Here is a 72089-nt window from a genome sequence, read left to right as displayed (position 1 = left end):
CATTGCAAGGCGGGTTCCTCCTCCGAATAATTCATAGAAGATTGGGAACACCAGGATAGTGTCCGGCTCTGCAAAATAAATTCCACATACCACCGTAGAGAGAATAATATTTACACAAGTTCAATCTGCTGGCGTATTTCGTGGCGTGACGTCACACCACAATCAAGCCTTTACTCGAATTGTTTTTATTATACCACCTCAGCGCGTTTAGCGAAGCGGTTTCCTTGGCACGTCTTCTCGAAGCAGAGATTGTGTTCCCCTTATTCTGGGATTCTCATCAATACGGACATGGGTAACCCAACCGCGCCCGTTGCCACGCCCCCTCCATCGAAGGCGAGTTCCAAACGGTCACGGGGACGGCTCTTGGTATTCTCTCTCTTTATAATGAGACCAAGGCCCGTTCTTTTTCTTCAATCCTCAATCGAATCCGCCCCTCGCCCCGAGTTCCAACACCCAGGGCTTCCAGACTCGGGCACTTTGGACCTTCGACAATGTCCGGCTCCGACCTACAGGGCTGGTGGATGCCCTCCTCCGTCACGGAAGAGGACGTGCAAAAGCTGAGAGACGCCAGGTACTTAACCTACGAGATTTTGCATAGGTTGCCTGCCCAAGGGCAAGTCATCCCTACTCCCGAGCCGGCGAGAGTGTCGTGTTCGTGTCTCACCTTCGTCGGGGTTTAGGCTTCCCGACGGATCCCTTCGTGAGGGGGCTCATGTTTTACTATGGGCTGGAATTCCATGACTTGGCTCCGGAGTCCATCCTCCACATCTCATCATTCATTGTCGTCTGCGAAGCCTTCCTCCGCACTACCCCTCACTTTGGTTTGTGGCTCAAAACCTTCAACGTGGAGCCGAAGATGATTGAGGGGCGTCAGGCAGAGTGCGGCGGGGCGGTTATAAGCAAGAGGGCCGATGCTCCATGGCCCGAGGGCTCTTTTCAGGAGGAGCTCAGCTTGTGGCAACAGGAGTGGTTCTATATCACCGCTCCCAGGGGTAGCAGGCAAAGGCTGCCGCCCGCCTTTCGCTCGGTCCCTCCACAACGGCTGACGTCATGGGTCAACAAAAGGGCTTGACTGGGGGGCCGTCCAACGACGTACCCCTATTGCAGGGCCGGATTTGAGACCTCCAAGAGAGGGAGATCAATCTGGTCGTAGTGACGCAGGTTATGCTGATTCGGCGTCTTCTGCCCTGCAAACGTCGCCCCCTCCGCCTGTGGGAATTCAATCCGGAGGGACCACGAGCTCTCCAACATTTCATGGGTACGACACCCGTGGAGATGTACAAACTGTTCTTCGGATCACAAGAGATGCGTCCGGACTTGACCGAGGACGCTGGCTTAAGCTGCAATCGCCCGGATACTCAAGTAAGTAGCCCTGTGTCCGGACACATTGTCCATTTATTTATCATGGGTTTGCCTTTTAACCAGCTATCCCTTGGACAGGAGTGGATAGCGCAAGCAAAACTGATACGGTGTCCGGCCCCCCTCCCCGAGACCACGCCGGATCCCGTGTTAATCAAAATGTTGGAGGTTGCGCCTTCGGAGGAGGGCGAAGGGGGGCACAGGGAAATTACCACCTCTGCCAAGGAGGATTTCAGCAAGGGGGGAATCGAGAATCCCTCCCTCCAGGGGGAGAAGAGGACCGCTTCCAAAGACCCGGAGGCCAAGGCCTCAAAGCAAGGAAAGAAATCTGCACCGGAAGGTCCTGTGACGGGGAGAGCCCCGGCCGCACAGTCTCCCCAAAGGAATCAGCCCTCCAGCGAGCCGTAAGTAGAAAAAGGGGGACTTTTGTAATAAGGGACATCCCTATTTTATTTCTAAGGGTAACTGAAGTTTTTACCTTGTAGTTCGGATCTCAGCCCTTCTCAGCAGAGCTCATCCTCGGGGGACCTTCGTCCGGAGATGATGGAGAGCGAAACGCCTCCATCTGCCGCCCCGTCAGGCGGGGCGGACGACCCTGAGGTGTCGTCACGGAGGGTCTCCCCAAGTCCGGTGGGGCCGGGGAGTTCGGCACCCACTGGAGTACGACCGGTGGAGCTGCAGGATTTGCTCGAGAGGGCGTCTATCTCAGAAGATCACCACACATTAATGAGTACGGTGATTGAAAGGATCTCATCCGCCGAGAGCGGGTTGCATGAGGCCGTGGAAGTTTGCTGACGGGGTTTGAGGTACGCAAAAAATGACATACCTTTTGACAGCTTTGCACATGGAGTGCGCCCTGTATAGATCGTAGCCCCTGAGACTTGGTATGCTGTCGAAAGCGACAGCGTGCCGAGGATCATAATATCAGTTATAAAATGTCGCCTTTCCTATGCAGGTGGCGGAACGTTTGATGGCCAGCCGGACTGATAGAGTTGCCGAGCTGATGCGGCAACTCGACGTTGCGGATGCGGACATCACGCTGGTCAATAAACGACTTGATGAGTCACAAGGTAGGTGGTTTCTCCGCGGTCACCTAGTAAGGGAGCTGATGCCCACTCCTTACAATATGTATGCTTGATGCAGATGGTGCCACTGCTATGGAAGACCTTCGAGCAGAGCCTGCTCGAGCTAAGGAGGAAGCCAGAAGTGATGCGGCTACCTCGAAGGCAGCGGAGGAGCTAAAAGCCGAAAAGGCTGCTCACTGCCGAAGCAGGGAGGAGATGGCCAGAATGGCCGTGAAATTAAAATATGCTACCGACCGCTATGAGGTTCTTGAAAGAGAACGCCGAGCGGAGCAAGAGGACCTGAAGAAGGCCGCCGCCGAAGCCAAGGATGCCCGTTCTGCAATGCGGGCTATGAAGGAGGAACTGCGTCAGGCCGGAGACATTGCGGCTGGAAAGCCCTTTCTGCTGCGTAGGAAGTTCAAAGATCCGAAGTATGCTTAGTTGGGCCAGTTGTGGGGTGCGGAGGATCCTTATCTGGATTTGGCGGCGAGTGCGGCGGACGCAGTCGTGCACTTCCGAAGTCAGAAGGAACACGAAATGGAACAGCTTTTCTGGTCTCAATTCCATAGTCCGGAGCGTCCACTTCCGTTAACCGATCGGTTGGCTGAGTGGGCTGAGCTGAATAGATTGTCCGGACTTGCCATGACGGATGTGGTGGCTCATCTGTGGTCGAAAAGGCCCAAGCCGAAGAGTTATTTTGGCTTATTGCAGCAATTCCTTGGGGCGGTGCCGCATATCAAGGCGATGAAGCGGTCGGCATGCATAGAGGGTGCACGGATGGCTCTCGCCCGTGTTAAGACATACTGGGCGGAGATGGATGCCACCATTGTTGCATCCCGGGGTTCGGACAAAAGCCGATTACCCGCCGAGCACTATTTTGAGGAAGTCCTGCAGGGCGCTCGTTTAATAGAGTCGCAGTGCTCGAAAGATGTTATGTTCAAATGACATGTATGATTTTTGAGACCATATTTATAATGTAACGGCTTTTTATACTTGTGCGTTCAAGTATTGAACTATCTCCTGTGCGGCCGTATATGTATGTATAACCTGAAAGATGGCAGTCTTTGGCTTCAGCCCGCACGCACATGGTGCGGGGGTGTTTGCAAAAAAAGGCGCTTTTTCACACTTAATCCAACGTCTTGGTCCTTTGAAGGAGGTGATAGCATAGCAAACTAGGCAACCGGACTATAATGATGTATCACTTTCACTTAGCCATAGGAGCTCGATGGTGGGGCTACTATATAGCCCCTAGAGGCACCGCGCTCTCCGAACTCGGGGCGCGTATGTGCCTGACCGGGAAGCGGTCCTTCGTCAAAGCGGAGGAATTCTAAACATTCCAGTAGTCGATCGAGTGGTTGACCAGTCTCTCGCTATATCATGACAGTCAGTTTTCGGCTTTCTCTACTGAGGTGCTCGCCCGACTGAACAGGGGCACAATCGCAGTAGTTCTCCTGGTGCCGCGTTAGCCAATGGAGTGGAACGTAAGGCAGCAAAACACAAGAGCCAGGCAAACCCAACATTTGACCAAAGACATGATTCGGAGCTGATGCATATAAGGCCTAACTCGAGATGCCGAACACTCCCTGAGGTATTCGGTCTTTATGATACCGGGCAGAACAATGCCCTAAGCCCCTAGTGTCCAGGTACGGGCGAGAACTTCTGACGCGGCCGATGCCAAAACGCCAGCCTCCTCCTCGATTATGGTAGGAAACCGGGGGATGTGTATCAACAAGAGATAGTAAGAAAGGTTTACGCAGGGTCTTAATCTAAAAAGAATCCTTGCAATGGGTCCCTGCTGCACATCTGCGCCTGTGTCTCCTTTGTGCTGTATCCTGGACGGGTGTAGCACGTGCTTCATCTGTAAAAGAGAAGAACTTAGTTTGGAAAAAATATCATGGAAAAGATGTATTTAAAACAGAGTATGATTTGGAAGATGAATAAAGTTGAGCTTTATTGGCTCTCATTGTTCATACGTGCAGCCTCTTGTAAAGAGGTATGCGGCTGGGAAGCCCCTTGTTTATTTATACCGGACTCGCCTAACCGTGTCCGAGGTCTGAATGACCTTTTAATGAGATTATGCCGCGTGGACCGGGCATTTTAAGTGTAAGAGACGCATAATGCGGTATTGCGTTAAAGCGGGCGAAAGCTTCGCGTCCCAGTAGTGCTTGATGGCTATTTTTGAATGGGGCGATATGGAAGATTAGCTTTTCGCGACGGAGGTTGTCGGATGAACCGAACACAACCTCTAGTAGTATAGAGCCTGTACAATTGGCATAAAGGCCTGGCGTCACTCCTTTGAAGGAAGTGCCGCTATGGCGAATTTTGGTAGGGTCTATCCCCATTCTGCGGATGGTGTCCTGGTATAGCAGGTTTATATCACTGCCGCCATTCATTAGGACTTGTGTGAATTGTAGTCCGTCGGTTATGGGATCCAATACCAAAGCAGTCCCTCCTGCGTTTCGAATACTTCTGGAGTAATCCTGATGGTCGAAAGTAATTGGTTTAAACATCCAATTTCGGGACTCTGCTGAGGTGGACCGTGCGGCGCGTGTTTTAGCAGGTGCCGCAGTATTTTTCCTTGTTATCAAATGAAGTGAGTTCACTGTTTTGACTTCTAGTGGGAAAGTCTTCTGTTTTCCGGCGTGCTGCTTGTGGGGTTCGTCGTCGTCTTCGCTTGGTGTGTCGAGCCCCTTGTGTTCGGTGTTAAGTCGGCCGGACTGCTTGAAGACCCAACAATCTTTGTGGGTATGGTTTGCAGGCTTCCCGGGGGTACTTTGGATTTGACATATCCTATCCAAGATTTTGTTTAGGTTGGATAGCTCGTCACTGTTGTCCTTAAGAGGCAGTGTTTTGTTATTCGGCCGAGAGCTTTTGAAACCGGCGTTGACCGCCGTGCTATTTGGGCCATTTTCCTTATTCCGGCACTAATCTTTTCTGCGTCGTGATTTCCCATTTCCATCCCTGACCTCGGATGTACTCGGGTCGCTGGTGCTGCATCTTGCCAGCCAGCTATCTTCCCCCGCGCAAAAGCGGGTCATGAGGCTTGTTAGCGCGGCCATTGTTCTTGGTTTTTCCTGGTCGAGGTGTCTGGCGAGCCATTCGTCTCGGACATTATGTTTAAAGGCTGATAAGGCTTCGGTGTCCGGACAGTCGACTATTTGGTTCTTTTTGGGGAGGAACCTGTTCCAGAATTTTTGTGCTGACTCTCCGGGCTATTGAGTTATGTGACTTAAATCGTCTGCATCCAGAGGGCGGACATAAGTCCCCTGAAAATTTGCTCGAAACGCATCCTCGAGCTCTTCCCAACTTCCAATGGTATTTTCTGGGAGGCTTTTGAGCCAATGCCGAGCTGGCCCTTTGAGCTTGAGGGGTAGGTATTTTATGGCATGGAGATCGTCTCCTCTGGCCATATGTTTGTGTAGGATATAATCCTCAATCCAGACTCCGGGGTCTGTTGTTCCGTCATATGCCTCTATGTTTACGGGTTAGAATCCCGCTGGAAATTCATGATCCAGTACCTCATCTGTGAAACATAGTGGGTGTGCGGCGCCCCTGTATTTAGGTGTGAGTTATCTTCAAACACTCGGTGGGTTGTGTTGCTCCCTGGAGTCTTCTTTTTTGGCCCATAGATGGACCTGACCGGGCCATCCTTTTTGCGAGGATCCTTATGTGGATCGTGTGCCGGCTTGTGTGCAGCGCCACTTGCCGCTCTTAGCCTGTCCTCTGGTCTTCTATCCGGCCAGGCGGCCTCTTTCTTCTTTGACTGTGGGGGCTCTATGGCCTCCTCGTCAAATTCGGGCAACAGCTTGCGTTTCGGGTAGCTCTTTTCTTGGTGACTATCACCGTATTTGTCTGCGGTCTTGAGTACTTTGCTCCATCTCATTCTGAGTACGTCTTCCGCTGTTTTGAGCTTCCGCTTCTGCTTCTTCAAACTTCTTGTAGTGGCGACGAGCCTTTTGTGAAGGTTCTTCTGCTCCGGTGATGTGTCCGGCGTGAGATCGTCTGGACTGTTGTTCTCGCTGGGGATGGGTTGCTTGTCCAATTCATCCTGTTCGGATGGTTGCTTGGTGGCATGTTCGTCGTCCACTAGTTCGCCCTGCTCTACCCCTGGGTCAGTATGGGTGCTGTTGTTATCGAGGCGGGACTTTGGGCGGCGCTTGCGTCGCCGTTTTGGTTGTTTTTCGGGGGGATTATCCTTCGCCGCGTCCCGTTGTTCCTCGTTATCGCTTCCTTTTGGTGTATCCACCATGTATACATCATGAGTTGAGGTGGCTTTCCAGTGCCCAGTAGGCGCTGGTTCTTGGTCGTCTCCGGCATCGTCGTCCATACCGTCGATGTCTTCGGAGTCGAAGTCTAGCATGTCGGTTAGATCGTCGACAGCGGCTACTAAGTGGGTGGTGGGTGGGCTTTGAATTTCTTCGTCGTCCGCATCCCAACCGTCCTGACCGTAGTCCGGCCAGGGCTCTCCTGATAACGAGAGATACTTTAGCGAATTCAGGATGTCGCGAAAGGTGAGTGTTGAAAGATATCCGCAGCGGTGAACTCCATGATTGGCGCCCAATCGGATTCGATTGGAGGGGGCGCGGGAGGTTTGGAGTCCGGCGAGGAGTCCGGCACCTCGGAGTCACGAGCTTCACAAGGGACAAGGTCAGTATTCGGCTCCGTCGCCGTAGAGGTTGCAGCCCCCGAGGCGGTGTCTAGCCACCCGTCCTTGATCTGCGCAGCCGGCTCCGAATTGAGGGTCGGAGCAGACTCGTGTGCGGCCTCCAGGGCACTGTCCGGCTGCAGAGCTAAATCATGCCCATCGTGACAGTGCGGCGCGCTCAGCTGTGGCTCGAATCCATCGAAGATCAAGTCTCCGCGGATGTCAGCCGTGAAGTTCAGACTTCCAAATCTGACCTGACAGCCAGGGGCGTAGCTTTCAATCTGCTCCAGATGGCCAAGCGAATTGGCCCGCATTGCAAAGCCGCCGAATACGAAGATCTGTCCGGGGAGAAAAGTCTCACCCTGGACTGCGTCGTTGTTGATGATCGAAGGAGCCATCGAGCCTATCGGTGATGACACAGAGGAACTCTCAATGAAAGCACCGATGTCGGTGTCAAAACCGGCGGATCTCGGGTAGGGGGTCCCGAACTGTGCGTCTAGGAGGATGGTAACATGAGACAAGGGACACGATGTCACACCCTAGCTAGTTCATGCATTAGAGTGTTGCATCATGTTTATTCTTTCATCAGAAACCTGAAATGGGGAAGACAGAACCCCCAGCCCCCTCTGAAACCAACTAGGGTTTACTAAAAACTTTTTCAATGAACCTAAAATGCCCTTCTAAAATGCCCATCATTTTTGTCTTGGTTCAGAACCTCTGCCAAAAGTGATGCACATTTTCCTAGGTCACCTTAGGGTCTTTGAATTAAATCATAGATATTTGAATTTGGGCATTTTAAAATTATATAAAATATTCAGATGCTCAAATATCTCCAAACTAAAATGTTTCATGTTGGAAATAATCCAACTATGGACCAGGAGTAGTTTGGTGATTTTAGGAGTTGCCTAAGTATTTTTAATAATTCAACAAAGTTGCAGAAGTATTAAAAAAACAGAAAACAGTAGAAATAACAAAAAACCTACCTGGCGCCCAGCACCCGGCCCACCTGCCGGCCCAGCCCAGCGCCGCTCCAACGAGCTGCTTGCCAGCCAGGCAGGCAGGCAGGTGCCCGACGGCGACCGCAGCGCGCGCCACGCAGCTGGCCGTCGCCCTGCTTCACCTCCTCGCCTCGGGGCTGGATGGATGAGCTCCACGCCACGCCGTGAACCCCCAGGACACCCCATTCTCCCCCAAGCTCTCTCTCTCGCACTCCCCCGCCATGGCCGACGCAATCGCCGCCACCCCCTCGCCGTAGGCACGCCCTCCGTCAACCCCACGCCGTGCCGCCGTGTCCAGGAGCTCCGCTACCCTCCTCTCCTTCGAGCAAGCCGAGCCCCGAGCGCTTGCAAGGCCCGAGCCCACCGCATCGACCTCGACCGAACCGCCATCGCCGGAGATCCCCTTCAACGCCGACATCGCTCCGGCCCGTCCCCGGCCGCACCAAGTGCTTCATCGAACTCTCCGTGAGCTTAGCCATCTTCCCCTCCCTTCTTTTCTTGTTCCCGAGCTGAGTAGCGACCTCCCGGAGCTCAACCGCACCCACCACCGTGGAGCTCGTCGCCGACGTGCTCCCGGTCACCCTCCGGCCACAAACTGGTGTCCATCATGTTCACCATGTCACGTAGCACCTAACCAGCTACTCCCCGCACCTCACCGACCCCTCTAGCGTCAGTTCGTCTTCGGCCGAACTCCGGTGGCCGCCAAAGTCGTCGCCGGCGCCAACTCCGGCCACCCCGACCCCAACGGACTCCACCAAGAGCTGCGGCTCCTCCTCAGCTCCACTCCGATGGCCTCCGCGGCTCGTTTGGTTGCCGGAACGGCAAAAACCACTTCCGCCGCCGCGTCGGGCTCGCCGGCGGCTAAACGCCGGTGCAGCCGACCCGGGTTTAACCACGGGTGGGCCCTGGTTGACTCTCCTGAGTCAATGACAGGTGGGGCCCAGCCCTGTTAACTATTTAGGATTAGTTTAAATTAATTTTAGTTTAACTAATCACACTGACACGCAGGACCCACTGTCAGGTTTGACCCGGACCGTGTCCCGTTGACCTGCTAATGTCACACTGACGTCAGGCTGACGCAGTAATTGATTTTCTAGATTTAATCTAATATAGGAAATTCCAGAATATAGTTTAAACTTCAAAGATTCATAACTTTTAATCTGTAACTCCAAATCAGACAAGTTATATATGAAAAATGATCAGAAAAATCCAATCTATCCATCTGTACTATTTTCTTGCATGATTAAACAAGTTAACTTGATGTTTAATGCAGAACAAGATAAAACACTTTAAAGGGCCATGTATGAGTTTGAAATTTGAATCTTTGGTTCAAATTGGTCCAAACCCTTCTGGTCTTAGCTGCATTAGCCCAGCACATTCATATTGCCATGTTTCATGCATGCATCATATTGTCGCACATTGTTTGGTGATGGTTGAGTATCGGTGTTCTTTGCGGCAGGTTCTGCCTCCGAGGAGTACCGTGATTACCCTAACGAAGAACCGTATCAGTGCATCGAACCATCAGGCAAGCAACCAACCATTTGATCATATCGATACAATCCCATGTTCTCGCTCCTGCTCTCTTTTACTGCATTAAGACAACGCGTTTCAAACTGCTGTGTGCTACGGTAGTTGAACCCACTTCCTCTGCATGACCTGTCATTGCCACAGTAACTAGATGAAACCCACTAGCATGTGTAGGAGTTGATTGAGCCATATGTATGTGTTGTTCCTACCTTGCTATGCCTGCTATGCTTAGAGTCGTGTCAGGTCTGGTTCATCTGGGTGATGGGCTAGAGTGAAATGATCATGTCGGTGATGAGAGTGGTGTGGTGAACACGATTTGGTAAAGGTATCGATGAGAGGCCATGTAGGAGTACATGGTGGGTTGTTTCATTGAAGCCGACCTTAAGCACTGAGATCTGTATGTGTGATTTAAGAATCAGCTACTACCATGCATTGGGCCCGAAACCAATGGACCCTCTCGGCTTCTTATTCACCCTAGTTCTCCGTCCAGGAGTTGCAAGTAGTTTCTGGTGTTTGTAGCCTACTGGAGGCCGTGGACAGCGCTGACCGTAGGGGTGGGCTGTGATGCGGTAGGTACGTGGCCGGGGATACCGGGCACCCGTTAGGTGTCACGGACCCCTGTACACATCGTTCTGGGCCGTATGGGAAACCTCGGCCGGACTCCCTGCGGATGGAACCTGGATAGGCGATAAACCTGGATTGGAGACTTAGGTGATTAGGTAGGTCGTGGCCGACACCCACGTTGGGCTTCCGCTTGAAGGTTGCCAAGTACATGTCGTGTAAACGACGGTAAGTGGTGAGAGCGTGTATGAAGAAGTACACCCCTGCAGGGTTAACATAATCTATTCGAATAGCCGCGTCCGCGGTAAAGGACTACTTGGTTGCCTATACAGTTCATAGACAAGTAAATGGAAACTACTAAAAGCCTCAAGATAAGTGTGAGTGCCGAGGATGGCCTTCCGTAGGAAGACGGAGGTGGATCCTCGGTAGTGTATTGAAGTGGTGAGTAGTGGACTCGTGTGCGCAAAACCATTTCAAGTTGGAGTCTCGTAGGATAGCCTAGCCAAGAGTCAAAGCTGGCTTGCTGCAATAACTCCACCAACCCTTCTTGATAATGTGCATGTATGTAGGGTCTGATGTAAGTCTTGCTGAGTACCTTTGTACTCATGTTGCTATAATCTGCATTTTTACAGAAGACGCTGCAACCCCTTCTGATGGGTTCTTCGTAGACGTTGACATCAATGAGTAGGCTAAGGCCCAGGTGGTGATCCTGAGCTTGTGAAGGACCACGTAGTATAGCTAGGCTTTCCAAGCCTCTTTTATTTTACTAGTTGTCTGTACTCAGACAAGTTACTTCCGCTGCTGGTTTGTATGACTGTATGACTTGAATGCTGGGTCGTGTGATCCGTACCTATGTGTATGCTATGTATGGCTCTCTGGGCCTTAAATAAAGTACTTGTGTCGTAGAGTCATGTTGTGATGCCTTGTTGTATTTGCACATATCGAGCATATTGTGTGTATGATTGAAATGCTTGGTATGTGTGGGATCTGACTATCTAGTTGTTTATCTTTAGTAGCCTCTCTTACCGGGAAATGTCTCCTAGTGTTACCACTGAGCCATGGTAGCTTGCTACTGCTCTGGAACACTTAGGCTGGCCGGCATGTGTCCTTCTTCGTTCCTGTGTCTGTCCCTTCGGGGAAATGTCACGCATTGAGTACCGGAGTCCTGTTAGCCCGCTACAGCCCGGTTTACCGGAGTCCTGCTAGCCCAGTGCTACAGCCCGGACCCACTTGCTGATGACCGACACGTTCGTTTCTGGGTCATGGATGCCTGTCCCTATAAGTCTGTGCCACTTTGGGTTTACGACTAGCCATGTCAGCCCGGGCTCCTTATCATATGGATGCTAGCGACACTATCATATATGTGTGCCAAAAGGCGCAAACGGTCCCGGGCAAAGGTAAGACGACACCCGTGGGAATACCGTGTGTGAGGCCGCAAAGTGATATGAGGTGTTACATGCTAGACCTATGTGGCATAGAGTCGGGGTCCTGACAGCGTTGGTATCAGAGCCGGACTACCTGTAGGTTCTCCAAGCCAAACTGGTCGATGTTGAGTCTAGAAATTCTTTAGTTATATGTAGGGGAATTGTTTGTGGGTTGGAACGTAAGGCTCTTTTTACTCCTTTATCTTCTGACATTCTGATCTGAGTCAGTCTATTCTTCCACCGGGGGTTAAGGAATTAGGATCTTTTCTCTCTATCAGGTTCACGTGTTACTAATCAGTAGTACCTTATAGGTTTGATGGATACAAGCCTAGTTCAGTTCTACTACCACATTATGTTGCTAGGATGGACTCAGAACTTTGATATGATGTTGTTGAGTGAGTATGAAATCCTTTGTCAAATGTCTCAAAACCCTTCTTGAGCATTTACAGCTGTTATGCTGCCGAAATTTTGCTAGAAATTCTAATGCCTTTGCATTATGGTTGTGCTTTCAGATGGCCACTCGCGACCTCAATCAAGTGGTTCGCCTGACTCGATGCCTAGATGTACCCGGCCATACCGCCATGTTGGTCAGGGTAATGACTGAGGCTGGATACCGTTGGTATCCTGAGTACACGGTCGAAGAGCAATTTCGAGACTTTAATCAAAGCCAGTATCTCTGCACTGTCAGGATATTTCCATCTTATCCTGGATCCACCGAGCCCCTTCACTGCTCCTATGGACTCGGGGTTACTATTGAGATGGCTGTGCAGGATGCCGCCTACTCTATGATGACCATCATGCGAGTCAGGTCTGGCCTATTTCGGGACTCTGATTTCCGGTATATGCCAGGATCACTTCCGGGAGCACAAGGGTATCTCCAGGCTATCTATGCTGACCCCACTCAGGAGGATTCACGGACTCGCACCACTGCTGAGATGCTCGAAGATAAGGACCGTGAAAATCGGGCCTTGAGGCTAGAGCTTTTCAATACCCGTGCTGACCATTGGGCCACGTTGACTCGGTTTGCACCGGCTGTGCAAGCTGGATATTCGGATATGCGCGATCTCTATCCTGTGAGATCTGCTCTGCCAGACGTGATGGGTTGGCGTGATGTAGGAGGCATCACCCCACCTCGCGGTCCCCGCAGGCCACCGTCTGTTGGTCCAAGACCTCATCCTAGCCCCTATGGTCCACAAGCTCTGCGAGATCGTCTGTTTCCGGATGATCATGTTGAGCTTCCAGGCTATGGAGGTGATTTCTACGAGGACTACTACGGATCGGTCTGAGTTAGTGATAGTATCACTAGTTCGTACTAGCTGTGTCGTCTATCGTCCTGCGTGACTCGTGGGATATGACCTAGTTTGTACCGCCTTCCGGAGGTGTAGAAAAATAATGTATAGGAGCTTGGGATGCCTCCGATGAGATGTAATCCTCTTTTCACCGTAATAGTAATTTGTTTGGTCTTGTACTAAACCCTGTATGGTGTGTATGACGATGGAATAAAGAAGCAGTTTCTGTATCTACCATGTCATACGGATGATCATCTTGCATTCCGAGTTATTCCTTACATTCTGTATCCTATGTCGGAATCTTATCATTCTGACTAAATCATTGTCTTGTTTACCTAGGATGGTCAACACGCGCAATAACCCTGCTCCTCAAGAGCAGGCCGAAGGCAGTGAAGTCAGGAATGCAAATCTGCCTCATCCTCCTTCCCTAGCCGAGGTTATGCTGGAAGCTGAGAGAAACAAGCGGGAGACCAACCGTTTGTTGGAGCATATTGAGCAGAACACCGCACACCATCAGAGAAATAACTTGGTGTCACTCAGTGATTTCATCAAGTTACATCCACCCACGTTCCACCACTCCATCGAGCCTCTCGACGCTGATGACTGGCTTCGCAGTATTTCTCACAAACTGCGTTCTGCGCTAGTAGCTGAGGCTGACAAGGTCACCTTTGCTGCATATCATCTTGAAGGCCCCGCCAGTCTATGGTGGGAAAATTATGGAGCTATGCGCCCAACGGGCCATGTCACTACTTGGGCTGAATTCGGCGAGGCTTTCCGTGAACATCACATTCCGGAGGGTCTCATGGACCGTAAACGTGAGGAATTTTGCAGTTTCACTCAAGGCCGACTCTCTGTGGATGCTTACAGCAGGGAGTTCGGTAACCTCGCACGATATGCCACTGAGGAAGTTTCTACTGATGCCAAGAAGCAAGCAAGGTCCCGTAAGGGACTTAGTCCTGAGCTTCGCCGCGACCTCCGTCTGCATGAGTGCACATCTTTTCAGAAGCTTGTTAACAAGGCCATCAGTGCTGAGACTGGTCAGACTAATTATGACGCAACACGCAAGCATGGCCGTGACGTGGGTTCCTCATCCGGTGCTGGCCCTCAGAAGCGCCGCGTGTGGGTGCCCAACACTGCCCTGCCACCCAGGTTCACACGGAGGCCATCCTTCCAGGCGCCTCGCCCCGTTCAACAGTTTGCACCAGCCAAGCCCTATGGTGGTCCAACCAACAATGCTCCTCCACGTACCAGTTCCGTGACTTGCTTTAAGTGTGGGGAATCTGGCCACTATATGCGCGAGTGTCCCCAAACCAACCCCAACCAATCTGCTAAAGCTGTTGGCCGTGGCAAGTCGACAGGTAAAGTGTTCCACGCCAAGCCGGCCACCGCTACACGTGGACATGTCAACTGTATCTCTGCCGAAGAAGCTCAAGAGGTTCCCAACGTCATTCTCGGTACGCTCCTTGTTAATTGCCACCTGGCATCTGTTCTTTTCGATACAGGAGCATCTCATTCATTTATATCCGAGAACTATGCTCGTTTGCATAACACCGCATTCTGTGACATGCCATCCACTATGGAAATTTCTACTCCCGGTTCTAGATGGCAAACCTCCAGCGTAAGTTATGGAAATGAAATCCAAGTCGACAGACTTGTTTTCCTTGCATCTTTGATAGCTCTCAAATCTTCAGATATTAATATCATCTTGGGTATGGACTGGATGTCAGCTCATCATGCCAAAATTGATTGCATCTCTAGGACTGTTCAACTCACCCATCCCTCGGGAAAGATAGTCAATGTATTGACCCGAATAGCCAAGCGACAGTTATATTCTCTTAACGCCAGCCCTTTGCCAGACCTTGAGGACGTTCCGGTAGTCCGTGACTTCCCGGATGTCTTCCCAAAGGAATTGCCAGGTGTTCCACCTGACAGTGATGTTGAGTTCGTAATAGACCTTATTCCAGGAACCGTCCCGATTGCTAGAAGACCCTATAAGATGGCACCACTAGAACTAGCCGAGCTTAAGAAACAACTCGATGAGTCCTTGAAAAAGGGTTTCATCCGACCTAGTTCATCTCCGTGGGCTTGCCCCGTCCTCTTCGTCAAGAAGAAGGATGGTACGGACCGGATGGTTGTAGATTATCGACCTGTCAATTTGGTCACAATCAAGAACAAATATCCGCTCCCCAGGATCAACGACCTGTATGATCAGCTCGCTGGATCCTCATTCTTCTCCAAAATGGATTTGAGGTTGGGCTACCATCAAATCAAAATCAGGAACGGGGACATTCCTAAAACGGCCTTTGTTACTCGTTATGGCCAATACGAGTACACCGTCATGTCCTTCGGTTTAACCAACGCTCCAGCCACCTTTTCTCGGTTAATGAACTCAATCTTCATGGAGTATTTGGATAAATTCGTCGTGGTTTACCTCGATGATATACTCATCTACTCCAAGAACGAGGAAGAACATGCCGAACATCTAAGGCTAGTGTTGAAGAAACTTCGAGAGCATCGCCTTTATGCCAAATTTTCTAAATGTGAATTTTGGTTGTCAGAAGTGACCTATCTGGGTCATGTAATATCTGGTAAAGGTATTGCTGTTAACCCTGAGCGAGTTCAAGCCATCCTTGATTGGACTCCGCCTGAATCGGTCAAGCAAGTTCGGAGTTTTCTGGGCTTAGCGAGCTATTGCCGTCGCTTTGTCGAAAATTTCTCCAAAGTTGCAAAACCTCTAACCGAACTCCTCAAGAAAGATAAAAAGTTCGAATGGACTCCACAATGTGAGCACAGCTTTCAGGAACTGAAAAGACGCCTGACCTCTCCTCCCGTGCTGGTACCGCCAGACTTCTCCAAGGACTTTGTTATCTACTGCGACGCCTCGCGACAAGGACTAGGTTGCATTCTCATGCAAGATCGACACGTAATTGCTTACGCTTCACGGCAATTGCACCCACATGAGGAGAATTATCCTACTCATGATCTAGAGCTTGCAGCTGTAGTCTATGCACTTAAAACCTGGCGACATTACCTCCTCGGTAATCGTTGCGAAATATTCACTGATCACCAAAGTCTGAAGTACATCTTCACCCAACCGGATTTGAATCTCAGGCAAAGACGTTGGGTCGAGTTGATCACAAATTTCGACTTAGGAATAACTTACACCCCAGGGAAAGCCAACGTCATGGCTGATGCGCTAAGTCGTAAATCTTATTGTAACAACCTGATGTTACAGCAAAGTCAACCGCTTCTCCATGAGGAATTTCGAAAGCTTAACCTTCACATTGTTCCTCAAGGTTTTCTTTCCACCTTGGTGGCGAAACCTACCCTTACGGATCAGATCATCAAAGCACAGAAGGTAGATCCGGGAATTTCCTGCATCAAGAGAAACATCAAGAAAGGAGTTGCGAATTGTTTCTCCATTGATGATCAAGGGGTCGTATACTTCGGGAATCGACTAGTGGTTCCCAAGGTGCGAAACCTGAGGCGATTGATCCTTAAGGAAGCTCATGAATCTCCTCTCACCATTCATCCCGGTAGTACTAAGATGTATCAGGACCTACGCCAGAGGTTCTGGTGGACTAGGATGAAGAGAGAAATTGCTCAGTATATTGCTAATTGCGACGTCTGCCGTCGTGTAAAAGCAGAGCATCAACGGCCTGCTGGCACCCTTCAACCCTTAGCTATTCCTGAATGGAAATGGGATAAAATTGGTATGGATTTCATTACCGGTTTTCCCAGGACCAAGAGAGGGAATAATGCTATCTTCGTCGTTGTCGATCGTCTTTCCAAAGTGGCCCATTTCTTACCTGTTCGTGAGAGTATAACCGCTAGTCAGTTGGCAGACTTATACATCTCCCGAATAGTGTCTCTCCATGGTGTTCCTTTGGAAATTAACTCGGATCGAGGAAGTCTTTTCACCTCTCGATTTTGGGAAAGTTTCCAAAATGCTATGGGAACCCGCCTTTCTTTTAGCACCGCTTTCCACCCTCAATCGAGTGGTCAAGTAGAACGCGTCAACCAGATCCTAGAAGACATGCTTCGAGCCTCTGTTATCTCATTCGGAATGGAGTGGGAGAAATGCCTTCCATTTGCCGAATTTGCTTACAACAACAGCTATCAATCTAGCTTGGGTAAAGCCCCTTTTGAAGTTCTCTATGGACGACGGTGTCGAACACCCCTTAACTGGTCAGAAACCGGGGAAAGACAATTCTTTGGCCCGGATATGATTCAGGAAGCAGAAGAGCAAGTTCGCATCGTTCGTGAAAAGTTGAAAACAGCCCAATCTCGTTAAAAGAGTCAATATGACCGAAAACATAAGGCTATGACCTTCGAGGTTGACGAGAAGGCTTACCTTCGGGTTACTCCTCTGAAGGGAACCCATCGTTTCGGTATCAAAGGCAAATTGGCTCCCCGTTACATTGGACCTTTTTGTATTCTCGCTAAACGAGGAGAAGTTGCCTACCAGTTGGAACTACCCCCGCATCTCTCCAGAGTCCACGATGTCTTCCACGTTTCTCAACTCAGGCGTTGCTTCTCGGATCCTGTCCATGGAGTGGACCACGAAACGCTTGATCTCCAAGATAATCTCACGTATCGAGAGTACCCCATTCGTATCCTCGATCAGGCTGAGCGTACCACTCGACGTCATAATATCAAGTTTCTCAAAGTTCAATGGTCGCACCATTCTGAGGATGAAGCAACTTGGGAAAGGGAGGATCGTCTTCGACTCGAGTATCCCGCCCTCTTTCCGGAGGAACCCAAATCTCGGGACGAGATTCTTTTGAGTGGGGGTGAGTTGTCACACCCTAGCTAGTTCATGCATTAGAGTGTTGCATCATGTTTATTCTTTCATCAGAAACCTGAAATGAGGATGACAGAACCCCCAGCCCCCTCTGAAACCAACTAGGGTTTACTAAAAACTTTTTCAATGAACCTGAAATGCCCTTCTAAAATGCCCATCATGTTTGTCTTGGTTCAGAACCTCTGCCAAAAGTGATGCACATTTTCCTAGGTCACCTTAGGGTCTTTGAATTAAATCATAGATATTTGAATTTGGGCATTTTAAAATTATATAAAATATTCAGATGCTCAAATATCTCCAAACTAAAATGTTTCATGTTGGAAATAATCCAACTATGGACCAGGAGTAGTTTGGTGATTTTAGGAGTTGCCTAAGTATTTTTAATAATTCAACAAAGTTGCAGAAGTATTAAAAAAACAGAAAACAGTAGAAATAACAAAAAACCTACCTGGCGCCCAGCACCCGGCCCACCTGCCGGCCTAGCCCCGCGCCGCTCCAGCGAGCTGCTTGCCGGCCAGGCAGGCAGGCAGGTGCCCGACGGCGACCGCAGCGCGCGCCACGCAGCTGGCCGTCGCCCTGCTTCACCTCCTCGCCTCGGGGCTGGATGGATGAGCTCCACGCCACGCTGTGAACCCCCAGGACACCTCCATTCTCCCCCAACCTCTCTCTCTCGCGCTCCCCCGCCATGGCCGACGCCATCGCCGCCACCCCCTCGCCGTAGCCACGCCCTCCGTCAACCCCACGCCGTGCCGCCGTGTCCAGGAGCTCCGCTACCCTCCTCTCCTTCGAGCAAGCCGAGCCCCGAGCGCTCGCAAGGCCCGAGCCCACCGCATCGACCTCGACCGAACCGCCGTCGCCGGAGATCCCCTTCAACGCCGACGTCGCTCCGGCCCGTCCCCGGCCGCACCAAGTGCTTCGTCGAACTCCCCGTGAGCTTAGCTATCTTCCCCTCCCTTCTTTTCTTGTTCCCGAGCTGAGTAGCGACCTCCCGGAGCTCAACCGCACCCACCGCCGCGGAGCTCGTCGCCGACGTGCTCCCGGTCACCCTCCGGCCACAAACTGGTGTCCATCATGTTCACCATGTCACGTAGCACCTAACCAGCTACTCCCCGCATCTCACCGACCCCTCTAGCGTCAAGTTCGTCTTCGGCCAAACTCCGGTGGCTGCCAAAGTCGTCGCCGATGCCAACTCCGGCCACCCCGACCCCAACGGACTCCACCAAGAGCTGCGGCTCCTCCTCAGCTCCACTCCGATGGCCTCCGCGGCTCGTTTGGTTGCCGGAACGGCAAAAACCACTTCCACCGCCGTGTCGGGCTCGCCGGCGGCTAAACACCGGTGCAGCCGACCCGAGATTGACCACGGGTGGGCCCTGGTTGACTCTCCTGAGTCAATGACAGGTGGGGCCCAGCCCTGTTAACTATTTAGGATTAGTTTAAATTAATTTTAGTTTAACTAATCACACTTACACGCGGGACCCACTGTCAGGTTTGACCCGGACCGTGTCCCGTTGACCTGCTGATGTCACACTGACGTCAGGCTGATGCAGTAATTGATTTTCTGGATTTAATCTAATATAGGAAATTCCAGAATATAGTTTAAACTTCAAAAATTCATAACTTTTAATCTGTAACTCCAAATCAGACAAGTTATATATGAAAAATGATGAGAAAAATCCAATCTATCCATCTGTACTATTTTCATGCATGATTAAACAAGTTAACTTGATGTTTAATGCAGAACAAGATAAAACACTTTAAAGGGCCATGTGTGAGTTTGAAATTTGAATCTTTGGTTCAAATTGGTTCAAACCCTTCTGGTCTTAGCTGCATTAGCCCAGCACATTCATATTGCCATGTTTCATGCATGCATCATATTGTCGCACATTGTTTGGTGATGGTTGAGTATCGGTGTTCTTTGCGGCAGGTTCTGCCTCCGAGGAGTACCGTGATTACCCTAACGAAGAACCGTATCAGTGCATCGAACCATCAGGCAAGCAACCAACCATTTGATCATATCGATACAATCCCATGTTCTCGCTCCTGCTCTCTTTTACTGCATTAAGACAACGCGTTTCAAACTGCTGTGTGCTACGGTAGTTGAACCCACTTCCTCTGCATGACCTGTCATTGCCACAGTAACTAGATGAAACCCACTAGCATGTGTAGGAGTTGATTGAGCCATATGTATGTGTTGTTCCTACCTTGCTATGCCTGCTATGCTTAGAGTCGTGTCAGGTCTGGTTCATCTGGGTGATGGGCTAGAGTGAAATGATCATGTCGGTGATGAGAGTGGTGTGGTGAACATGATTTGGTAAAGGTATCGATGAGAGGCCATGTAGGAGTACATGGTGGGTTGTTTCATTGAAGCCGACCTTAAGCACTGAGATCTGTATGTGTGATTTAAGAATCAGCTACTACCATGCATTGGGCCCGAAACCAATGGACCCTCTCGGCTTCTTATTCACCCTAGTTCTCCGTCCAGGAGTTGCAAGTAGTTTCTGGTGTTTGTAGCCTACTGGAGGCCGTGGACAGCGCTGACCGTAGGGGTGGGCTGTGATGCGGTAGGTACGTGGCCGGGGATACCGGGCACCCGTTAGGTGTCACGGACCCCTGTACACATCGTTCGGGGCCGTATGGGAAACCTCGGCCGGACTCCCTGCGGATGGAACCTGGATAGGCGATAAACCTGGATTGGAGACTTAGGTGATTAGGTAGGTCGTGGCCGACACCCACGTTGGGCTTCCGCTTGAAGGTTGCCGAGTACATGTCGTGTAAACGACGGTAAGTGGTGAGAGCGTGTATGAAGAAGTACACCCCTGCAGGGTTAACATAATCTATTCGAATAGCCGCGTCCGCGGTAAAGGACTACTTGGTTGCCTATACAGTTCATAGACAAGTAAATGGAAACTATTAAAAGCCTCAAGATAAGTGTGAGTGCCGAGGATGGCTCTTCCGTAGGAAGACGGAGGTGGATCCTCGGTAGTGTATTGAAGTGGTGAGTAGTGGACTCGTGTGCGCAAAACCATTTCAAGTTGGAGTCTCGTAGGATAGCCTAGCCAAGAGTCAAAGCTGGCTTGCTGCAATAACTCCACCAACCCTTCTTGATAATGTGCATGTATGTAGGGTCTGATGTAAGTCTTGCTGAGTACCTTTGTACTCATGTTGCTATGATCTACATTTTTACAGAAGACGCTGCAACCCCTTCTGATGGGTTCTTCGTAGACGTTGACATCAATGAGTAGGCTAAGGCTCAGGTGGTGATCCTGAGCGTGTGAAGGACCACGTAGTATAGCTAGGCTTTCCAAGCCACTTTTATTTTACTAGTTGTCTGTACTCAGACAAGTTACTTCTGCTGCTGGTTTGTATGACTGTATGACTTGAATGCTGGGTCGTGTGACCCGTACCTATGTGTATGCTATGTATGGCTCTCTGGGCCTTAAATAAAGTACTTGTGTCGTAGAGTCATGTTGTGATGCCTTGTTGTATTTGCACATATCGAGCATATTGTGTGTATGATTGAAATGCTTGGTATGTGTGGGATCTGACTATCTAGTTGTTTATCTTTAGTAGCCTCTCTTACCGGGAAATGTCTCCTAGTGTTACCACTGAGCCATGGTAGCTTGCTACTGCTCTGGAACACTTAGGCTGGCCGGCATGTGTCCTTCTTTGTTCCTGTGTCTGTCCCTTCGGGGAAATGTCACGCATTGAGTACCGGAGTCCTGTTAGCCCGCTACAGCCCGGTTTACCGGAGTCCTGCTAGCCCAGTGCTACAGCCCGGACCCACTTGCTGATGACCGACACGTTCGTTGCTGGGTCATGGATGCCTGTCCCTGTAAGTCTGTGCCACTTTGGGTTTACGACTAGCCATGTCAGCCCGGGCTCCTTATCATATGGATGCTAGCGACACTATCATATACGTGTGCCAAAAGGCGCAAACGGTCCCGGGCAAAGGTAAGACGACACCCGTGGGAATACCGTGCGTGAGGCCGCAAAGTGATATGAGGTGTTACATGCTAGACCTATGTGGCATAGAGTCGGGGTCCTGACACACGATGTTTTACCCAGGTTTGGGCCCTCTCAATGGAGGTAAACCCTACGTCCTGCTTGATTAATATTGATGATGTGGGTATTACAAGAGTAGATCTACCATGATATCAAGGAGGCTAAACCCTAGAAGCTAGCCTATGGTATGCTTGTTGTTCGTCCTATGGACTAAAACCATCCGGTTTATATAGACACCGGAGAGGGCTAGGGTTACATAGAGTCGGTTACAATGGTAGGAGATCTACATATCCGTATCGCCAAGCTTGCCTTCCACGCCAAGGAAAGTCCCATCCGGACACGGGACGAAGTCTTCAATCTTGTATCTTCATAGTCTTGGAGTCCGGCCGATGATGATAGTTCGGCTATCCGGACACCCCCTAGTCCGGGACTCCCTCAGGGACTGTGATGACTCCACCGCTTCCCGGCATCTTGAGGACATTGTAACCATGGTGAGTCACTGCCATGAACTTGGCCAGCGCTGGATAACCAAGGATGGCATTGTATGGCAGGCGAATGTGGGCAACGTCGAAGTCGATGAGCTCGGTACGGTAATTCTTGCGCTGCCCGAAGGTGACAGGGTGGCGAACCTGCCCTATCAGAGTGGTGGAGCCGTCAGTGACTCTTGAGAAAGGCTTGGTTGGCTGAAGCTAATCATATGGCACTTCGAGATTGTTGAATGTCTCGACGGACAGAATGTTGATCCCTGCGCTGCCATCGATGAGGGTCCTGGTAACTTGCACATTGCTGATGACTGGGGAACAAAGCATTGGGAGGACGCTAGCTGTAGCCGCACACTTGAGCTGATCCGCTAAGCTAAACGTGATAGCGCACGTGGACCACCTGAGAGGGCGCGTGGCCTCGAGCTTGGGGAATACTGTGTTCACCTCGCGAGCAAACTGCTTGAAGATGCGCTGAGAGGCTGGGGCCTGGGCACCGCCCAGGATGCAAGCGATAGCACGTGGCTCCTAGAAGCCCCCAGCCACCTCGTCCTGGTGATGGTCATCATTCCTTCTTGGCGGTGGTGGCAGAGGAGGAAGGCCTGCGTTGCCCTGCGGGCGATCCTCGCAAGGCTGATCCCTCCAAGCCCCCTCGCGAGGCTGGTTCTGCCAGCGTTCCTCGCGAGGTCAGTCACGCCACTCCTGGCGAGGGCCTCGGTCGCCCCATCATCCTCCACCTCTTCCTCCTCCTCGGTGGTAGCCCCGGTCGTTGCGCTCGGGGCGTCGACCGATGTGTCCTTCTCAAACGGCTCTGAGCTCCTGGCATTCGTTGGTGTTGTGGGTGTAGAGGTCGTGGTAGGCGCAGTATGGGCTGCCCTTGGACGACTCCGGCTGGTCCCTGCCGTGCTTCGTTTTTGGTTCTGCTGCGAGCACAGCTGCTCCTTTGCGCTTCATGTCCTTGTCCTTGGCTTTCTTCTCTTCTAGGTTAGCAGCTGCAAGCTCGAGGAGGGAGAGGCGCCCCTCCTTAGCCCTTGCGCACTTGGTCGCCAGGTTGAACAGCTCCAGAGATGTGCACAGATCCTCGTGGATGGCGAGCTCCTCCTTCATCTTGACGCCATGGACGCCGTCAGAGAACGCTGAGATGATGGCCTCCTCGGTCACCTTGGGAATCTTGAGGCGAGCGTTGTTGAAGCGCTAGATATACTTCTGCAAGGTTTCTCTGGGTTGCTGCTTGATGCGGCGCAGGTCACCCACGACTGGAGGACGGTTGCGAGTGCCCTGGAAGTTGGCGATGAATCGGGTGCGCATCTTGTCCCAAGAGGAGATCGAGCCGGGAGGCAGGTTCAGGAGCCAGGTGTGGGCACCATCCTTGAGCACCATGGGAACCAGTTCGCTATGACCTTTTCGTCTCCGTTGTCCGCCTCGATGCCCACCTCATAGAGCTGCAAGAACTCCGCGGGGTCGGTAGTGCCGTCGTAGCGAGGAGGCAGATCCGGCTTGAACTTGCCCGACCAAGCGACACTGCATAGCTCGGTGGTGAAGGCGCGGCAGCCTGTAGTGGCCACCGGAGCCCTTTGCAGATGCGGGGCTTGCTCTTGGAGATTCCCGCACGCCGCCGCTAGGGGCAGTGCGGGGTCTTTACGTGCTGGCGCAGGGATGCGGTCTTGACGCGCTGGAGCGGGGAGCACGCGAGCGCCTTCTTGAGGCCGAGGGGTCTCTTGACATCTCCTTTCTTGTCGCGCGGGCGCTGGACGCGGTGGGTCTCGTCCAGGGGCCGCGCGCGTTGGAGCCAGGGCATCTTCTTGGGGAGGAGGTGGCGGAGGCACCTCCTGAGCTGCATCACCCATGCAGGACGGAGGGCGAGGCAGCGAGAGGGACGACGCAGGAGAGCCCCCTGCGGCGCTGATGAGCTCGGTGATGCAAGCGAGCCACTCCTTGTAGAGGTCGTCGATGGGGTGGTAGTGCAGGAGCTCACGTGCCAGGACCGACGCGGCCTGCGCGTCCGAGGGGGCACGACGAGCGTGAGACGATGAACCAGCTGGAGTTAGTGACGGAGTGGCAGTGCGGCCTTCCCGCCACACCGAGGGATGCAACGATGATGCTTGCTGCTCATTCCCTGCCGGGCCGGTGGCAGAGTTGGCGGCAGGCGATGGAGAACAAAGGGGAGGCCCACCGATGGGAGCCGTCTAGGCGACGCGGGCGGCGAGGGCAGCCCGACGCTCGGCGCGAGCTCGGCGAGCATCTGCCATGGATGCGACGATTGATGGAATGCGGGACAGCAGAAGAAAGATTCCTGCGCACCCCTACCTGGCACGCCAAATGTCGGATATCGGGTTCCGGCAAAACCCTTAAGGTTTGAACTCTGGGGTGCGCGCGAAGATCTACTTCCTACCGATCCACGTCCCAACTCCTCGCCGTGAATCTAAGCTACACGATGAACAACACAAGGGACACAAGGTTTATACTAGTTCGGGCCACTGTTGTGGTGTAATACCCTACTCTAGTTTGTGTGGTGGTGGATTGCCTCAGGGGCTGATGATGAACAGTACAGAGGGAGAACAACCACGCGAGAGGTGTTCTTGAGCTGATGTGTTGTTCTACTTGGGTGGATTCGATCGTCTCTAGATGAGATGCTCTCTACTGTGGTGGCTAGCTCTATTTATAGAGGCCCTGGTCCTCTTCCCAAATATTGAGCGGGAAGGGAACCAACAATGACCATTTTGAAGGGGAACAGCTAGTACAAGCTATCCTGACTAAAGTTGGTCTTCGGCTGCCAAAGGCACTGGCGATGACGTCGTCTTGGGCTACACGGTGACCTCCGTCCTGCCGCTCTGCTAGTCTTGGTCTCGTTGCACTGAAATGGTAACCTTTGCTTGATCCCTCGGTACTCCACGCCTGCACTTGCCCCCTTTGCACCAAAGAGGAAATGAGGACACTGCGCAGGCTGGCGCCCGCCTGGAGCCCGCCTGGTCTCGATAGTCATGGCTTGCATCACGAGCACCTTGCGAGGTACCCCTACCTTGACCTCTCCGCCTCCTCGCAAGCCTGCCTGGTGAGGCCGCCCCTGAGGAAGCCTTTCATCGTCCACCCCGCGAGGCTTGGCCCCCCGCAAGGGTCTTGAGCTTGGGTTGATGAAGACGGGCCGTACTGGGCCTCTGCTTTAGCCACGCCGTAGGCCGCAGGCAGGCAAGTCTGGGGACCCCCGTTCCCAGAATGCCGACACTTGTATTCGAAAGGATGAAGTCAGTCTTTATTAAGATAAGGAAAGATATTTTTACATGAACCACCATCCCGTGAGCACCATAAGACAAATAGCTAGTCAGGGCACTGGCTGAGCCAGTGACAAGCCCAACAAAGACAAGCATCACCTGGAAGCTAACTAAAAAGCCGCGATGGTGGCGAAGCACCCCGCCTCCCACTAGGCTCTCAGGTCCTAGATGATCATGCTCACCACTCCAGCCAGATGTCTAGCTTGTATTGCTTCCAATTTGGTTAAATTGCATCTACTTAGCTTACACATTATACCTTTGAATATGACATGCCTTTCTGTTTTTGGTACATACTGGTACATCTATGTATTAACCATGTTCTTACATCAAACTAATGTTCTTGTTGTTGGGGAACGTTGCAGAAAATAAAAAATTTCTACGCTTCACCAAGATCAATCTATGGAGTCATCTAGCAACGAGAGAGAGGAGTGCATCTACATACCCTTGTAGATCGCGCGCGGAAGCGTTCAAGAGAACGGGGTTGAGGGAGTCGTACTCGTCGTGATCCAAATCACCGGAGATCCTAGCGCCGAACGGATGGCACCTCCGCGTTCAACACACGTACGGTTGGGAAGACGTCTCCTCCTTCTTGATCCAGCAAGGGGAAAGGAGAAGTTGATGGAGATCCAGCAGCACGACGGCGTGGTGGTGGATGCAGCAGCGATCTCGGCAGGGCTTCGCCAAGCACAGCGAGAGGGAGAGGTGTCACGGGAGGGAGAGGGAGGCGCCAGGGGCTAGGGTAAACAGCCCTCCCTCCCCCCTCTTTATATAGGGGTCCAGTGGGGAGTGCCATCCCCTCTAGATCCCATCTATATGGGGGGGCGGCGGCCAAGGGGGTGGCTTGCCCCCCAAGCCAAGTGGGGCGCCCCCCACCCCTAGGGTTTCCAACCCTAGGCGCAGGGGGAGGCCCAAGGGGGGCGCACCAGCCCACCAGGGGCTGGTTCCCCTCCCACTTCAGACCATGGGGCCCTCCGGGATAGGTGGCCGCACCCGATGGACCCCCGAGACCCTTCCGGTGGTCCCGGTACAATACCGGTGACCCCCGAACCTTTCCCGATGGCCGAAACTGGACTTCCTATATATAAATCTTCACCTCCGGATCATTCCGGAACTTCTCGTGACATCCGGGATCTCATCCGGGACTCCGAACAATTTTTGGGTTACCGCATACTAATATCTCAACAACCCTAGCGTCACCGAACCTTAAGTGTGTAGACCCTACGGGTTCGGGAGACATGCAGACATGACCGAGACGACTCTCCGGTCAATAACCAACAGCGGGATCTGGATACCCATGTTGTCTCCCACATGCTCCTCGATGATCTCATCGGATGAACCACGATGTCGAGGATTCAATCAATCCCGTATACAATTCCCTTTGTCAATCGGTACATTACTTGCCCGAGATTCGATCGTCGGTATCCCAATAGCTCGTTTAATCTCGTTACTGGCAAGTCACTTTACCCGTACCGTAATGCATGATCCCGTGACCAGACACTTGGTCACATTGAGCTCATTATGATGATGCATTACCGAGTGGGCCTAGAGATACCTCTCCGTCATACGGAGTGACAAATCCTAGTATCGATTCGTGCCAACCCAACAGACACTTTCGGAGATACCCGTAGAGCACCTTTATAGTCACCCAGTTACGTTGTGACGTTTGGCACACCCAAAGCACTCCTACGGTATCCAGGAGTTGCACAATCTCATGGTCTAAGGAAATGATACCTGACATTTGGAAAAGCTCTAGCAAAACGAACTACACGTTATTGTGCTATGCTTAGGATTGGGTCTTGTCCATCACATCATTCTCCTAATGATGTGATCCCGTTATCAATGACATCCAATGTCCATAGTCAGGAAACCATGACTATCTGTTGATCAACGAGCTAGTCAACTAGAGGCTCACTAGGGACGTGTTGTGCTCTATATATTCATAGATGTATTACAATTTCCGGATAACACAATTATAGCATGAACAATAGACAATTATCATGAACAAGGAAATATAATAATAACCATTTTGTTATTGCCTCTAGGGCATATTTCCAACACTTGTGTATCCCTCATCAATCACTTACGATGAGGCAGTCAGGCAAGTGGACTACTCCTCATTTAAAGAATGCAGTGTCCGCCTCCCGACATGATTCTCGAGAAACAGCAAGGCTAGTGAAGATAGTGAACGTAGCTGTGTAGTTGATTGCCGCATTTCCCCTATGCTAGCATCGCAGGTGCTTGCTCTAACTTGGTGGCATGATATGTGGTTGCATGTTGCATATGGTGTCAAGATTGTAATTCTTCCAATCTGGTTAAACTGCATGTGTTATTCTACTTAGCTTATACATTATACGTGTTAATGTAACATGCCTTCCTGTATTTAGTACATAGTACATCCGTCTATTAAGCATGTCCTTACATAAAACTATTGTTTTTTTGTATCCCGCATCAATCAATATGACGAGACATCTTTAGTATATGCAGTGCGATATTAGTTGCATCTTTCATATGATTTATAGCATGCGCTCCTTCTAATTAGTTGAAATTCCATTTATGATGGGACGCTTTTAACTTGGCAGGGTCATATTGGTTGTATCTTTCATGTGGTGTCTAGCTTGCATTGCTTCTTATTTGTTGGAATGATTTTTGCTTAGTTTACACAAACAGTTGTGAACATGCCATGCCATCCTATTTTTCGTACATATTCCATCCTAGTATCATGTGTTTGCCTTACATCAAAGTAGTGATTGTTAGTATCATGCATGAATGAGTTCTGAAGAGAGATTTTTATTTCTTTTTCTTGTCGGTTTTACTTGACAATTCAAAATCAATAAAGCGAAAGGAAGTTAGCAAGGCAGCGATAAAGGTGCTCCTTCCAAATGGAGGGCCTCTACAGTTTCTACTCCTCCATCCCCCAAAGATGATTTCCAAGAAAACACATGCATAGACACTCAACGTAGCTGTGTTTATGATGATCATGTCTCCCCTAGTGCACCATCACCGGTGCTCCATCTAACTTGGCACTGTTAGATGTGGTTGCATGTTATGTGTGATGTCAAGCTTGTATTGCTTCTAATTTTGTTGAATTCCATCTGCTTACTTTACACATTATACTTGAATAAGACACATGTTCATGTTTCTAGAACATACAATATCTGTCTATCACACCATGTCCTTACGTCAAATTACTATTGTTGTATAACCTGCAACAATCACTTATCATAAGACACGTTTGACTTCGGAGTGTGATATAGGTTACATCTCACATTCTTTTCTAGCTTGTACTACTAATTTGTTGAAATGGCACTTATGACGAGACAGTTTTAACTTGGTAGAGTGATATTCGTTGCATCTTTCATATGGTGTCTAGCTTTCATTGCTTCTAATTTGTTGAAATGCCTTCTCCTTAGTTTACACATCATAAGCTGTGCATATGCAATGCCATGAATATGCAATGGCACTAATGACGAGAGACCTCTAACTTGGTAATGTGATGTTGTTTGCATCTTGCATATGATTTATTTCTTGTACTGCTTCACATTTGTTTAAACACCATTTATGATGAGACACTGTTAACTTGGCAGAGTGATATTTGTAGCATCTTTCATATGGTGTCTACCTTCCATTGCATTGCTTCTAATTTAGTGAAATGTCTTATGCTTAGTTTACACATCATAGTTCTGGTTATCTCTTTCGTGCTGTTTTTCGTACATATTACGTCCTCCTATCATGTGGTTGTCTAACATCAAAGTTCAGTTCATCTGTATCACGCATCAATTTTCTCTGAAGAACTAAAATTTTATTCGTTTTTCTTGTCGGCTTGACTTAACATGGCACAGAGAAAGAGGAACAAACACAGAATGGCAGGGAATGGGAAGCGGAAGAATCCTGCAGATTCTGCTGGTATCGATGGTGCAATAGAAGGTCAAAGTCCAGCGGAAAATTCTACAAACAGGGTATCCCATGCTACACGAGCTGCAGAAAAAGCCAAACAGAAATAAATAGCTTCCACCAAACAAGCAGAGACAACCCTAGTTCTCGCAACACCTTCCACAGTACTACCAGCCGCATGAGTTACTCGTGCGTCAACTGAGCTAGCAGCACGTTCCCAAGCTCCCTTGCCACCTGACACTACTTCCCAAGCACTCTTGACACAAGACGAGTTGGCAAGATCAGATGAACCTTGTAAGCTTCAACAGCAAGAAGGTAGTTGTTGGAGTCAAGGTACAGTTGCATGCTTCTTTATATGTAGTCTCACAGTTTGATGTACACTAACACTTCCTATGTTCGTTGTTGGACTAGCACCTAGGCGCAAGAGGAAACAAACATCAGGGATAATGCTCGATAGTTTAACTAAATCTAGAGGAGGAAGAATGGAGATCCGTTTTGAGGCAGGTTTAAAAAGGCCACGTGATGCTACAGAGTCAGCCAAGTTAGTATCAGAGGCAGCGGTTTCCGTTAGGTGTCATGTACGTATCCTCCCAACATGGATTCAGTACAGGAATGACAAAGACGAAACCCAGTTCAACACCTTCCTTGACCATTTATCTGTAAGTATGGTTATGTATGGAAACTAGTAATAGCATCTTGCTCTGTCCCACACTTTCTAGGTTGCTGATAACGAGACTCGCGTAATTTTCAACAGATGAGGTTCAAGTTGGATAGCCAATATGATGCAACCAGACAAGCTTGCACCCATGTTTTCAAGTCTGCTCTGCGACAGTATTGGTATAACTTGAGGAAAACTCACTTTGAAGGCAAGGCTAACAGTGAACTTTCCGAAACATCTCCAGTGGAAAATATATCGGATGAAGACTGGAGGGGCCTCGTTAAACACTGGTCTGATCCGAAGTATCAGGTACATTATATATATGTGACCAGATCACATGTGGAAGTCCTATTTACGCATGTGCCACACAAATCTATCTTCTCGTAGGTGAACTGTTCAAAGAACAAGGCCAACCGTATGAAAGTGAAATTCCGACAAACGACAGGATCTCGTAGCTATATTGCACACTGCGAGGCTCTTTCAATTAGCTGTTGTTTCACTCTTTTCGCTGTACCATATTATCAGATCTATATTGACTTGTTCCAAATGTAGAGGAAAGCCCGCAAGGACCAAAAAGTACCTGAACCAAATGCTATGGAAATCTTCAAGGACTATCACACCAACAAGAAGAAGGGCATGACTACACTAGTCAAAGCCGCTGTTGTAAGTCCTTAATCCTCATGCCTTTTAACTACTACTTACTCTGACTTGTGCCTTGAACTGCATGGTTTGCAGCCAATGTCTATTACTCTTTTCAATTTTATACACAATCGTCGTAGCATATCATTGCACCTTACAAGGTTTAAAAGAGAGGAGTGATGTTCCTTTGATCTTGACCTGTAATCTAGTTCCGTGCTGGACTTGCCCACACAACGTTACAATTGCCTGTTTGTCTGTTCTCAGTTGTTTTGTGATATGAATGATTTCATACTATGCTTACCATATTATAAACTTCGTCTCTTTATCCTTAGCCCTCAATACAATGTGAAGAAATAGACAATACATCAGCGATGGTACATGGTCATATGTTTGGAACCTTGTTTTATTATGTACTTTGCAATAAAATACAACTAATATTTTACAAGGGTTCACCAGAATAAGTTCTGTATATAGACCAAAGCTATTTTGTTTGGTTTTGCTGCCTCCTTAATATCTTCTGTTCTGGTACTACTAATGTAAAAATTCAGATTTTCAGCGAGCTATGGAAAAAATGGTGGAACCGCCACCTTCTGAAGGTGGCGAGGCAACTATAACCGCAATGTCAGCTCTTGCTGCAGTGGGTCAGTACCTGTCCACTAACAGTGCCAAAAGCAGGTTCCTGCGTAATACTGGGTTGGTTGTTAAGGCAATCTTGTCCAAAATGCCTCATGATCAAGATATGCAAGCTCAAAACAATGTTGTATCTGCGCTCCAGACACAAGTCCACTCCCTAATAGAGACCCTTTGTGAAACAAGGAGAGACATTGTTCGATGTCGTCAAGATATGCATGGTTTTGAAACCAGACTATCAGACATTTGCTATGTTGTTCAGGAGCCTAGGAGAAATGAAGGCGAAGGTTATGGTGCTCCATCGGACAATACAACATGAAAACGTAACAGTTAGGTCAAATGAACTAGGATTCTGAACTTCTGGTGGCGCATTTATCTGCTAGACTGTTAACTTTTATGTCAACCTTCCTTTTGTTTTATAGTTGTAATTTGTTTTGGTGCGATACAAAATTTGTTCTTAACATGCAGCCACCGACCGAAGAAAACAGCAAGCCATTTTTGTATAGTGTTGGTGTTCCCTATATTTGTACTGGTGGCGATCTTTGATGTCGAGTGGATGTAATCTGTGTAATCGCCTTAATAGCCTAGCGTTAGTTTCGGCCTTATTTATTTCCTAGTCTTCTTTTTCCCTGGTTTGCTAGTGGCCGCAACAACCATGGGCCATATACGGACCATGGTAACCTTGACCCTGCTACAGGCTATAGGATCCATGGGTCTCCTATGGGCGATCTATAAATGGGCCTCCAACAGGGCCGTAGAATCGGTGGGCCTCGTGCCGTTGGATAAATAGGTCTACATGGGCCATAAACGGGCGTAATTGGTATCGGCCAAGCACGATAATGGGCCGTTAACAGGACGGAGGACAACAAAGGCTTAATTCTGTCACAGGCATAACGGGTCGTTAATGGGCCGGAATATAGGACGGGCTGGAAACGGCGCAATGGGTTAACATGCCAGAAACGGGCCAACTCTTGCCAGGGGCTGAATTTGGCCCATTAGGGGAACATGCCAGTAACGGGCCAGAAGTAATCGAGGGCCGAAAAGGAGCCCAAGAACGTTTGGGCCGTCAATAGGCCGAAAGCTAACACGGGCTGGAAACGGCCCGTGTGAATCACGGGTCGTTAACGGGTACAAAGAAATTTACTGTTCATTATGGGCTAGAGTCACCGTGGGCCTCTAAAGGGCCTAAAGATACAAAGGCCTCGTATGGGCCGAAAGACATCATGGGCCATACATGGGCCGAAATTGAAATGGGCTGGTGTTATATTTGACGGCCCACATGACGTTGTTGGGCCGATTTCCTTTAGGGCCTAACGGGTCGTGAGTTACTGGGCCGTAAAATGGGCTATTTGCGAAGAGACCATTAACAAGCTTTTCATGGGCCAGCCCGTTAACTTTTGGCCAAGTCAAACGAGCCGGCTTTGTAAGCTAACTGGGCCAGTGGTGGGCCGTCACACATATCGACATATCATAGGCGCCTATCTGACCCACTGACGAGCTGACACGTGTTTCATCCGGCCAATAAGAATTTTACACGTGCAAATTTCCCATTGGTCTGGGCTGTTAGCGGGTTATCGGATCCAAAGCCCGACCCGATAGCTTAACGGTGTTCCGTTACGGTGGATGTCACATGTCGGTCACCCTTGACGAAAGCACTTCTATGATGCGCGATTTATCGTCATGGAAGTGGACACTTCCGTGATGATAATTTTGGTAATGTCATGGAACACTTCTACGACAGCACAGGTATGACTATCTTGATTCTATCATAAAATCGTCATGGATGTACATGCATGACAAAAAACGCGACCTACTGTGACAAACATGTATCATCACAGAAGTGTATTTTTTGTTATTGTGTCTTCACACTCCCTCTCCATTATATATACACACGCTGGAGCCTCAGCACTTGTAGTTGCTCCCTTCACACTCTCTCACCCTCTCCAGATCTAAACAAGACTTCATTGGCCCCTCTCTCTCTCTCTCTCTCCCCTCACTACTGGTCAAAGAGCCAGCAGGATCCGTCTGCCGGGAAGGGAAGGAGGCCTAACACTATCACCGTCGGCTAGGGAGGGAATCCACTACCGGTGCAGCCATTCTCTTTCCCAGCGGCGGTGCGGGAGGGCCTCTAATAACCCACAAGTATAGGGGATCGCAACAGTTTTCGAGGGTAGAGTATTCAACCCAAATTTATTGATTCGACACAAGGGGAGCCAAAGAATATTCTCAAGTATTAGCACCTGAGTTGTCAATTCAACAACACCTAAAAGACTTAATATCTGTAGCAAAGTATTTAGTAGCAAAGTAGTATGGAAGTAACGGTAACGGTGGCAAAAGTAACAATAGCAGTTTTTTAGTAATCGTAACAGTGGCAACGGAGAAATAACTTAGCAAATATCAATATGTGAAAAGCTCGTAGGCAATGGATCAGTGATGGATAATTATGTAGGATGTGATTCCTCATGCAACAGTTATAACATAGGGTGACACAGAACAAGCTCCAGTTCATCAATGTAATGTAGGCATGTATTCCAAATATAGTCGTATGTGCTTATGGAAAAGAACTTGCATAACATCTTTTGTCCAACCCTCCCGTGGTAGCGGGGTCCTATTGGAAACTAAGGGATATTAAGGCCTCCTTTTAATAGAGTACCGAACCAAAGCATTAACACTTAGTGAATACATGAACTCCTCAAACTATGGTCATCACCGGGAGTAGTCCCGATTATTGTCACTTCGGGGTTGCCGGATCATAACATATAGTAGGTGACTATTGAATTGCAAGATAGGATCAAGAACTCACATATATTCATGAAAACATAATAGGTTCGGATATGAAATCATGGCACTCAGACCCTAGTGACAAGCATTAAGCATAGTAAAGTCATACAACATCAATCTTAGAACAAAATGGATACTAGGGATCAAACCCTAACAAAACTAACTCGATTACATGGTAAATCTCATCCAACCCATCACCGTCCAGCCAGCCTTTGATGCGATTACTCACGCATGGCGGTGAGCATCATGAAATTGGTGATGGAGGATGGTTTATGATGACGATGGCGACGGATTCCCCTCTCCGGAGCCCCGAACGGACTCCAGATCAGCCCTCCTGAGGAAGAACGGGGCTTGGCGGCGGCTCCGTGTCGTAAAACGCGATGAATCCCTCTCTCTGATTTTTTTCTCCCCGAAAGTGAATATATGGAGTTGGGGTTGAGGTCGATGGAGTCCCAGGGGGCCCACGAGGCTGCAGCGCGCCCTAAGGGGGGCCCTGCACCCTCGTGGATAGGGTGTGGGCCCCCTGATGCTGATTCTTTCACCAGTAATTTTTATTAATTCCAAAAAGTTGCTCGATGGATTTTTAGGTCATTCTGAGAACTTTTATTTCTGCACAAAAATAACACCGTGGCAGTTCTTCTGAAAACAGCATCAGTCCGGGTTAGTTCCATTCAAATCATGCAAGTTAGAGTCCAAAACAAGGGCAAAAGTGTTTGGAAAAGTGATAAAGAAAAACTTTTACAAACTCTGTTTGATCTTGTTGTTGCAAATATGTAAAGCCAGCATTCAAGTTTTCAGCAAAGATTATGAACTAACCATATTCACAATAACATTTAGGTCTCATGTTTACTTATATCAATGGCATAATCAACTAGCGAGAAATAATAATAAATCTCGGATGAAAACACTTTCTTAAAACAATCATAATATGATATAACAAGATGGTATCTCACTAGCCCTTTCTGAGACCGCAAAACATAAATGCAAAGCACCCCTGAAGATCAAGGACTGACTAGACATTGTAATTCATGGTAAAAGAGATCCAGTCACAATCATACTCAATGTAAATTAATAGCAATGCATGCAAATGACAGTGGTGCTCTCCAACTGGTGCTTTTTAATAAGAGGATGATGACTCAACATAAAATTAAATAGATAGGCCCTTCATAGAGGGAAGTAGGGATTTGCAGAGGTGCTAGAGCTCGAGTTTTGAAACAGAGATAAATAATATTTTGAGCGGTATACTTTCATGGTCAACATAACAACAAAGAGATCTCGATATCTTCCATGCTACACACATTATAGGCGGTTCCCAAACAGAATGGTAAAGTTTATACTCCCCCACCACCAACAAACATCAATCCATGCTTGTCCGAAACAACGAGTGCCATCCAACTAACAACAATCCCGGGGGAGTTTTGTTTGCATTTATTTCGATTTGATTTGAGCATGGGACTGGGCATCCCGGTTACCAGCCATTTTCTCGTGAATGATGAGCGGAGTCCACTCATCATGAGAATAACCCACCTAGCATGGAAGATATAGACAGCCCTTGTTGATACATGAGCTATTCGAGCATACAAAATAGAATTTCATTTGAAGGTTTAGAGTTTGGCACATACAAATTTACTTGGAACGGCGGGTAGATACCGTATATAGGAAGGTACGGTGGACTCATATGTCATAACTTTGAGGTTTATGGAAGTGGATGCACAAGCAGTATTTCCGCTTAGTACAAGTGAAGGCTAGAAAGAGACTGGGAAGCGATCAACTAGAGAGCGACAATAGTCATGAACATGCATTAAGATTAATCAACAATGAGTGCCAGCATGAGTAGGATATAAATCACCATGAACATAAATATCGTAGAGGCTATGTTGATTTTGTTTCAACTACATGCGTGAACATGTGCGAAGTCAAGCCACTCAAATCATTCAAAGGAGGATACCACCCTATCATACCACATCACAACCATCTTAATAGCATGTTGACACGCAAGGTAAACCATTATAAACTCCTAGTTAATTAAGCATGGCATGAGCAACTACAATCTCTAATTGTCATTGCAAACATGTTTCATCCATAATAGGCTGAATCAGGAATGGTGGACTAATCATATTTACAAAACAAGATAGGTCGAGTTCAAACCAGCTTCTCTCATCTCAATCAGTCCATCATATATCATCATTACTGCCTTTCACTTGCATGACCGAACGGTGTCGATAATAATAATAATGCATGTGCATTGGACTAAGCTAGAATCTGCAATTTAATACAAAGGAGAATACAAGGTAATTTGGGCTCTTGGTTAGTGAGGGAGTCCTGGATTAAGGGGTCCTCGGACAGCCGGACTATATACTTTGGCCGGAATATTGGACTATGAAGATACAAGATAGAAGACTTCGTCCTGTGTCCGGATGGGACTCTCCTTTGCATGGAAGGCAAGCTCGGTGATTCCTATATGCAGATTCCTTTCTTTGTAACCGACTTTGTGTAACCCTAGCCCCCTCCGGTGTCTATATAAACCGGAGGGTTTAGACTTCTAGGGTTTATCCACAACAATCATAATCTCATAGGCTAGGCTTCTAGGGTTTAGCCATTACGATCTCGTGGTAGATCAACTCTTGTAATACTCATATTCATCAAGATCAATCAAGCAGGAAGTAGGGTATTACCTCCATAGAGAGGGCCCGAACCTGGGTAAACATTGTGTCCCCCGCCTCCTGTTACCATTAGCCTTAGACGCATAGTTCGGGACCCCCTACCCGAGATCCGCCGGTTTTGAGACCGACATTGGTTCTTTCATTGAGAGTTCCGCTGTGATGCCGAAGATAGGCTTGATGGCTCCATCAATCATCTACAACAATGCAGTCCATGGGGAGATCTTCCTCCCCGGACAAATCTTCGTATTCGGCGGCTTCACACTGCGGACCAACTCATTTGGCCATCTAGAGCAGATCGACAGCTACACCCCTGGCCATCACGTCAGATTTGGAAGCCTGAATTTTGTGGCCAATATCTACGGAGACTTGATCCTCGATGGATTCGAGCCCATAACGGCCGTCCCCAGCCACCATGATGAACATGACCTAGATCTGTCATCTGGCCGCGCATAGGTGATAGCACCTGTGACCGCCCTTGCCCTAGAGCCGGAGTGGACTGCGTCATCTGAAGATGGTAAGCTTAACCCTGCCATGGAGGCCGTAGACTCAGCGGCGCTTGAGCCGCACACAGACCTAACATCGAGCTGGGTCTGTGTTACTGGAACCTCGGACTCGTCTCCGGCCATGGGTTCCAGACCACATGCATCCGCATCCATCGAACCTGATTGGGCGCAGGTCTTGGAGTTCATCTCCGCATAGTTCTTCCAGCACTCGCCTTTTGGCGATGTGTTAAACCCATTAAAATTCCTCTCCTTGTTGGGGGACTCCCGAACGAACTATGTCCGGTTCGAATGGGAAGCGGACGACGAAGAACTTCGTTTCCCACCCACCACCCACTTTATAGCCACTATCGATGACTTAAACCACATGCTTGATTAGGACTCTGAAGACATCAACGGTATGGACGACGATGCCGGAGAGGAGTAGGAACCACCGCCTACAGGGCGTTGGACAGCCACCTCCTCGTATGACATATACATTGTGGATACACCCAAAGAAAACAACGGTGATGATGAAACTCCAGTCAAGGATAAACCTCCTGAGACACAACAAAAGCACAGACGTCAGCGGCGCCGCTCTAAGCCATGCTGTAGCAAAAACAGCAACACCATCACACGAGAAAATAACACTCCGGACGATGCTGAAGACAATGAAGACCCCGTAGAGCCAACCTTCGAACAGGAGGAACGGGAAGATGGAAGCTAGCCCTGATGAACAGGCCACGAATGAAGATGTGGAGGACATCAATTACCTTCCGCTCTCCGAGGATGAGGTGAGCCTCGGCGACGAAGACTTTATCGTGTATGAGGAGCCCGTCGAGCAGGAGTGCTTGAAGTGCCAGCTAATAGCCACTGCAAGGAGCCTGAAACAGAAGCAGCAGTAGCTTCAAGCTGATCAAGATCTGCTCAATGAAAGATGGACTGATGTCCTGGCAGCCGAGGAATATGGCCTCGAGCGCCCAACCAAAAGCTACCTGAAGTGCAAACTGTTACCACAGTTCGACGACGAGGCGCTGGAGCCCGTCCTACCAAGGTACAATGCGGCTGACCGACCACCACGTGGCCAGGACAAAGCGGCACCTCGAGCCGAACACCAGCCCGCACTACCTCGCCGAACAAACAGAAATGCAACAGCTCGGGGATATACACATGACCTACGGCATGACTTAGAAAACAGAGCTGGTCATACAAGATCAATCTATGGATCACGGGGGTGTGCCTCGATGCACGCCGATGGCCATCCGGCTGAACGTGACAAACATAACCACGTCCGGGCCGAAAACCGCAGATGAACTCCATCCGAGCTATGTCACGACTTGGCCCGATATAGAGGGGCCGCACACGCCCTTTGCTTCACTGACAAAGTAATGGGACACGATTTCCCAAAAGGGTTTAAACCCATGAACATCGAATCATATGATGGCACAACAGACCCTGTGGTATGGATTGAGGACTTTCTTCTCCATATTCATATGGCCCGCTGTGATGATCTTCACACCATCAAATACCTCCCGCTCAAACTCAAGGGACCAGCTAGGTACTAGTTGAACAGTCTGCCCGAAAACTCCATTGGCAGCTGGAAGGACTTGGAGGATGCCTTCCTCGACAACTTCCAAGGCACATATATCTGACCTCCGGATGCCGATAACCTAAATCACATAATCCAACAGCCCGAAGAGTCAGCCAGGAAATTCTGGACTAGGTTCTTAACTAAAAAGAATTAGATCATCGACTGTCCGGACGTCGAAGCCCTAACGGCCTTTAAACACAGCATCCGCGACAAATGGATGGCCAGACACCTCGGCCAGGAAAAACCGAAGTCCATGTCAGCCCTTACGGCACTCATGACCCGCTTTTGTGCGGGCGAAGATAGCTGGCTAGCCCGTAGCAATAACAATACAAGCGAACCTGGCACTTCTGAAGCCAGAAATAGCAACGGCAAGCCCCGACGCAATAGACATAAGCGTCGAAACAACAGTGACAACACCGAAGACACGACGGTCAACGCTGGATTCAGTGGCTCTAAGTCCGGTTAACGAAAGAAGCCATTTAAGAGAAATAATCCGGCCCGTCTAGTTTGGACCGCATACTAGATCGACCATGCCAAATCCATGACACTCCTGATAAACCAGCCAATCATACCAACAGGGAATGTTGGGTCTTCAATCAGGTCGGCAAGTTAAATGCTGAGAATAAAGAAAAGGAGTTGCAAAGCGATGACGATGACGAGGAGCCCCGGCCACCGAACACAGGGGGGCAGAAGAAGTTTCCCCCTCAAGTTAAAATGGTAAACATGATATACGCCACCCATATCCCCAAGTGGGAGCGCAAGCGTGCACTCAGGGACATCTACGTGATGGAGCCAGTCCCCCCAAAGTTCAACCCATGGTCGTCCTGTTCGATCACCTTCGATCGCAGGGACCACCCGACCAGTATCCGTCATGGCGGTTCAGCCGCACTGGTCCTTGACCCAATTATTGACGGATTCCACCTTACGCGAGTCCTCATGGATGGTGACAGCAATCTGGACCTGCTCTATTAGGATACAGTGCGCAAAATGGGTATCGATCTCTCAAGGATCAAGCCCACAAAAACCACCTTTAAAGGTGTCATACCAGTTGTAGAGGCCTGTTGTACGGGATCAATCACACTAGAAGTGGTCTTCGGATCCCCGGACAATTTCCGGAGCAAAGAGTTGATCTTCGATATCGTCCCCTTCTGTAGTGGCTATCATGCACTGCTGAGACGAACCGCATTCACTCGATTCAATGCGGGCCCGCACTACGCCTACCCCAAGCTCAAGATGCCCGGACCACGCGGTGTCATAATGGTCAACGGAAATATGGAATGCTCCCTCCGTACTGAGGAGCACACCGCAGCCCTTGCAGCAGAAGTACAGTGCAGCCTTTTTAGGCAGAACCTCAATTCGGCAGTAAAGCTCCTAGACACTGTCAAGCGAGTCTGAACTACTCTGCAGCAGCACAGTCCAGCTCGTCCAGAGCATAACTAGCAATTCGGCCTCCGTCCCAGTCCTAATCAAGCGGTGACATTTGTGTCGCGCGTACATAACTACGCACTTAAAATACCATGGGCATGGACGGAGGCACAACTAGACCGTGATTCATAATGCGGTTCAACCGCCCTGGATCCGTATACCTTCACTTTTTCTTCTTTAATTTCAGGTTTTCCTCTTCTTGAGGCTTTTCTGATAACCTGATCGTCGGACCTATCACGGGATGGATACACAAGGAAGGCAAGGAGCTTTGACGTACAAGGGAACCCCCAGGTGGTGTCTGCTAACGATCGTTATACCTGTTTTGAATACCCGCACACAGCTCGCCCTTGGTCATGGCATGTCAAATAGCCTTACTTGCTTATTGCATTACTTGTACAAGTACGTCTTGACGTATTAATCAAATTACAATGAAAATAATTTACGGCTCAATATTTGCGGCGTCAGCTTATTACTTGATTTTTTTCCTTGTCTTTGTACTTTTTATCAATTGCACCCGTACACTTTGGTAGGCATTACTTCGCCAGGCGCTTCATCATACCCCACAATACGGCAATAAAGTCCGAACACTTTTACAGTACAGTTCGGCACCCCGAACTTATAGCATTATATGCATCGGCTCTGAATCATGTCTTTGGTCAATAGTTGGGTTGCCCGGCTCCTGTGCTTACTACCTTACGTTCCGCTATATCGGCTAGGCTAGTAAAGGGAGAACTAGTGCGATCGTGTGCCGGTTCTTCCGGACGAGCACCTCAGTAGAGAAAGCCGAAAACTGACTGTCATGATGCGGCGAGAGCTAGTCAGCTGTTCGAGAGGTTTCAAATCCTTTGAGATTTTTTCCGCATTATGCGAGGAATCGGTTTTCATCTGATTAGGCGTGTATAGCGCCCCCAGTTTGGCCTTCTGAATACCAGGGGCCACGCCAAAATTTTCATTGCAAACTCCTATGGCTAAGTGAGGGTGATAAAGCCGTATAGTCCGATTGCCTTGTTCGTTGCGCTAAACACCACCTTTAAGGTCCAAAATGTGGAGTAAAGAGTGTTTAGATTTATCCCGAACACCCCCGTACTATCTACGTGGGGGCAGAAGCCGACGACTGGCCAACTCTCAGATTTCACAAACGGCCACACTGGAGGTAAAATTTTAAACAAACAAACATTAGATTACATAACGATCTTGTTTCATATTACAGGACAGGATAACATGAATGTATTCATGGGAATATGATATCCTTAGCACATTGCTCCGCCACTAGGCGGGATCCCTCCAGGACACTGTCAAAGTACAGTTCGGGTCGGCGGTGCTCCTTGCCCTCAGGCGGCCCCTCGGTCATCAGCTTCATGGCGTCCATCTTCGCCCAATGCATCTTAGCATGGGCAAAGGCTATCCACACACCTTCGATATAGACCGAACGCTTAATGGCTTCAAGCCGAGGGCAGGCGCTGACAAGCCGCTTCACGAGTCCGAAGTAGCTGCTAGGCATGGCTTCGGCAGGCCATAGCCGGATTATCAAATCCTTCATGGCTAGTTCGGCCGCCTTATGCAGCTCGACTAGCTGCTTCAGTTGATCGCTAAAGGTGTTGTGGAATTGCCACGTCAGATGTCCTAGTGAAAGGACTTAGTCGTGGATCCATCGCAACTAGGAAGCTTAAAGGGGTTAATCGGGACAAAGGACAGTGGGTTTATACTGGTTCGGCCCCTTACAGTGAAGGTAAAAGCCTATGATCTAGTTTTGAGTGGGATTGCTTATGACTCGATTACTAGGGAGCGGAGTCGCTAGACCTAGCTCTTGATCTGATGTTACTTGCCCCGAACCGCCGTCGGTTGTCCCTTTATATACAGAGGTCGACGCCCAGCGGCTCATAGAGTCCCTGCCGGCTCATAAACAGTGTCCGACTCGGTCTCTAACTATTCTTGCCTTATAATACAAGTCATGTACATATGGCGGTTTATCTCTACGGGCCTTAAGTCGCCTGTGGGCTTTGGGCCCTTAACTGACCCGCCATCTTCAACCTTGGTCTTGGGCTTCAAGAGTACTTGTAGGTATAACCCGGCCCCTCCTGGGCGGGTCATACCTAATAGTTATATCCCCAACATGAGGCCCCAGATTGATTTGAACTGGTTCATGTCAATCTTCAACAGTTAAGAAAAATCTTCTGCTCTTTGCTTATGAAATTTTTGTAACCCGCCATGATGTCATCCTTTGAACTCGTGATAACCAGCCATGACGTCATCTGTCTTTACTGCACGTCTTTCCCAACGTATCTCAATGGATCCTTATCTTAATGACCATCCCGAAAATCGAGGCGTCCGAGTAGCTGGATAACCATGTTTCGGCCTCCTCGTTTTTTGCGCCCACTTATCAGTATTTCCTTATAAATAGGGACGACTAGGTCTCTGCTCATTCTCCCCTTTCCTCGTCTTCTTCCTCTCGCCCCCTACTGCTGCTCGAGCTCCGTCGCCGGTGCAGCGCTCCTCGTCTCCATCGACCTTGGCCGCTGCATCGACCTGAATCAGTCCAGAGAGCGGCGGCGACCCTCCGCAGTAGATCTGCGTCCGTCAGTCCTTGCCTTTCCGCACCTTAGATCCACATTAGGGTTGTCGAGTTCTTCTGTGTTCTTCACTGTTCATCACGGATTCTTCGTAGTGTCTCCACCGTAGCTTCTCTTGATCTTAAAGAAGTATGAAACTCATGTGGTAGCTGTTTCGCATCCATTTCAGATGCTCGTAGATCCCTTTTTCTTGTACAAAGGCCTCATTAGAACTCCTGAACTCATCTGTACTTCATTTTTAGGTCTAGAATATTTTCTTTTCTGAACAGCCATTTCATCCTAAATAGTAGCTGCAGTTTGTGAAACTTGTTTATGCAACACTTAGGCAAAAACCTGTATTGGTTAGATCCACCTAGCCATGGCGACTCTCATCACCGGCTTAAAGGAAATGCTCAATTGATAATCCTGACCGCCCATGGAGGCTTAAATAACTTTACTGCATATGTCGCGCATGGCGGCTTAAATAATCTGACATAACTAGCCTTATACCATTAGGCCCCTTTATAAGCCGCCATCTGAATATGCATTAAAATATCTCTCTCTCCAGCTTAAATTTGAACCGGTAAGTTTTATTCTGTCCTAGGCTTTCATCACAATGGCACCGAAAGCACCCACTTCCTGCAACTGGGTCAAATCCATCATCACAGACAGCACGCTGGATGACTTTGTGAAGACCGGCTATCTGCCAAAGAAGGAAGTCATGTCCTATCATGCTCCTAACCCGGAGGAGGAAATTCCTCAGCCCAAAGCGGGGGAGGTTATCGTTTTCATGGATCACATGAACCGGGGTTTCTTGCCACCCGGCTCGAAATTCTTCAGGGATGTCTTACACTTCTTTGACCTCCGCCCTCAAGACATCGGACCCAATTCCTTGTCTAATATCTGCAATTTTCAAGTTTTCAGTGAAGTATATCTTGGAGAGGAGCCCAACATACTACTCTTTAGAGAGTTATTTTACTTGAACTGCCAGAATGAGTGTGCCAATGGCCAAAGCTTGGAACTCGGTGGTGTCTCGATCCAGCGTCGGAGGGACGTAATTTTTTCTTATGCCAATTCGCCGAGTCATCCCAAAGATTGGAACCAAACATGGTTTTATTGCCAAGACACTTCTCCGGCTGATGAAAATCCTCTGCCCGGCTTTCTTGCTCTGCGTATGGAGTCCAAGCATCCACTTCCTGACAAGATAACAGCCGCCGAATGCAAGACACTCGCCCCCACCCTGGCTAAGATCAAGGCTCTTTTGGGAAACGGGCTAAATGGCATCGATTTAGTCCAGGTTTGGCTCGCCTGGCGGGTTATTCCACTGAGCCACTGCCCCGGCCTGATGTGCACCTACACAGGCAAGAAAGATGATCCTCTGCGGCACAACCCTGATGACTTGCCTGAAGATGTCATCAACGATATGACGAAGTCACTTTTGAACGAGAGCCTGGCAGATTTTGGTAAGGTGGGCTTAAGCCCCTTCTGCGAAGCTAACCCGGCTCCAGCGGTAAGCTACCCATCTGAATAAATTACCTTGATTTTTCGATGTTTTATCTATACTCATACCTCTGCCAACTCTCATAGGCGGGTGACAAATTCTGGAAGGTCAAATATGATCATGAAGCTGTGAACAAAGCCAGGAAGGCCAAGAGAGCCACCAAGAAAGAGGCTGCAAAGAAGAAGGGCAAGAAAGCCACCGCCTTTGACTTGCTTCGGCTAAAAGATTCTTCTGAGTCGGAGGTAGCCCTTGACTCTCTTGGCTCCTTTTTTAACCATCTTATTGACACTGATTATCTGCAGGAGGACACATGAACGAGCCATGGCAAGGATGAAGAGGTAACTATCATTTCCTCCGTCTCCGAGCCTTTGCCAAGACAGAAAATCCGCAGAGTAACCCGGAAAGTAAGATTTTCACATCCCTTAGCTTATCAAGACATCAATTTCTTTTGAAGCGACAGATTCATGAGAGCCGGAGGCAGACCCAGACCAGCAAGGATGCAGAGCTCTCCTCCGTCTTACCAAACACCCCAAGGAAGCGCCGGAATGAGGTCACCTCTGATTAAATCTCTTTTATCCTTTGGCAGGTCTCACTCGTCAACTACTCAATTATTCTGACTTGGATTATCAGGAAACTTCTCCTTCCTCTGGCGAGTCAATGCAGTCCAATCTGCCAGCTTTCAAGACTGTTCCAGGGTAATGATAAACTGCTTATCCTGTATTCATTTCAATTTGTTGTATTTGCCCTAACCTTTTGACCTTATGCAGTGGAAAAGAAAAGCCCAGTAAAAGGGTGAAAAAGAACAAGTCGGTCGAAGAGCCGGTCTTAACAGAGCCAGAACTTGGAACAGCCGCGCCTGAAACCTCCACTCATGAGCTGCCACTTGAGCCAGCGCATGACATGCCAACTACTGACCCGCTTGCCAAGCAAGCCGCCGATGGCTCTGAAAACCCGGAAATCCCTAGCCCGGTCAGGACGGATGATCCTCAATACCCTGGTGTTGAGATCACCAAGACCGGCTTTGCTAAGCCGGGGAGACCAACCGTGCTGGCCAAGTGCTCCGCCAAGGAAGAGCTTCTGGAACGCCGCCGGGTCAAACTTGATGTCGCTAATTATACTCACACGAGTATTGGAGAAGTCTTTCTGGCTATATGAGCCAAGTGCACAGCAGCCGTGACATCGAAATTGACATGGTGAAGCAGATGCACCAGAAATTTGAGGTGCAATTCTTTCTCTGTACTCGTTTATCCTTACTATGCCAGCCCCAAGTCTATTGCTTATGATGAATACGTTGTAGACTTAGAAACAAACTTAGTGACATTAGTAATATATTTGGATAAAAGATTTAAGAAATCCGGCTTACTCCATAGTCCCCAAGGGGCGGCTTAACCAGTATGGTTGAGCCGGTCCTTCATACGATTGTATTGAATAAAGTACTTGAAAACCTTAAGCGACAATATGCATTAGCCCCCAAGTGCCAAGTACTCTTGCTTGCAAAGTGCTTGGGACTTACTATCATGAACCGCCACTTTAAGTAAAACTAGCGGGGTGACCCGCGCATTTGCGCGGCTAGATTTTGTACATATGTTTACACATGTTATTTTCGATTTTGATTGGGTCTCCATATGAAATGTTTGATCCGATTTTCATATGAATATATGAATAGAATGTCAATATTGAAAGCAGATCACTAATAAATATATACCATTTCCCATGGACTAATATTATTAATATGTAAGTAGCTATTTTTGTAAAATTTGGCAACACACATTCTTCTGGGTCTATTTTAATTGTACATTATATGAAAAATTTGCAGTTCTATATTTAAATTCTGGCCAAGAACTTAACTTAATATGGATGTCTTACATGTGATTTCCATAAAATTTGTATAAATATTATTTCAAGGAAAAACTTTAGTTAGTTGGATAGAGTCATTTTTGGTGTTTGGTTGAATGGACTACTATTTTACCATGAATTATATCATTTTGGAAAAAAGATCTTCATACGTAAGTTACACTGTTTTGCATTCTAAATCTACTAAAAATACATGGATTTGTTATAGCTATTTATGGTTGTCCATAAAAATTTTCTTAGTTGACGGCATAGGAAATGATCACATTGCGCTACATTATATATAGCATCGTTGTATCAGATGAAATTCCATCATTGCTGATTTGGTTGCTAGTATACGAAGAATTTTTTTATTTAGTGTTTTATTTGCGCCATTATAATTAGGTATACAATCAACACAATAGATTATTCAACCCAAGTAAAGAAATATGATATTTGGTATCCCAGCCCACCAGAGTTCAAATCATAGACTTGACACTAGTGCTAGCATTTTTCAAGATTTATTTCAAGCCTTGCGGCAATGTGCGCTCAGGGGAAGGAGACGTACTCTCGACTACGAAGGTACGTATCTGTGGAGACTTTGTCAATCTCAAGATGATGAACCGGCTCAGTCTCTCGGAGGTGCTCTGAGCGGTAGGGTGTGCGTGCGTGTATATATAAGGGTAAGTGTATGTGCGTATGTATGAGCGTCTATGTATGTATTGTGTTAAAAAAATGTTCACTCCAGCCCTTAGTCGTTGACCATGTTTGGCCTTTAATATTATATATCTCATTAAGGTAACAACTCAGAATCAACATGACATATTTGGATAATTGGATTTTGTAGATGTGCATGGTCTTTTTTCGATAGAGTTTGCATTTTTTTTCTTTTGATTTTTGCATGTACATGTGAATATACACATGTGTCATTCTAACGTATTTACACAATTATACTGAGTACTTTTTATTCATCCAACATTTTTTTGGGTTATCTCATCTCCCTCATTTTTACCTAGAAATACAACCTGACTCGTTTTTCTTCTTCTGACTTCGTTGGTCTCCAAAACAATTAGGACTAAAAATTAAACTCATTGACCATACGTTATTTGCATACTCATATGTACTCAAGAGTTGTGATTTTTCCTTAATGGATGTATGTGTCACTCTCACCTTCCTGGTTTCTTTGCGGAATTTTTTTATTCGATTGTTTCCTCGTCACTCCATTAGTCTGCTTCAAGAAAATTAAAATAATTTGAACTCATGAAGTATACATGATTGAGATATCCATAGGTTCTCCAGCAGTTGAGCGTTTTCCATGATGATTATACGTGCCTCTCTAATATAATTATATAGCGTTCCTTATGTTTTAAAGTATATGGTAGACTTGATTATTTGCATTTTTTAAATAACAATTTTAGCTACTATTTCATTATAATAAATAATAAATATTTTTAAAATGACACATGGAAAAAAATGTATTTTGAAGTCAATATACTTATTTATTATTCTTAAATATCCAGCCAAAATACTTCTCCATATGTTACTGATCACAAATGTTTTAAACCGATGAGTACTTTTCTTATGCATGTTCATTGGATATGCTTTCACATGGTCCTTATTTTTCTTATGAAGATTATTCAACTTAAAGTGTTGCATCTTGATGCATTATTTCTTCATATTAATTTTTAGAACTTTGGCCACTGTAATTAGAACACACACACCATGAATAATTAGTATCTGAAAATAAACTGATGACACTTAGATATATTGTATTTTGCATCAAAATTTACATCCATGATATAATACAATTATCATACTATTGTCTCGAATACTTTATTATCAAACAATAGTATTCTGATAATCTCTTTGCCGCTCTTTCTTTGATATGTATATATGTAAACATCTATTTTTCAATCTTTTTTTTATCAAACTATTTTCAGTCTGGGTAGAAAAAGAAGTATTCTGGCAATCTCTTTGCCTAGTATCTTTGACATGTATATATACGTTCACATCTATTTTTCACTCTCTTTTTCTCTAATCTATATTTTAGTCTGGGTAGAGAAAATTTTCCTATTGTCTCGAATACTTTATTATCAAACAGAAGTATTCTGGTAATCTCTTTGCCCCGCTTTCTTTGATATGCATATATGTAAAAATCTATTTTCAATCTTCTTTTAGCAAATCTATTTTAAGTCTGGGTAGAAACAGAAGTATACTGATAATCTCATTGCCTACTCTTTTTGAAATGTATATATACGTTCACATCTATTTTTCAATCTCTTCTTCTCAAATCTATATTTTAGTCTGGGTAGAGAAATTTTGTTATACCAACGTGGAGCACCCAGTCGAAGTGTAGACCAGTTAAAAAAAAGCAGGACTACTAAGTTCAAAAAAGAAAAGCAGGAGTACAGACTATTATTTTTTTACCGCAGAAAAAGGAGTTCATATTGATTACTTTACTGAAATTATATTGGACATCAGCACCAACATGTACTCTTCTCGGACACTTCTTTTTTTAATTAGAGGCCGCTTCTTTTTTTGGGTGGGGTTGCTACGGTCTGACTCTTCCTTGCTATTCCTCCTTCCGAATTGGACTCTTTCCTAGTTGGCTGCTGAACTTTTTTTTTTGGTGCCGTACTTTGCAATAGCAACCTAAGGTAGTTTCCTTTTATAGTATATATACCAAAACGTACGCTAGTCTGATTGCTACCTATCTTTTCTTGTACAAAGACATATGTGTTTCTTTTTTTTTTGAGAGAGAAAGACATACGTGTTAACCAAAGATGTGTCAAACAATTAGTACGTGACATGTCAAAATATTTGTCTGTGGTCATATTTATGTGTATCGCTGCATCTTTTATATCTCAACCGTTAATCTCTAAAATTTACGGTTAAGATAATTGAATCTACGTGGACGAACATGATGGCTTGTTTGCCTCTTGTTTTAATTAAATAATAGATTCTTCAGTGGACATTAGCCCCCAAGTGCCAAGTGTTATTGCTTGCAAAAGGCTTGGGACTTAATATTGCATCATGATAGTCCTGATTTTGACCCGGTATTTGTACAAGCCACCACTAGTCAACTTGAGTCAGAAGTGTATGATCTGAAGAACTGCCTTGAGGCCCAAGAGACGGAAACCCAAAGAGCTGACTCCAAGTTTAAATTCAACGTTTCTGAACAAGAAAAACTGAAGAAAGACTTTGAAATGAAGAAAAATGCATGGGCTGATGAAAAAATTGCTTTGATCAATCGAGCTGAGAAGGGAGAGGCGGCTCTTGAAGAAGAAACCAGTGAATTATCCGGCTTAAAATGCCATGTCTCTCAGATGGTCTCGGCAATCTTTGGTAAGTCGCCCTGCAAGTGTTAAATACTTGAATCTTTCTGTTGACCATATAAATTGTAATTAACTCACCTGACAATGTTTATGCAGGCCCCAGGAGTTCAAATCTGAACCAAGATATGCTGATCAAGCTGAAGGCGGTTTATACGCTGGTGGAACAACTGTACACCGGGTCTCAACATGCCTTAGCCACTGTGGCCCTGTCCAATGAAGTGCCCACACTCCTGGTAGATGTGCTAAAGAAACTTTATGTGCTGCCCCAGCGATTCACTGAACTAAGGCGATTGTCTGTAAGAGTCGGAGCTGTGGCTGCCTTAAGTCGGGCCAAAGCTTGGCTACCGGAGTTAGACCCGGCCGACATCGCCACTGGTTATCCAAGTTTTAAGGAGGATGTCACTCCCTTTGAGCAGGAAGACTTCGCCACTTGTGTGAAGGAGATACGCCCCGTGGCTACCCTGATAGCTGATGAAGCGGATCTCATCAAGTATCAGCCGGGTTATGATGCGGACAACCAGAGAATTCCCACGCCACATTATGAAGTGACCAGCCTGATCCTTCCACTCCGTAAGCATACCTTCGCCCCTGAAGTTGACCTGGCCGGACAAATTGATGATGAATCTGAATTTGAAGCTTTGAATGGCATTGACTGGTCATCATCAACCTTCCAGGAAAAGGAATAGGGCGAAGAAGCGGAGAGGGCTGACTCGGATGCTTCAGGTCAACACGAGAATTAATCCACCAGGCGGTTCATACCTGTGACATGCTGAAAAACAATCTTTAACCATTCAGACTCAGGGAGTCATGTAATAGAGTAGAAATAACTTTGCTTTGCCGAGCCATCATGCACGTTTTGATGCTTAATGTTATTAAGCTGCCATATTATATTCACCCGTGTTATACTTATCATCTACTTTCCTTATGCTTGACCAAGTCTTTTAACTGTCCTGCACATAGAAATAGATCACAAGATCACTTGGCGGCTCACCGCAAGGCGGGTCATAATATCTTGATATATTACTAGTAAGATAGAAAAAGAATCACATATAAGCCTGTTGTAACATATAATGTTGAAACACAACTACAATCTCATACCTGTGATCTTTTGATTTGCACTACCGGCTTATATGACCCGAACAGTAAGGGTGATAACCCAATCTTTGGAAACCAACACTTCCAAAGGTATGATGATTCTCATACATTGGCAACTTATCAGCCAAAATCAAGCCGGGTTAAAGTTAACCACACTTGCATTTTAAACCTCAAAAAAGTCTCAAGTAAAATAAAGGCTGCTTTCAAAGAAAACTTAAACCAAATAAGAAGAAATAATCAAGGCTTCTGATACGAATATGATCAGTAAACCGTTCCAAAGGGGTTAAGCTAAGATTCGAATACGATCATGTAGCCCCCAGTGGCTTTGGCGTTGCGCCGATCAAGAGGGTACCGACAGCTATGTTCTCTTTGGTTCGAATACGACCTATGTTTGAATAGGAAGCCCCTTAATGACCTTGAGAGTTTTTTAACGACTCTGATTCGAATACGATCAAAGTCGGTTCCCAAAAGGGGTTGAGCTATGATTCGAATACGATCAAGAAGCCCCCTAGTGAGCTCGGCAATCTGCCAATCAAGAGGGTACCGACAGCTATGTTTGAACAAGAAGCCTCCTAATGATCATAAGGTTGAACAGCTAGATTCGAATACAATCATAAGCCGAATCAAGCGGGTCAAGCTAGATTCGGATACGATCAGCCCCCAAGTGATCATTTGAGATGACAATGACAATGACATATTACCTTTGAGGATGAAAAAGGACAGAGGTCCTGCTTTATTACTTCTCATAATATATACATCGTCAAAATATGTACATCATGAGAGCCGGTGGCTCAAGTGTAGTAAGGCCGAAGATGAGCGATATTCCACGGCCGGCGGGTCTCCTCCTCCGACTTACGTGACTCTTTGTGCTCTCGAACATCGATAAGGTAGTATGACCCGTTGTTCAAGTTCTTGCTGACCACAAAGGGCCCTTCCCAAGGTGGGGATAACTTGTGTGCATCAGTTTGATCCTGGATGAGCCGGAGCACCAAATCACCCTCCTGAAAGGTTCTGGACTTAACCCGGCGGCTATGATAGCGGCGCAGGTCCTATTGGTAAATAACCGAGCGAGCTGCTGCCAAGTCACTCTTTTCATCTAACAGGTCAAGGGCATCCTAACGCGCTTGTTCATTGTCCGCCTCAACATAAGCCGCCACACGGGGCGAGTCATGACGGATGTCACTAGGGAGAACCGCCTCAGCTCCGTAAACCATGAAGAAAGGCGTATAACCCGTAGACCTGTTAGGAGTAGTATTGATGCTCCGTATCGCAGAGGGTAACTCCTCAACCCAACAACCCGGCGTCCGTTGCAAAGGAACCAAAAGCCGGGGCTTGATGCCTTTCAAGATTTCCTGATTGGCTCTCTCAACTTGACCATTGGATTGGGGGTGAGCCACTGATGAAACATCAAGCCGAATATGCTCACGTTGACAAAATTCTTCCATGGCGCCTTTAGATAGATTAGTACCATTGTCAGTTATAATGCTGTGTGGAAAGCCAACGTGAAATATCACCTTCTTCATGAACTGAACCGTCGTGGCTGCATCACACTTACTAACTGGCTCTGCCTCAGCCCACTTTGTAAATTTTTCAACCGCCACCAAGAGGTCGGTCTTTTTGTCTTTGGACCTTTTGAAAGGCCCAACCATGTCAAGCCCCCAGATTGCAAACGACCAAGTAATTGGGATCATCCTCAACTCTTGAGCCGGCATGTGAGCATGTATCGAGAACTTCTGACAACCGTCACATTTACTGACCAGATCCTCTGCATCAGCATGAGCCGTCAGCCAATAAAATCCATGACGGAAAGCCTTGGCCACAAGGGATTTTGACCGGGCATGATGGCCACAATCCCCTTCATGAATCTCACGTAGAATTTCTTGGCCTTCTTCAGGAGAGACACAACGCTGAAACGCCCCAGTGACACTGCGATGATGCAACTCGCCAGTGGCAATTGTCATTGACTTAGACCGCCGGGTTATCTGTCTGGCCAAGGTTTCATCCTCAGGCAACTCACCCGGGTAATGTAAGCCAAGTATAGCACTGCCCAATCTGGGATGACGTGAAGAGCCACCACCAGTTGTGCTTCCGGGTCAGGAACAGCCAAGTCTTCCTCTGTAGGTAACTTGACAGAAGGGTTATGGAGAATATCCAAGAAAGTATTAGGCGGCACTGGCTTACGCTGAGAGCCCAGCCGGCTTAAGGCATCAGCTGCCTCGTTCTTTCTGCGGTCAAAGTGCTCCACTTGGTAACCCTTGAAATGTCCAGCAATGGCATCAACTTCACGGTGATAAGCCTCCATGAGAGGATCCTTGGAATTCGACTTGCCTGATACTTGTTGAGCCACCAAATCTGAGTCACCAACGCACCTTACCCAGCTTAAGCTCATCTGCTTAGCCATCCGAAGACCATGGAGCAAGGCCTCATACTCAGCTGCATTGTTAGTACAGGAAACATCAACAATAGCACATAACAAAATTTGTCACCTCGAGGGGAAGCTAAAACAACTCCAGCCCCCGAGCCCTCCAATTGCCTGGACCCATCAAAGTGAATAGTCCAATACGTATTGTCTGGCTTCTCTTCAGGCATCTGCAGTTCTATCCAATCGTTGATGAAGTCCACCAGTGCTTGAGACTTGATAGCAGTGCATGGTACATACTTAAAACCATGAGGCCCAAGTTCAATGGCCCACTTGGCGACTCGTCCTGTGGCCTCTCTATTTTGGATGATATCTCCTAAAGGAGCAGAACTGACCAGAGTGATGGGATGACCCTGAAAATATTGCTTAAGCTTCCGCCTTGTCATGAACACCCCATAAACGAGTTTCTGCCAATGTGGATACCTTTGCTGGACTCAATAAGCACCTCACTGATGTAATAAACCGATCGTTGAACCGGATGCTCTTTGCCAGCCTCCTTGCGCTCCACCACGATGGCCACACTGACAGCCCGCGTGTTAGCAGCCACATATAATAATAATGCTCCTTATCAATGGGAGCAGCAAGGACTGGTGGCTCAGCTAGCTGTCTCTTCAAATCTTCAAAGGCAGCGTTAGCAGCATCACTCCAGACGAAGTTATCTGTCTTCTTCGTCATTTGATACAGTGGTATAGCCTTCTCACCTAACCGGCTTATGAACCGGCTTAGAGCAGCAATACGACCCGCCAAACGCTGAACATCATTGATGCACGCTGGCTTAGCCAGAGAGGTGATTGCCTTGATCTTCTCTGAGTTAGAGCATCTCCAGCCGCACCCCCAACAGGCCCTCCCCACGCGTTTTTGTCGCGCCGGCGCCGAAAAATGGCCCAGTCGCACCCCAGAAGCCCGTTTTTCACCGGCTCGGGCCGAATTTGGTGCCGGCGGACCCAGGAAGAACCCGGCGCCCTGGGGGTCGCCTGGGGCGCTGGCACAAGCGAAAAGGCGCGCGTGGGTCCGCCCTGTCAGCGAGCCGAGCGCCTCTTCCCATCATTTCTCCCCGCTTTTCCCCCAGTTCCCTCCCATTTTCTCCTTTCCTCCCGCCATTCTCTCTCCCGCTCGCCTCCCAGCCGGCCGCCATGCCACCGAAGAAGTACGTCGTTCCCCGTGATGCGGCGGCCGCGACCGCCTCCGTCGCCCAGCCGAAGCAGAGGAAGCCGAGGGCGCCGCCGTCAAAGCCGCCGGGCATGACAAACGCCGATTGGAGGCTAGAAGTACAACGACGGGAGGCCGTCACCACCGACCGGCGGAACAAGACCCTCGCCAAGAAGGCCCGTAACAACGCGGTGCGCGCGGCTGCCGCTGCCGCTTCCACGGACCAGGCCGAGGCCGAGCCGGCACGCGCGGGGATGATGAATCCCCCCGGCAACCACATGCAGTATGCGCCATGGGGCCAGCAAGGTGTCAGGTCTCCGATGCCGCAGCCATGGGGATCGCTGGGCTATGCCGACGGGGACGTGCATGGTGGGTTCAACCCAAATGACACGTTCCCCCATGGACACCCGGCCCAGCGCACGCCCTCGCCCGCCTTCACCGGCATGCAATACCCTCCATACAACTACTCGCCGCCCGCGTACGCGTCCTTCCCGGCGCCTCCTCTCCGCCGTTGCGCACTGCCCTTCTCGCACCTCGACGATGCCGACGAGATCGAGGCCGACATGGACGACATCATCGCGGAAGGATCGGCCGCTGCCGCCGCGTCTTCCGGGTTCACCGCGGATGAGGAGGTGGATCTCGGCGGCGGCATGGATGGCGAGTTTGGCTATGTCTACGGCGATGAGGAGCAGGAGGAGCAAGAGGAAGAGGACGAGGAGGAGGATGAGGAGGAGGAGGAGCAGGTGAGGAGGCGCAAGAAGAAGAAACGGATGGCCAGGTCAGCCGAGCCGCGCATCAAGTGGGTGTCCAAGGATGAGAATGCCTCGCCGAGGCATGGAAAGTCGTCTGCCTCGACCCGACCACCGGCACGAACAAGAGCATCAAGACGTACTGGGCGCGCATCAAGGCCGAGTTCGACGAGCGCAAGCTCGTCGACCCCTACTTCAAAGGCGTCTACATGCAGCGCGGGTCGAAGGTGATGGCGAACCATTGGGGGCGCATCCAGGGGGCATGCAACAAATGGCATGGTCTCGTCGAGGAGGTGGCCGCTCGCCCGTAGAGCGGCACCAGCATTGAGGATCATTTATGACACGCCGGTCTCCTATCTCTCTTCGCCGTGTGCGCGCGCCTGCCAACTGTTTGTTTGTCCCCGCGCAGTTGCTGCGCATGTTCGTCCTGTATAGGCAGAGCAACAACGACGCCGAGTTCAAGTACCTCCACGTCTACAAGCGCATTGACAAGTGCAACAAGTGGGAGGAAGTCCGGCGCAACCTCGAGAAGGCCAAGGAGACATACAAGCCGGATGCGCCGGCTCCGGGCTAGTCAAAAGGGCGGCCCGACGGCAACAAAGGCGCCAAGAAGGGGAAACACGCCGACGCGGCCACCACTTGCGTGCAGGAATCCATCCAGCACTGCCTCGCTGACGCAGAGGCCCGGGCCGTCCTTCGTGACGAGAAGACCGAGGCGCGGTGGTCGGTGTTGATGTCGACAAGCACCGTCAAGCTCGACCTACTCCGGACCAATGTCGCCGCGAAGAAGAGGAACACCGACCTGGCTTTCCTGCTGGGCGGGGCGGACATGCTCCAGAGCACCGACGAGGTGGTCAAGGCGTGGTACAGGGCGCATGTCGGCCTCATCCTGGACCAGCTTCCCTCGACGACGACGCCCACGCCCACGCCCACGACGACGCCGCCCACGCCCACGCACACGCCGCCGCCGCCGCCAAGACCGACCGACGATGCCGCCGAGACTGCCCGCAGCGCAGAAGCCACGCCGCCAAGCACAGAGGACCCATCAAGCCCGCGCATGCCGACTCAACCGACGCCGGAGGCCGACCTCACCGTCTGATGTGCGCTTCTGTTCTGATTTTTGTACGCCGAACTTTTCATCGATCGCCGATCGCCGCTTCATCGCCGGATTGTGGCGTTTATTTTTGGGCGCGGGAATGAACTACGTTTGAATTTGCCAAGGTTTGGGGCGGCGCCTGGGGGCGTGGTTGGGTGCTAGGCCGCCCCCAAGAGCCGAACTAGCGCCGGCTCGCCCCCAGGGCGCAGTTTTTCGGCGCCCTCGGGGGCCGAACGGCTGGAGATGCTCTTAGCCTCAATGGCCCTATTGGAAACCAGAAAACCCAAAAGCTTGTCTGCAGGCACACCAAAAACACACTTGGTCGGGTTAAGAATCATCTTGTAGACACGGAGATTATCAAAGGGCTCCTTCAGATCATCTATCAAGGTCTCCTTCTCTCTGGATTTCACCACAATGTCCTCCACATAAGCATGAACATTGCGTCCAATCTGATTGTGAAGACAGTTCTGCACACATCGGTGATAAGTCGCCTGGGCACTCTTAAGCCCAAAAGGCATTGACACATAGCAGAAGGCTAAAAATGGAGTAATAAAAACCGTCTTCTCCTGGTCCTTAACTGCCATCTTGATCTGATGATAACCAGAATAAGCATCCAAAAAACTCAAAAGCTCACAACCCGCCGTAGCATCAATGATTTGATCAATATGAGGGAGAGCGAAAGGATCAGCCGGACAAGCTTTACTTAAGTCCGTGTAATCCACACAAATACACCAAGTGTTGTTCTTCTTAAGCACAAGCACCGGGTTAGCCAACCACTCTGGATGAAAAACTTCAATAATGAACCCGGCCGCCAAGAGCCGGGCCACTTCCTCGCCAATGGCTTTACGCCTCTCGTCATTGAATCACCGAAGAAACTGCTTGACCGGCTTAAACTTTGGATCAATATTTAAAGTGTGCTCAGCGAGTTCCCTCGGTACACCCGGCATGTCAGAAGGCTTCCATGCAAAGATGTCCCGGTTCTCACGGATGAACTCGATGAGCGCGCTTTCCTATTTGGGATCCATATTGGCACTGATACTGAACTGCTTAGATGAATTGCCTGGAACAAAATCAACAAGCTTAGTGTCATCGGCCGACTTAAACTTCATTGCCGGCTCATGGTCTGTGGTTGATTTTTTTCAAAGTCGTCATGTCTGCCGGGTCAACATTGTCCTTGTAAAACTTCAACTCCTCTGTTGCACAAACAGATTCAGCGTAAGCAGCATCGCCTTCCTCACATTCCAAGGCTATCTTCCGGCTCCCATGCACCGTGATGGTACCCTTATGACCCGACATCTTGAGCTGCAAATAAACATAACACAGTTGTGCCTTGAACTTGGCATAAGCCAGCCGTCCAAACAGGGCGTGATACGGGCTCTTGATTTTGACCACCTCAAATGTTAATTTCTCCGCCCTAGAATCATGCTCATATTCGAAGGTGACCTCTAGCTCAATCTTACCCTCTGGGTATGCCGACTTACCAGGGACCACTCCATGAAAAACAATGTTGGAAGTCTTGAGATTTTTATCAGTCAAACCCATGCGACGAAAAGTCTCATAATAGAGGATGTTAATGCTACTGCCTCCATCCATGAGCACTTTAGTGAATTTATATCCACAAACCTGAGGTGCCACCACCAAAGGCCAAGTGACCCGGATTATCAACCCAGGGAGGGTGATCTTCCCTACTCCATATAATAGGCTTCTCAGACCATCTCAAATAATGAGGAACTGCCGGCTCAACAGCATTCACAACCCTCTTATGAAGCTTCTGGTCCCATTTGCACAACTAGTGGTAAACACGTGATACTGTCCACTATTCAGCTACTTTGGATGACTCTGATATCCACCGTGCTGCTGTTGCTACTGACCTCCCTGGCCAGATTTCTGATTATAACCACCTTGATTACCCTGAGTGTTTTGAAAATTGGAATTTGAACCGCTGCCCGGGCCAAGAAAGTCGTCGCCACCTGAGCCGCCGTCAGGCCCATGATTATCGTCAAACATGTTGGAATTCTTGAAAGCCTTCATGATCATGCAGTCCTTCCTTAGGTGAGTGGCCGGCTTCTGTGGGGTACCGTGTCTCGGACAGAGATCATTCAGCAACTGTTCAAGCATGGGGCTTGACCCGCCGGACCGAGGGGGTGGCCTCCCCTTGCGTCGTTGATTATTGCCCTGCGCATTGGTGTTAGCCACAAACTCCACGCTACCATCAGCCATACGTTTATTATTACCTCCTTGATTTTTCAGGTTAAGCTCAGGGCCCTTGCCGTTGCCATTCTTTTTCCCTTCCCTGTCTTTTCATCATCAGACTCTTGATCCTTGGTACTATCAGAGTCGGTGTACTTGACCAGAGCCGCCATCAGCTGACCCTGTCGGATTTCGGGTTCCGGCAGACCCTCAAGGTTCGAACACTGGGGTGCACGCGGAGATCACACCTCCAGCCTACCCATGTCTCACCGCCTCGCCAGGATCTAAAACTACACGAAGAACAACACAAGGGACACGAGATTTATACTGGTTCAGGCCACCATTGTGGTGTAATACCCTACTCCAGTTTGTGGTGTGGTGGATTGCCTCTGGGGCTGATGGGGAACAGTACAAGGGAAGAACAGCCTCGCGAGGGTCTGTTCTTGGCTGGTGCGATGAACTGCTAGGGGGAGTTTAGTCGCTTCTCTCTCTCTGTCTTTCTATCCTTGTTCATTCGATGCCTCTACCCTGTGGGTGGCTAGTCCTATTTATAGGCGAAGGCCCCCGGCCTCTTCCCAAATATTGAGCGGGAAGGGCGCCAACAATTGGCCATTTTGAAGGGGAACATATAGTACACTTATCCTGACTAAAGTTGGTCCTCGCCTGCCAAAGACCCTGACGATGACGCCGGCTTGGGCTCCACGATGACCTCCGTTCTGCCGTCCTGCTGGTCTTGGACTTGTTGCACCAAAATGGTTGCCTTTGCTTGATACCCTTGCCTACGCTTGCCCTCTTTGCACCAAAGAGGAAACAAGGACTCTGCGCAGGCCGGCGCCCGCCTGGCGCCCGCCTGGCCTTTGTCGTCATGGCTTGCATCACGGGCACCTTGTGAGGTACCCCGCCTTGATCTCTCCGCCTCCTCGCGAGCCAGCCTGACGAGGCCGTACCTGAGGAAGCCTCCTGTCGTCCGCCCCGCGAGGCTTGGCCCCTCGTGAGGGTCTTGAGCATGTGCTGATGAAGATGGGCCATACTGGGCCACTCCTTGAGCCACGCCGCAGGCCGCAGGCAGGCAAGTCTGGGTACCCCCGTTCCTAGAACACCGACAGTAGCCCCCGGGCCCAAGGCGCGCTTGGACTTGGCTTAGCAGAGAAGCGACGAGGCAAGTGCGAAGCGCCACGGGCCCCAATAGCCTGCAGCCTTGGGCGCCGCGTGGCGGTTGATTGGACATGGGCGTCCTGGCTCCCCACGGCACCTCGGCAACTGCACAAATTGATAAGGGAGCGGTACCCGTCTAGGCTTACCTTCTTTGCCTTCTCCTTCACTTCCCAGATCCCCTTTCTTGCTCCTGTCCTTCTTGCTTCTGAAATCCCCAGATCTACTCCAACCCTGCATCCTAGCAAGGCATGGCGCCTCGCCAGATCCCAGCTGGAGCATGGTACTCGCCCGCTCTGGATCCTCCGAATGTGTCGGAGAAGAACCTTGCTCGGATGCGCCAGATGATGGCGGCGCAAGGCAACGACGGGGCGGCCGCGCTCAAGGTTGGCTCCGCCCTTCCCGAGGGCATGGGAAGCACCTTCTACCTGCTCTTCATGAGCACCATCACCGCCGGTCTGGTGCCCCATTTTTCTGAGTTTTTCCTTTCTGTTCTCCACCATTACAACCTGCAAGCTCTGCACCTCCATCCCAACTATGTTCTTCTCCTGGCGATTTTCGTCTACTGCTGCGAGGCTCATGACGGGGTGAGGCCTTCGGTGGCTTTGCTGCACCATTACTTCTACCTCCAGGTCTCCCACGGCCCCATCACCGCGTGCACGAGCTTTGTCGCGCATGGCAGCTCTAATGCCATCTCGAAGCCCGGGAAGAGAATTGAGGGCTTCAGGAGCAAGTGGGTCATGGTGGATGCTGGGCGCATCCACTCACGGCTGATTCTGCCCACGCGGCAGCCCAAGTCTGTTGACGCTTGGTCCCGCGCGGAGCTCGTTGATCCCTGCGCGAAGCCGGTGCTGGAGAGGATGGATGCGGACCTGTGGCCAGACAACATGGCGACGGCGAAACTGACCGGGGCGTCGCTTCTGAGGGAGTTCCTGGAGCACCGGGTAGCTCCGCTCCGGGAACACTCACTTCCGCTCTGGAGGCTCGGGGGAGCCGATGCGGCCCTTCACTCGAACCCCGAAGTCCTGGCCGACGAGGATCTGGCCGCGGTCCTCCAATCCTTGGTTGGGGTGACGTGGAGAGACTGGAAGGTGCTCCTGTGCCCCTGTTCCTTCGGGAGGATTGGGAGCAGGTGGTGAACTCCATGTCCGCATTCGACGAGGACGGGCCTGTGCCCGCGGAGGTTCCCGAGGGACCGGCGGCCCTGACGACGATGAACGTATCCTCCGGCGACTCCAGCGGAGAGGAGGAAGAAGAGGAGGAGGAAGAGGAGCCCAATTCAGAGGCGACCGACAGGGAGTCGAGAGCGCCCCTCCCTCGGCATAGGTCCCGCACTCTTCGCCTCATGCCGGATGATGACGAGGACGGCGACGAGCGGGGTGGCGAGAGCTCGCCCCTAATCCCGAAGAAGGACAGGACGGGGCTGGTTCCCCGCCGGTATGCTCCGGCTCTGAGGCGATCTGCAGACGCGCCTCCTGCTCCCGAGCTTCTTGAGGTTGATCCCAGCATCCGGCTCTCAGGCTTCATGTTTGGCATGAGGTTGCTTGAGCCCGCGAGCGATGACGAGTAAGTGCTCGATTCTCGTTTTGCTTCTTGCTTCGTTGTTGAAGCTTGACATCCATATTCCTTGGCTAGGCCGGTGCCTGTGGCGAAGAAGCTGAAGGGGGATCCTAAGGCTTCATCCGAGGCAGCACCCCCACCCGCGGGAGAAGGGGGCGGCTAGACGCGAGCCTCTCCTGCCCGATCATCTTCGCGAGGCCTGGCGGGGCTAGCTGGAGTGAGCTCAGCCCCCATGGCCCAAGCGACTCCCGGGGTGTCCTTGCCTGACGCCACTGCTGCAGTCGTCGGGGCGCAGAAGGTCCTGACTCATGGTGCTGTGATTACGCTGCCGTCTTCTCCTCCTACTCCGCCAACTGCTATCTCTCCGACTCCTTCTACTGTCCTGGACCGTGCTGCTGCTGAGCTGGACCGTATGCGGAAAGATCTTCTGGGCGCCGACCCTCGCTTGGTGGCCGGGCGCCTGGAGCTCGCCTCCGGCTGGGTTTGCTCCGATGCTTCAGTCCGAGCGGCGCTGGCTCAGGCCATGACGGCTTGCGACGAGGGGAAGCAGGCCATCCTTGAGGCGAAGGCCGCTCGCGACGCCGCCTTGGGTGAGGTAGTAGATGTCTGAAGTCGCTGCGAGGCGCTGGAGAGCAAGCTGCAAGGCCTGTGCGACCAGCTTGCCAAGGAGGCCCGTGTCCTCCAAGAGAAGGAGGAAGACATGAAGGCTCGCGAGGCGGCCGCCAAGGACCGGAATGCCGAGCTTGATGAGCGCCATGGCCGCTTAAACGCGCTAGAGCAGGCGTTGGAGGCAAAGAGGATCGAGCTGGATGGCAAGGCGCGGGTCCTGGCCGAGGACCGCGTGGCCTTCGCGAAGCTGGAGGTGAAGGCTCGCACCTTCTGAAGTCGCTCTATGACAGCGGCCTGGAAAGCCCGCTGGCCGGCGCCGAGGACGGCCCCGCCAAGCTGCTTCCCTTCCTGGTCCGCGCCCTTGAAGATGTCGCCCTCGGCCTTAGCCCCACGGCTGAGGCTGAGGCGCGTGTCCTTTCTTCTGCAGCGCTGATGCGCGTCTTCACCCACGTCTACCTTCGCAACCCCGACGTTGACCTTGACAGCCTGCTGGAGCCCGTGAGTGGCGAGCTTGCCACCGTCGCTGCTGAGGCCGTGAAGGGTTGAGCAGAGGCTCTGCTGGCGAAGTTCTGGGCCTTCAGCACCAAGCCGAAGCGAGGCGCTGCCGGTCCTGAGGCTCCGCGGGGCTAAGTCGCCCAATGCAGCTCCATCACCAGCGATGGCACCACCAGAAAGTAACCCCTTCGCGGCTCCCGTCTTGCTTCTAGCTCCTGAGTCGTTTAAACTTGTGTTTGGCGTTGTCAAATCACTCTATGGACTGTAATATTTGCTTTTGAATTGGTTGAGATTTGTGCCTTTCCTTCCTATTTGCTTGTGTTCTACGTCGGTATAGCCCGGCCCCGTGCATACCTCAGCCGCCATTAGCCCCGACCGGAAACCAGGACGGGACCAAGGAGTGAGGGGCTACGTGACAAGTTAGGCCCCTAAGTCGCGATGCTCAGGAGTCCCCCTTTATGCACAAACAGCAAGTAGGGAGGTGAAATGTATGGGTGAATTTACCGTTCTACGTCAGCAGAGCCCGGCCCCGCGCATACCTCAACTGCCGTTAGCCTTTCGGAACTAAGGGGTGAGGGGCTATGTGACCAGTTAGGCTCCTGAGTCGCGATGCTCAGGAGTCCCCCTTGACGTTCAAACGGCCTTCGTACCTTGGCTCCGCTCGGGGAGAGGCGTGCGACGAACCAGGCCCGAGGGGCCTGGCTGGGTGGCGTGCGCCTGGGCGTGACCCAGGTGTAGCCCCCGCGCCCAGCCCCCTCGCGTGGCACTCCCGAGGGGAGAAGTTACGATGAGGCTGGACATTGAGCTCTGGGCTCCCTGAGGTTGATGCGGCCGGGGGCCACCCTCAGTTGTTTATCACCAGCGCGGAGCATAGCGCTTCCGTATGTGTACGGGCATAGCTGCTCCTCGGCAGTGTTGTCAGCCAGCACGGAGCATGGTGCTTCCACTGGTGCGTGGGAGGGGGATCCCCTCTAGGAGGAACCCCCGAGGTGTGTACAGCCCTGCCCTGACACGTGGCTGGCACGGTAGGGCCTGACGAGGTGTATCTGGGCACCCGTGAGCCAGCGCGGGGCTCACGGGGCCCTACCTCAAGGCAGGTTGCGCCTGGCTCTGGGCCTTTACTTGTAATGTGTTCCTGCAAATCTGGTTAGATGTTAGCGCTCTACGTCCTCGGGTCCCGGCCCTCGAGCGGACTCAACCGTCGCTGGTATGCGAGGTCGCGATGCCGTGGACAAGGCCAGAGGGTGAGGGCTAGAGAGCCAGTAAGAGCCCATGAGTCACGATGCTCAGGTACCCCCTTTAATGTGCAAGTGGGCGACATGAAGAAAGAAGGGTGCCATAGGCAGGCATCAAACAACAATCATGATGGGTCAAACGCATGACCCAAATAAACGCGGGAGGGATACATGCCACCGGGTCTGGCCCGGGTAGCTTGGGGATAATGCAGCCTGAGGGGCGCCCCCGATAAAGTAAGCTGAAAACATGAACTAAAGGGATACATGCTGCAGGGACGGACCCACGCGGCCTGGGAATGATGCAGCCCTAGGAGGCGCTCCCAGCTGAAAATGAAACTCGAAGGATGTCACCTGATGATGCTGAGGATGGAGCGATGCTAAAGTAGCAGATGGCGCGCACTGCGGGAGACGATCTTCACGAGCCCCCAGGCCCAGGGGCCTCGGGAGGCTCTGGAGGCGCTGGCGGCTCCTCACGGACCATCTCCATCTCCGCCAGGACTGCGGACTGCCTGACCGCCTGAGCCTCCAAGATGCTCCTTGAGGGAGTCCTGGACTAGGGGGTGTCCGGATAGCCGAACTATCATCATTGGCCGGACTCCAAGACTATGAAGATACAAGATTGAAGACTTCGTCCCGTGTCCGGATGGGACTTTCCTTGGCGTGGAAGGCAAGCTTGGCAATACGGATATGTAGATCTCCTACCATTGTAACCGACACTGTGTAACCCTAGCCCTCTCCGGTGTCTATATAAACCGGAGGGTTTTAGTCCATAGGACGAACAACAATCATACCATAGGCTAGCTTCTAGAGTTTAGCCTCCTTGATCTCGTGGTAGATCCACTCTTGTACTACCCATATCATCAATATCAATCAAGCAGGAGTAGGGTTTTACCTCCATCGAGAGGGCCTGAACCTGGGTAAAAACATCGTGTCCCTTGTCTCCTGTTACCATCCGCCTAGACGCACAGTTTGGGACCCCCTACCCAAGATCCGCCGGTTTTGACACCGACATTGGTGCTTTCATTGAGAGTTCCTCTATGTCGACACCTATAGGCCCGATGGCTCCTTCGATCATCAACAACGACGCGGTCTAGGGTGAGACTTTTCTCCCTGGACAGATCTTTGTATTCGGCGGCTTTGCACTGCGGGCCAATTCGCTTGGCCATCTGGAGCAGATTGAAAGCTATGCCCCTGGCCATCAGGTCAGATTTGGAAGTTTGAACTTCACGGCCGACATCCGCGGAGACTTGATCTTCAACGGATTCGAGCCACAGCCGAGCGTGCCGCACTGTCACGATGGGCATGATCTAGCTCTGCTACCGGACAGTGCCCTGGAGGCCGCACACGAGTCCGCTCCGACCCTCAACTCAGAGTTGACTGCGCCAATCGAGGATGGGTGGCTAGACACCGCCTCGGGGGCTGCTACCTCTATGGCGATGGGGCCGAATACCAACCCTGTCCCTTGTGAAACTCGTGACTCCGAGGTGCCGGACTCCTCGCCGGGCTCCGAACCTCCCGCGCCCCTACCAGAATCCGATTGGGCGCCGATCATGGAGTTCACCGCTACGAACATCTTTCAGCACTCACCTTTTGGCGACATCCTGAATATGGCCAGGACTATGGCCAGGACGGTTGGGATACGGACGACGAAGAAATTCAAAGCCCACGCACCACCCACTTCGTAGCCACTGTCGACGACTTAACCGACATGCTAGACTTCGACTCCGAAGACATCGACGGTATGGACGACGACGCCGGAGACGACCAGGAACCAGCGCCTACCGGGCACTGGAAAACCACCTCATCATACGACATATACATGGTGGACACCCCAAAGGATGGGAATGGTGAGGGAATAGCGGAGGAAGATCCCTCCAAGAAACAGCCTAAGCGCCGACGTCAGCGGCGCCGCTCTAAATCCCGCCACACCAAGAATGGAGATTCCGGCACCGAAGACAATAACACCCCGGACAGTGCCGAAGACAACCCCCTCCAGCAAGATTCAGCACAAGAGGACGGAGAAGCCAGCCCTCACGAGAGAGCGGCGGGTGAAGAGGTAGAGGACGATAAATACATGCCTCCCTCCGGAGACGAGGCAAGCCTCGACGATAACGAATTCATCGTGCCTAAGGATCCCGTCGAACAAGAGCATTTTAAACGCAGGCTTATGGCCACGGCAAGCAGCCTCAAGAAAAAGAAGCAACAGCTTAGAGCTGATCAAGATCTGCTAGCCGACAGATGGACCGAAGTCCTTGCGGCCGAAGAGCATGAACTCGAACGCCCCTCCAAAAGCTACCCCAAACGCAAGCTGCTGCCCCGATTAGAAGAGGAAGCATATAAACCTACATCACCAGCGCACAATACTGCCGACCGGCCACCTCGTGGCCGAGACAGAGAGGCCTCTAGACCCTCCACTAAAGCCGTACCCCGGCATCGCTCGAAAAGTACAAAGCCACGGGGGAATGCGCCGGACTTGCGAGACATATTGGAGGATAAGGCAAGACAATCAAGATCGATCTACGGATCACGTGGGCGCCCCACGACACGCGACGACAACCGTCATGCCGGATACAGTAATTCCGGACGGGCCGAACACAGTAGACAAAGCTCGCTTGAGCTACGTCGTGATATAGCCCAATACAGAGGCGTCGCACACCCACTATGCTTCACAGATGAAGTAATGGATCATCAAATCCCCGAAGGGTTCAAACCCGTGAACATTGAATCATACGATGGCACAACAGACCCCGCGGTTTGGATCAAAGACTATCTCCTTCATATCCACATGGCCCGCGGCGACGATCTTCACGCCATCAAATACCTCCCACTCAAGCTTAAAGGCCCAGCTCGGCATTGGCTTAACAGCCTGCTAGCAGAATCAATTGTGTGTTGGGGGGACCTGGAAGCCGCATTCGTTGATAACTTCCAGGGCACATATGTGCGACCACCAGACGCTGATGACCTAAGCCACATAATTCAGCAGCCAGATGAATCGGCCAGACAATTCTGGACACGGTTCTTAACCAAGAAAAATCAAATCGTCGACTATCCGGATGCAGAGGCCCTCGCAGCCTTCAAACATAACATCCGCGATGAGTGGCTTGCCCGGCACCTAGGACAGGAAAAGCCGAAATCCATGGCAGCCCTCACATCAATCATGACCCGCTTCTACGCGGGAGATGACAGCTGGCTAGCCTGCAGTAACAACCTCAACAAAAATCCTGGCAGTCCGGATACCAAGGACCGCAATGGCAGGTCACGTCGCAACAAGAAAAAATGCCGCATTAACGGCGATAATACTGAGGATACGACAGTCAACGCCGGATTCAGAGGCTCTAAACCCGGTCAGCGAAAAAAGCCATTCAAAAGAACTACTCCGGGTCCGTCCAATTTGGACCGAATACTCGACCGCTCGTGCCAGATACACGGCACCCCCGAAAAGCCAACTAATCACACCAACAGGGATTGTTGGGTATTCAAGCAGGGAGGCAAGTTAATTGCCGAAAACGATGACAAGGGGCTGCATAGCGATGACGAGGAAGAGACCCAGCCGCCGAACAATAGAGGACAGAAGGGTTTCCCCCCACAAGTGCGGACGGTGAACATGATATACGCAACCCACAGACCCAAAAGGGAGCGGAAGTGTGCACTCAGGGACGTATACGCGATGGAGCCAGTCGCCCCAAAGTTCAACCCATGGTCCTCCTTCCCGATCACTTTTGATCGAAGGGACCACCCCACCAGTATCCGCCATGGCGGGTTCACCGCATTGGTTCTAGACCCAATCGTTGATGGGTTTCACCTCACTAGCGTCCTAATGGACGGCGGCAGCAGCCTGAACCTGCTTTAGCAGGATACAGTGTGCAAAATGGGCATAGACCCCTCAAGGATTAAACCCACAAAGACGACCTTCAAAGGCGTCATACCAGGTGTAGAGGCCAATTGTACAGGATCAGTTACACTGGAAGTGGTCTTCGGATCACCGGATAACTTCCGAAGCGAGGAGTTAATCTTCGACATAGTTCTGTTCCGCAGCGGCTACCATGCACTGCTTGGACGAACCGTGTTTGCAAAGTTCAATGCAGTGCCGCACTATGCATACCTCAAGCTCAAGATGCCAGGCCCTCGAGGAGTCATCACGGTCAACGGAAACACTGAACGCTCCCTCCGAACGGAGGAACACGCAGCGGCTCTCGCGACAGAAGTGCAGAGCAGCCTCTTAAGGCAATTCTCGAGTCCGGCTGCTAAACGCCCGGACACCGTCAAACGCGCCCGGAGTAACCTACAACAAGACCACCTGGCATGTTCCGAGCACGAGTAGCAATGCGGCTCCAACCCCAGCCCTTGCAAAATTGCAAAACCAGTACCCCGCGTATATCACTACACTCTGGAAATACCATGGGCAAAGGGGGAGGGGCACGACCACGGCAGGCCCAGAGTGCGGCTCAACCACACCAGGGGCTCCCAAGTGTGTCATCCTTTTTCTTTCTTTTTTCTTATCCTCAGGACTCCATTTACCTGAGGCCCTGTCCGGCAGCAGACCTGCTGAACTAACAATGCAACAGCCAGGGAAGGAGAAAAAGCTACGACGAGTATCCAGGTGGTCTCCATTATGAGCATTATACCTGTTTTATACACCATTCCGCAGCCTACCCCTGGAGGGGGACATGCTAAATAGTTTCACCCCTTGCTTATCGCACTATTTGTATCGTTCTGCATTCATGGCAGTATTTTTTAATAAACAATGCATCGCTTTTTGCCCATAATTGCATTCCTTTCTTATACATATGTTCATTTATGACATGATGCATCCGTACACTTTGGTACGGCTAAATACACCAGGGGCTTAAGTTCCCCACATCATGGTGTGATAAGTCCGAACACTTTCACAAGTGCGGCACCCCGAACTTATAGCATTATATGCATTGGCTCCGAATCATGTCTTGGGTCAATAGTTGGGTTTGCCCGGCTCCCATGTTTTGGTACCTTACGTTCCGTTATATCGGCTAAGGTAGCACTGGGAGAACCACTGCGATTCTGCCCCAGTTGAGCTGGGCGAGCACCTCAGTGGAGAAAGCTAAAACTGACCGTCATGATGGGGCGAGAGCCAGTCGCTGTTCGAGAGGTTTTTTTGAGTCCCTAAAGAATTATGCCGCTTAGAGCGAGGAACCGGCTTTGTCCGGCCCAGGCGCGGATAGCGCCCAGAATTCGGCCTTCCGAACACTAGGGGCTTCGCCGAAATTTAAAATTATAGAATTTTATGGCTAAGTGAGAGTGTTCAAGCATTATAAGTCCGGTTGCCTCGTTCGTTGTGTTGAGCGCCTCCCTAGATGGACCCAAAAATGGGAACAAGAGCGCTCAAGTTTATCCTGAACACCCCAGCACTCATGGCATGGGGGCTGAAGCCGGCGACTTGCCATCTCTCGGATTTGATAAACAACCGCAAAGAAGGTAATATTTTAAATTAACAAGCGTTGCTTAGCGCATATGAACAAAGTTTTCAGCGCACAGGATAACAAAATGCGAGTCTACTCAAATATTACATCTTTGGAGCACTCACCCGCAATAAAGCGGGCACCCTTTAGGACACCCTTATAATACATCTCGGGTGTGCGATACTCCTTGCCCGACGGTGGCGCGTCCGTCACAAGCTTCTCAGCATCCATCCTGCCCCAGTGCACTTTAACACGGGCAAGGGCCCGACGGGCACCTTCAATGCAGGCGGAGTGCTTGATGACTTCAACCCAAGAACACGCATCCACTAGCCGCCGCACCAGGTCGAAGTAGCTCCCAGGCATGGCCTCTTTGGGCCATAGCCGAACTATAAGGCCCTTCATGGCCTGTTCGGCCACCTTGTGGAGCTCGGCCAGCTGCTTCAGCTGGTCGCTAAGGGGCACCGGATGTCCGGCCTCAGCATACTGAGACCGAACACCTTCTCCATCGAGCTCCCCTCCTCGGCTCTGTAGAAAGCGGCAGCATCAGACATGCTGCGAGGCAGATCTGCGAACGCTCCTCGAGAGCTCCGAATTCGGGTAAGTAACAGGTAATTCACTTTTACATGCTTGCTTTGCATGAAGAATGCCTTACCCGCCGCTATTTTCTTCAATTCCTCGATTTCCTGGAGGGCCTTGTGGGCTTCGGCCTTAGCGGCTTTGCCACTCTCAAGAGCCGACGCAAGCTCGGACTCTCGAGTCTTCGAGTCACGCTCCAAATTCTCGTGTTTTTCCACGAGAGCCTGGAGCTCTTGCTGTACCTCCGCCACCCGCGCCTCCTGCTTCTCTCGCCCGGCATGTTCCGCAGCCGCATTGCGTTCGGCAGCGGACACCGCCTCCTTCAGGGTCGCCACCTCGTTCGTAGCCCCTGGAGTACCCACGTTATCCTTGTCATTTCTCTTGCAACCAAATCCTTTTCTGTAAGGTACAAATTTAATACGGTGTTACTCACCTTCCTTGTCCTCGAGCTGCTTCTTGGCATGGCTGAGCTCGCTCTCGGACTTGACCTCCACAGTGAGTGCGGCAGAGGTCAGCAGCGCAGCCTGCATTCCCATATTGACATATTTTTTAAGACTCCTGCGTATATCTTTTTAGATCCTCAGTCCGGCTTTTCTTTCCGAACACCGAACCGAGCATCAGGGGCTACTGTCTATGCGGTATTATATTACATATCTTAAAATTCTTACCTCAAAGCCTGTTAGAAGGCTACTGAAGGCTTCGGTCAGCCCGCTTTTGGCGAGCTGAACCTTCTGAATCACCGCACTCATGATAGTGCAGTGTTCTTCTTTGATCGAAGCGCCGTTGAGCGCCTCCAGCAAGTTATCCGGCGCCTCCGGTTGGACGGAGGCCGCCGGCGTCACAGTCTTGCCCTTCTTACGGAGGGGCCACCCACCGGACTCCGGAACCACTGCAGGTTCCGGTGCGGAGTCCGGTCCGAAGTCCGGGAGGTTGCCATGCGGCACCTCCGGGGCCTCCTCTTCCTGGTGGGTCCCTTTTCGGGATCCCACCTTGCCGTCGTCAGCGTCACGGGGGGAGGAGGCGGCCGGAAGTGAAGTGCTATTCACATCCGACGGGCCCAAGGACCCGCTCGATGAAGCGGGAAGATCGTCCTTGGGCGGACTACAGGGTTGTATGCGGCGTTAGAAAAACACCATGCGACAAAAAGAAAAATCATGAGCTATTTAGGAGTCCGGATACTTACGATCTTGCCAGGGGCTTGGCCCTTGAGGGCCATTCCTCGTCGCCAGCGTTGGCGTTGGTGGAACTGTCCGGGGGAAGGGTCCTTCCCTTCTTGGACCCTCCGGCCTCCCCTGTTGGGGAAGCCTTCCTCTTCTTCTCTCCTCCCGCCGGGGGGGAGACCTCTTTCTTCTCCTCCTCGTCTTCGTGGGAGGAGTCCGCCTCGGAGTCATCGGACGATGAATCCGATATCACCTGGCGCCGGGAACTCCTCCGGGTTCCCGTGGCCTTCTTCTTGGTCTTCTTCTCTGGCACCAAGTAAGGCGCCGGGGCTAGCAGCCCTGTCAAACGGGAATCCGCTGGGTCTTCTGGAAGGGGAGCCGCACAGTTAACCTGTCCGGACGTCTTCTGCCAGGCCTGTTAAAGGTATTGGGAGTTTTAGATCCCGCATAGAGTCAAACTATGAAAAGCAAGTGTCCCATAAAGGATAACATGGCTTACCTCGCTAGCCGGACGCCGTGAGCTGAATCCGCGATCTTCAGTAGTGGACGCAGGGGCCTCGGCGCCCTTGAACAGCACCCTCCAGGCCTCTTCGTATGTAGTGTCGAAGAGCCCACTCAGGGTTTGGTGCTGTGCCGGATCGAACACCCACAAGTTGAAGTCCCATTGTTGGCAGGGGAGAATCCGGCGGATGAGCATGTCCTGGATTACGTTGACAAGCTTGAGCTTCTTGTTCACCAGGGTTTGGAGACAGGATTGGAGTCCGGTCAGCTCTTCCGAATCGCCCCACTGCAGGCCCTTCTCTTTCCAGGAAGTGAGCCGCATGGGGATGCCAGATCTAAATTTGGAGGCCGCTGCCCATTCAGGGTCACGCGGCTCGGTGATGTAGAACCACCCCGATTGCCACCCTTTGATGGTTTCCACGAAGGTGCCCTCGAGCCAAGTGACATTGGGCATCTTGCCCACCATGGCGCCCCCGCACTCCGCCTGGCTGCCCTTCACAACCTTCGGCTTGACATTGAAGGTCTTTAGCCACAAGCCGAAGTGGGGCTGGATGCAGAGGAAGGCCTCGCACACGACGATAAACGCCAAGATGTTGAGGATAAAATTCGGGGCCAGATCGTGGAAATCCAGGCCGTAGTAGAACATGAGCCCCCGGAAAAAGGGGTGGAGTGGGAAGCCCAGTCCACGGAGGAAATGGGTTAGGAATACCACCCTCTCATGGGGCCTGGGGGTGGGGGTGAGCTGCCCCTCGTCGGGGAGCCGGTGCGCGATATCGCTGGACAAGTATCCGGCGCTGCGCAGCTTCTTGATGTGCCCCTCCATAATGGAGGAGGCCATCCACTTGCCTCCCGCTCCGGACATGGTTGGAGAAGGTTGAGGTGACATGTGCGAACTTGGGCGCTGGAGCTCGAGTGCACGAAGATGGATAAGCAAAGGAGGAAGAAGACATAGGTAAAAAGGTGGATCCTTATCCCCTTATATATGGGCGGACAAAACTATGCGTCCCCACTAAGCCTGGTGAAACTCGCTTATCTCCCAAGCACCACAATCAATGGCGCGGTTGGGTTACCCACGTCCGTATTGATGAGAATCCCGGAATAAGGGGACACGATCTCTGCTTCGACAAGACGTGCCAAGGAAACCGCTTCGCTAAACGCGCTGAGGTGGAATAATAAAAACGATTCAAATAAAGGCTTTGCCGCGGCGTGACGTCATGCCACAAAATACGTCAGCAGATTGAACTTGTGTAAATATTATTCTCTCTATGGTGGTAT

Source organism: Triticum dicoccoides, chromosome 7B (assembly GCF_002162155.2).
Source record: "Triticum dicoccoides isolate Atlit2015 ecotype Zavitan chromosome 7B, WEW_v2.0, whole genome shotgun sequence".
Lineage (NCBI taxonomy): Eukaryota > Viridiplantae > Streptophyta > Magnoliopsida > Poales > Poaceae > Triticum > Triticum dicoccoides.
Note: the sequence above shows the minus strand (reverse complement) of the source record.